The sequence below is a fragment of the Peromyscus californicus genome, unplaced genomic scaffold (genome assembly GCF_007827085.1).
Source record: "Peromyscus californicus insignis strain IS unplaced genomic scaffold, ASM782708v3 Scaffold_19__1_contigs__length_69161282, whole genome shotgun sequence".
In the NCBI taxonomy this organism is placed as follows: domain Eukaryota; kingdom Metazoa; phylum Chordata; class Mammalia; order Rodentia; family Cricetidae; genus Peromyscus; species Peromyscus californicus.
In genome coordinates, this window is record NW_026294491.1 from 45,831,932 (window position 1) to 45,904,020 (window position 72,089).

Sequence of the window (72,089 nt, forward strand, 5' to 3'; positions counted from 1 at the left end):
TGATCTGGATTCTATTCTTTAATGTAAGCCAGATTTTATTCTGCCCACCAGTTGCTATGTTTCTCAAGAAACTGGAGGGAGCATAATTTTGTTTCATGCTCAGTACTGTACTTTCTTACCTGTACTCTAGCTGGATTTGCCCCTACTATACTATACAGGCTTTAGAATATGGCCTCTACTGTCCAATAGCAGAACTCCAGAACATTATGTTGCTTTATCTTTCTTTCTTTCTTTTTTTTTTTTTTTTTTTTTTGTTTTTGTTTTTCGAGACAGAGTTTCTCTGTGTAGCTTTGCACCTTTCCTGGAACTTGCTTTGGAGACCAGGCTGACCTTGAACTCACAGAGATCCACCTGCCTCTGCCTCCCAAGTGCTGGGATTAAAGGCATGTGCCACCACCGCCAGGCTGCTTTATCTTTCTTAACTAACAGAACACAAATAGAAAGTTTCCAGAATACCACATTCATTATTTTTTCTTCTGAGTTTTCTATTCCTAAGTCAACTAATAATGAAAAAAAAATCTTATTTTTCTTAAAACCTCATAATAGCAGTTTGATTAAATTATTTTATTTTAGAAATTACCTTATACCATTAATATAATGCTGAACAAAGTATGATGAACTCGCGACTTTTGATATGAATTCAAATCATTTTGTGATAAGCACTTTTTATATAAAATGAAAGACAGAAAAATTGAATCAGATACTGTTTACTGTAACATAATATTTTTATTCTCAGCCACTCAGAAAATTAAATAAATAAAAATGAACAAAACATGAACATTTGAAAAATTTGCACTAGTAAAAAGTCTCCTGATGAAGATTTAATCTGGTACCTTCCTGGTTGCTATGGCAAAATAAATAAGCCAAGCACTTAAGGAGGGAAAAGTGCAGTCCATTTTGGTGGTGAAGTCCATGAGGCAACTGGCCAACATGGATATTCAGTTAAGAAGCAGAGAGGGATGGATGCTGATGCTCACATCACCTCCCCTATCCTTAGAAAGTCCAGGACTCCTTCCCATAGAATGGTGTTGTCAACACTTAAGTTTGGATGTTCCTACCCCTATTATAGGCTTCACTTTCCATGCTTCTTATAGTGTACAGGGCCCCCATGAAGGAAAGCTGGCAGGGCCACACATTGCCTCTCCTCAGCAGTTCTCTGAAATCATGGTATTGTGAAACCAAAATAAGACCAAAATGCTTTCACCCTAAAACTAAGGCCTAAGATTTCTTCTTTTTAGGTATAGTCCATGAGTTAATAGAATAGGCCATGAGTTACTGAAACCAGTCAGCCCAGATTCCAGAAACCAGAAAGTGTAAAGTACAGAGTCACAAGGTATTCATGAGGTGATGACTGCTGGAACATGGAATCTCCTCTCCCTGGTTCCCTAGGTAACTGTTTGACCACAGAGTGTCCCAACCCTAGTCTCCATAGTGACTATTTAATCACCAGATATCCCTACCTGGGGGCAACCAATGAGAAATGGTGATGGGCAACCACCTCCTTAGAAGAAAGATTGAATCATGATTTCTGGAAGTCCCTAGACAAAAGTCAATCAGAAATATACATGTATGGAAATCCTCTGCTGTTGCAATTTTGTAGTTTTTTCCTTTAAAAGCTGTGCCAATTCAGGCTGGACACTTCCTCCAGCCTCCACTGTGTTGGGTGTGTTGAATGAAGTCCCTGCCTAGGCTCGTATTGATCATGGATATCCCGAATTAAAACCTTGTTTTTGCATTCTGGTATGCTCGTCTTCAGTGGTCTCTCTGGAGGTCGTGATCTGGGCACAACAGTATAAGGCCCAATGACCTTTTCAAGACTACATCCTTCATGCCTACACAACCAGTAGCATATGGGTGATGCTGCCATGTTCTGTTACCAGCTTGGGAAGGAGCCTTGCTTCCTTGGACTGCATCAAATTCTGTGTGTTGAAACTGTCAAATTATTTTCCTAAGCATTTACATCAAAGCAGGTGAAAACCCATTCAACAGCTTTCTCAGACAAGGAACTCCCCTTTCAAATTAATTTGCATCTCAAAAGATAGAGTCTTAGGTGAGTAGAGTCTTGCCCTTAGGAAACTTCCTGTTTCCCTAGGTAAAGTGTCATACCTTTCTTTTATAAGTATAACTGCTTTAAAATGGCCTCATCATGAGGTCTAAGCCAGCTCACACTGGTTTGTTTGTTTGTTTTTCACTGCCAAACATATTCTTTCTGTCTTCACTTTTTACTTTTTCTCACTGTAAACCTGGATGAGAGAAAGAAGCATCAGCCATGCTACAGCCTGATCTGTCTTGGAGTTTTTTCTAATACAAAAATTAATCCATTACTTTTGTACTTGGCCTCATTAAATTCTTAGGCATTGACAGAATGCATTCAGATTGTTTGTCTGAATATCACAGGAATCACCTCTTCCCCATTTCGCAAAGGATGCTTTATTTCCTTCTTAGCTGGTCTGCCCTATCCACATTTCTCTGAGAACTCTGGTCTTCCAAACATCCACTATAACAATCCATTACATTCTGTCTGTAGTACTCAAAAGCTTTTCTAGTCTAAAGTTCCAGTTTCAAAGGTTTAAGAATCATAGGTGGATCAACAACAGAGAAGGAGAACAAGGAATAGGAGACCATGGTAAATGAAGACCACATGAGAATAGGAAGAAGCAAAGGGCTAGAGAGGCCCACAGAAATCCACAAAGATACCCCCACAACAGACTGCTGGCAATGGTCGAGAGACAGCCTGAACTGACCTACTCTGGTGATGGGATGGCCAAACACCCTAATTGTCGTGCTAGAAACCCCATCCAACAACTGAGGGATCTGGATGCAGAGATCCATGGCTAGGTCCCGGGTGGATCTCTGGGAGTCCAATTAGCAAGAATGAGGAGGGTTTATATGAGCGAGAATTGTTGAGACCAAGGTTGGATAAAGCACAGGGACAAATAGCCAAACAAATGGAAACACATGAACTATGAACCAATGGCTGAGGGGTCACCAACTGGATCAGGCCCTCTGAATAGTTGAGACAGTTGATTGGCTTGATCTGTTTGGGAGGCATCCAGGCAGTGGGACTGGGTCCTGTGCTCATTGCATGAGTTGGCTGTTTGAAACCTGGGGCCTATGCAGGGTCGCTTGGCTCGGCCTGGGAGGAGGGGACTGGACCTACCTGGACAGAGCCTACCAAGTTGATTTCAGTCCGCAGTGGAGGCTTTGCCCTGGAGGAGGTGGGAATGGGGGGTGGGCTGGGGGGAAGGTGAGGGGGGCGGGATGGGGGAGAACAAGGGAATCCGTGGCTGATATGTAGAACTGAATTGTATTGCAATATATATATATATATATATATATTTTAAAAAAAGAACCATATTCTAAAGTTGATCACAGTAATGTCCTTATTTCTTGATACCGGTTTTTTACATCAGTTACTTTTCATATTGCTATAGCAAACTATCTAGTGAATGCAATTTAAAGGACAAAAAGTGCCTCAAAGTTTGATGGTCCCATCCATCATGTCTTTAAAGGCATGGCAGCAGGTACATGAAGCATCTGGTCTCACTACTTTCACAGTCAATAATCAGACAGAGATAAACACTGGAGCTATCCTGGCTTCTTCCCTTATATTCAGACTAGTGTTCCAGTACACAGGATGAGTCTGTCCACTGTTAAAGTTGGGTCTTCCCATCTCAACCTCAATTAGCTTAATCTAGAAACCACACAGAGACATGCCCAGAGATTTGTTTACAGGGTAGTTCTAAATCCCATTAAGTCAAGTTTATACACTACCAATACAAATGACTCAGCACACAAACAGTGCATTACCATTGGACTATGACATAAAAATGAAGAATATTAAAATGTTCTTCATACTCTACTCTTATTTCATAGTATAATATTAACTGTATTAGATTATTTCTCAAAACTTTGTCAAAAGATATGTACAAAGTCTGTTTTTTTCCTGTTTGGATAAAAATATGCTTCTATAGGGGAAAAATAAAGTGCTTAAATTAGTGTTATGATCAGACATGGATCAGTATTTTCCTACATACATATCAAATTCCACTAGATGGCTAATACAATCCTTAGTATGAATGTGCAACCAGCTTTTCATCATAGGAAAAATATGTTTACAAATATTTTGTTTCAGGAAAACACCAGTGCAAAACCATTATGTTGGGAAATGATTGGGACTCTCCCATCACTCTGAAGCTTTGCATTCTCTAAGCTAGAAATGCTGTTTTTACATCTAGTATACTAATAGCAATAATATTTTCTACATATTTATGTGTCCTTTCTTCATTTTTATATTGATGAGTCAATATCGAAAGTGTTGTTTAATGAATTTATTACATTTAATCAAGAAGAATAAGATATTGCTAGCTTTTTACTGGATTTAGAATAAAAAACCAGTATATATCATTTGTATATCAAATCTCTTTTCCACTTTAGTAAAACGTGCTGTGCAATAATCTTCTTGTACACTATAAAGATGTGTTACTTGATTTGGTCTAATAAAATGCTGTTTGGCCAGTAGCTGGGCAGGAAGAATAGGCAGCGCAACCAAACTAAGAGTGATGGGAAAATGAAGGCAGAGTCAGGAGTAGCAATCTGCAAACAGAGGGAGCAGGAGACGAATGTGACATGCTAATAAAGGTACTGTCGAATGGTAAAGCACAAATAGAAACATGGCTTAATTTAAGTGTAAGAGTTAGCTAGTAACAAGCAGGTAAGCATTTATAATTTATATAAGATTGTTGCTAGAGTTTTCCTGCCTGGCCCACAGTCAGGACAAATCTCTCTCACCCGCCAGTCCCAAGCCGCTCAAACCCGATCAAATAAACACAGAGACTTATATTGGTTACAAACTGTATGGCCGTGGCAGGCTTCTTGCTAACTGTTCTTACAGCTTAAATTAATCCATTTCTATAAATCTATACCTTGCCACGTGGCTTGTGGCTTACCGGTACTTTACATCTTCCTTGTCCTGATGGCGGCTGGCAGTGTCTCCCTCCCCAGCTTCCTGTTCTCTCAATTTTCTTCTCTGTTAGTCCCGCCTATACTTCCTGCCTGGCCACTGCCAGTCAGTGATTTATTCATTGACCAATCAGCAACACATTTGACATACAGACCATCCCACAGCATAAGATTCTGTAATTTGGGATGTGGCTGCTAGGTACTTGGGAATAGGTGGATGGGACAGGAATCACCCCTTTACATATGGCATTCCAAAGTGGGGCTGAAATATCCACATAAAACCTGACTCCTAAAAAAGTTTTCAAGACACACAAGAATGGAGTCAAGCACAGCTTCTTGGTAGCTGCCTTTTCTCCAATGGGCTCTGTTTGCTGGTGAGCAGAGGCATGGCTCCTTTAAGAGATGGCTTCTTGGCTTGATGCCAGTAGCAAAAAAGGTGGCTGTTTTAAGAGACACTACTATCTAACATTTATATGGTGATTATGAGCAACCAGCAGCATGCTACTCGGTAGCAGCATGGACTTAGAAACTTCCCAGAATTGGGGCAGGAAACATGACTCCCAGAGACGGCAATAAATATGCCTCCACTGTGAGACTAGACTATCAGGGAACTGAAGGGGAGGAGCCAGCACCAGCATGCCATGATCTAAATTACATAGCAGATTTTTGGCTCTTGAATGCAGAGAAGGTTACAGATGCACAGTAAGGACAGATTCAGACAAAAGGAGCTTCTAAATGGGTCAAATTGTGTTTTAAAAATATGCATAGCCTTGGAAGAGAGAAAGAAAAATGAATGTATACAGTCTTAGATTAAAAAATATAATTTTAAAATAAAGTCCTTAAAAATGGAATATTAAAATATATAATAAGCCACATAAAGATGGAAAATACACAGAGTCTGGATGCTATATGTTATTGTGTTGTTTTTAAAATTTTTGACTGCTAATGAACAAATGATAACTGCTAAAAGATCACAGATTATGGAAAATGGTATATTAAACCAACCTATATATTTTAAAATAATCTTGACTTCAAAATTTAAGTCAAAAGATATGTTACTTTAGGGGAGAGGTTATGCTTCTGTTTCCACAGAAAATGAGAGGCTATGGATTCATTCTGGGTTAAGAAAAATCAGGTGTGATCCAGAAGACCCACGGAAAAATCTCTGATGGGAACAGATGGCCCATATAATCCAACATCTGAGAGTACCTCTGTTGCAGTTTTCTCTAAATTCTACATCCAGAACAGCTTCAAGGTGACTGACTAAGATGATCCAGCCTCACAGAATACTGCAGTCAGTACTTGACCATAATCTTAAATTTTCTCAAGTCCCCCAAAGATTACCAGTGTACCCAATCAAAAGGAAGCAGCATAGAAAACTATACCTGCATTTCCAAAAAATATATTATGATTGTTTGTCTTTGTTTAGGGGGTTTGGTTACAAATTGTTATTGGTCATATTTAAAAAAAAAAGCTAAACAAAAGTGTTAAATTTAAAGGTCTTTTTTTAAAAGAAGGGATATATGATATAGAAATGATAGGATAAAAGGGTAGATTATTGAATCTACTTTAATCCAAAAGACAACTGTTAGTCTTATATACTTTACATTGGTATGGATTTAGGTTTATTGATACAAATTTAAATTTAATTTTGGTATACTATATCTTTATTTCTACTCTTAAGTATTGTGTTTATATGGCTCAATTAAAATGCAATATATAATTAAATACAGATTAATAGTCATTTATAATAGTTAAATTTATAATCATATTAGGTATATTTTCAAGGTCATACACAGATATATGTAGATAGATAGGTGATCCTCAAACACTTGAAAGACCTACAGAATCTAACTTTTAATAGGTTTAATAACCTAAGGCTTTTCATGACAGTAAGACTGCAGCTGGAGTTTTCTTGTGTCTACCCAGCTCCTGCAGCTGCTCACACAGAGACATATATTACTTATAAACTGTATAGCCATGTCAAGCTTCTTGCTATCTAGTTTTTATATCTTAAATTAACCCATTTCTATTAATCTATAAGTTGTCACATGGCTTGTGGCTTACTGGTACTTTTACATCTTGCTTTCTCTGTGTCTGGCTGGCAACTCCTGACTCTGCCTTCCTTTTCCCAGAATTCTCCTCTCTCTTTGTTCTGCCTATACTTCTTGCCTGGCTACTGGAAAATCAGCACTTTATTTATTAAGCAATCAGAGCAATACATTCACAGTATACAGAACAATATCCACAGCACTTTCCCTTTTCTTTTTTTTCAAAAAGGAAAGTTTTTAACTTTAACATAGTAAAATTACATATAACAAAACAATTATGAGGCAAGAATTACAGTTACAGTATCTAGTCTATTTATGATATCTAGTCTATTTGTATTTGGCAAAATTAAAGAAGATATCTCATCTATCCTATATTTATGAGTCTAAGGTTTCATACCTAACTTATCTTTTATCATAACTAAAGAAATTATAACCATCTAGTCTTCAACTACATCAAAGACTTCAGAAGGATATAATATTACTTGAGAAATAGGAGAAGGACGCGAGCAAATTTCATGAGTCTTGCAAGAGCAGACAGAGACAGCTGGCAGCCTGGACAGTCATCCAAAGTTCCTCTGTAAATTTGGGGCATCTGTCTTCAGCCCACAGGCCTAGAGTCTCTCAGTCACTTTTCTTTGTGTCCTGTAGAATGTCTGGCAGTTTCCTCTGCGAAGCAGGAACCTGAAGGACCATTTTGGCATGTCTGCTCCTGGCAGCACCAATCCACTTTAGAGAAGATGATGCACATCGAAGAAACTCCATATGGAGTTTACTTTCTTTGTGGCAAAAATTATCTACTGGGCAAGAAACTGCCCTTGCTTCAACTGCTGTTGGTATGTTGTACAAATTGAACAAGCAGGACACAAAGGAAAGTGAATGCTGAACTTTGCCAAGACAAGATGGGTCAGTCTTTCCAAAATTCTGCTTCACAAAATGTCTGAGAGGTATTCTAGATCTGCAGGTCAAAGATGGATGTCCCACCATTACAGAGGAACCTTGGGTGACTGTTCAGGAACCCAGCTGTTTCTGTTATTTCTTAATTTTGGAGCTCGGCCTGGTGCATGGTTGTAGATCTCTGCATGTGCTTCCATCAGTTACTAGATGAAGGCTCTATGATGATAGTTAGGGTACTCACCAATTTGATTACCAGGGTAGGCCAGTTCAGGCACCCTCACCGCTGTTGCAAGTAATCTAATCTATGGTTGTCCTTGTAGATTCCTGGGAATTTCCCTAGCACCAGGTTTCTCCCTTACCCCATAACGTCTCCCTCTATCTCGATATTTCTTTCATTAATCTCCCACTCTGTCCCTCTCCCAGCTCAACCACTCCATTCCCTCATGCTCTCATCCCCCATGCCCTACCCTCTATTTTTTTGTGGTATTAATAACATTTTTTAAAGCTTCAAATTCAAAGTATTAATTATGACTATCTGAAATGTTTTTGCTTTTTTAATTAAAATTGTTATTTTATATCTTTCTGTATCATCTTACTTTCAAGAAGTTTGTTTCATCTCCTCTGGATGACATAATACATGAATGTACATGAATAACTATGTAATCTATGAATACAGTCAGATTTATTCCTAATCTCTGTGTGGTTCATCTTCTCTTTCTCCCTATTATATCAACTTAGCTGCAATTATTGTGCTTTATAGAGTAGGAAAAGTATCCTGCATTAAATATAATGTTAGCTGTAAGTTAACTTTTTAAACTTGTTTCATCTTAAATTAAACAGACTTTAATTCTGCTTGAGAGTATTAAATGATAAGTAACTATCAAATTTTATACAATACTACATCTGTCAGTTTCCATGATCATATGAGTTTTATCATTTATCAAGTGTTGAGATAAATTATAGTGATTGACTTGCATGTATTAAAGTAACCATGTGTATCTATAATTATTTATGCTTGGTTGTAATATGTAATTTTTTATATTAGTTAAGGTTAATTGGTTAAAATTCTGCTGAGTATTTTGTATCTAGATCTGTGGATGTAGTTTTTATTTTGTTTCAGGTTGGTTTTGTTTGCTTTCGTTTATTTATTTATTTATTTATTTGTTTGTTTGTTTGTTTATTATTTATTTTCATTTTTGAGACAAGGTCTCTCTGTGTACTCCTGTCTGTTCTGGAGCTCCCTATGAAGACCAGGTTTGCCTCAAAAACACAGATTTTTCTGTATCTGCCTCCCAAGTGATGTGATTAAACGCATGTGCCATCATGCCTGGCCCAGTTTTCTAGATGTGATATTCACTTAATGTGATAGTAACTTTAGTAGCCTTAAAGAATTAGCTCAGTTTGAAAGTGTTTTCTTTGCTTCTGTTTACTGGAATGATTGAAGACAAACAACATTAACTTTATAAAAGTTGGGAGAGTTCACGGGTGAACTCATCCGAGTATAGAGAGATATTATTTGTTCCCGTGTGTTAAAGTTTGCTCTTCACCACCCATTTCCCTCTGTATGATTTAGGAGTAGTATTAGTAACTTGTCCTGTTGCCATGATACATACCACATCAAGAGCAACTGAAAGGAGAAAGCACTTGTTTACCGCATAATGCAAAGCAGTGAGAGGAATCTGGTCCTGCTGCATCCACTGGCTGTTCCTTTCAGCTTTTTTTTTTTTTTTTCTTGTTTGTCTGGCATTTAATTTGAACTTTCCACCTCAGTTAACCTAAGGTAGATTTTCAGTCGCAAACACATCCAGTGATTTGTCCCTTGGTGACTCTATATCCTTTGAAGTTGGCAATTAATATTAATCGTTAGAGGGGTAACAGTGTATTGCATTTATACTACCAGAATGCTTTGTGTTATTATTTGATTATCTTTTCTTTGTTCATGGGATTAGTTTTTATAACATTCCTTTATACTTGACACCAGTAGTTTTTGTTTTCCCTTGTACTCATAGCCCAGAATTTCATCAGCCATATTTTAGCATTCATAGAGCTGAAAATTATTTTCTTTATCGTTTCCTTCTCTTTGAATTTACTGATTTCACCTTAACTTTTGTTATCCTGATAAAATATATGATTACTAATTTTAAGCATTTCATCTTTTATCCTTTCAACATGTATATTTAATGTTGTTAATTTCTCTCTTGCCTTTGCTTTCACGGTGCCCACTCAATGTTTTGTAAGTTAAATTTTAAATTTCACTAATGCAATAGATCCTGTATTTAGAATTTTATTTTATTTTTTAATTTTAAAACTACTTGAAAATTTTCTAAGTGTCTTTCTGAAGCTAAGGTCTAGTTTCATTATGTTGAAGTTTGGAAATAAACTTCAGACTATACTAGTTTTTGAAATATGGTACAGTAAATCTTATCGCCTGGAATGTGGTCTACCTTGGAAGTGTGATGTTAAGAATATTGTATATTACTCTACCATTGGAGATACCACTTATTACAATGTAAAATAAAATGAACATATTAAAGATTCTGATCAGATTAACCATACTGCTATTTTTGGTATGTTCAATTTCTGACAAAGTAGGTTTTGAATTTGCCACAAATAATGGTGAATTTCTGTATTTTTCTTTTAATATCTATTAGAATTGGGTATTATGTCAGCTATATACAAATTTATAATTCTGATACCTTTTCTTTCTTTTTATTCTTTCCTTCCCTGTTCTCTCTATCCCCCATCCTACCCTTTCTTCCTTCTTATTACTTTCATTTTATAAGTAAAAATTACAATAATGCCTAGGCTGGTCTTGAACTCCTGGGCTTAATGATTCTTCCACCAAGTAGTTTTGTGAACAGCTTTTCTGAATCCGAGTAGCCTATTCTTGTTTGCCCATTAATGCTGTGATAAACACCATTACTAGAAGTACCTTGGAGAGGAAGAAGTTATTTTATCTATCATTACAGCTTACAATTTATCAGGTGAAAACTCAAAACAGGAAGTCAAGGCAAGAATAGTAGTAGTCTGAAAATACGTACAATATTTTTATATATTTGCATAAAAATGTATTATGCTAGTGTGAATAGGTTGGAAGATTCTTAGGCTTACTGTAGTAGATTTTTTACAGTTTAAATGCACCTGTCTTTTTTTGTTTGTTTGTTTGTTTTTGTTTTTCAAGACAGGGTTTCTTTGTGTAGCTTTTCCTGGATCTCACTCTGTAGACCAGGCTGGCCTCTAACTCACAAAGATCTGCCTGCCTCTGCCTCCCCAGTGCTGGGATTAAAGGCGTGCGCCACCACCGCCCAGCTTAAATGCACCTGTCTTATACTGTTGAACTTTCATAATATATCACATAATTAGTTTTCTAAATATATTTCCACCTCAGAATCTTTTGAATTCAAATGGGAATATTTTTAAGAGCATCATGTATTCAAATTAATAGTTTCTACCATGGTATTTTTACACATGTGTATGTCATGCATTGATATGTCCATCTATCCTTCTACCAAGAACACTTCTTTGCATCATTTCTCCACCCAATATGATCCTAGTCCCTTCAAATTCTTAAACACATTTTTTTTTTTTTTTTTTTTTTTGGTTTTTCGAGACAGGGTTTCTCTGTGTAGCTTTGCGCCTCACTCGGTAGCCCAGACTGGCCTCGAACTCACAGAGATCCGCCTGGCTCTGCCTCCCGAGTGCTGGGATTAAAGGCGTGCGCCACCACCGCCCGGCCCCTTCAAATTCTTAATTTCCTTGATCTCTCTCACTCACTTGCTGTTTCAAGTCTCTAGTATCCACTATTCTATTATGTAGTAGTTCATTGTCTAGTTATTGGTCCTTATAAATGAGGGAGAGTATGTGTTTTTCTTCCTTTTCTTCGTATTTTGTTCTTAGCATACTGTTTTTCTGTTCTATTCATGTTTTGTAATTGACAGGATTCCATTATCTTATGTAAGTATAGTATTCCAATATAAAAATTACCAGTTTTCCTTGGGTATTCATTCACAGAAGGGCATCTGTGTTAGTTTAATGTGAGCTATTTTGAATAATGCTTAGTAAACAGGTGGAGTGAAAGTACATTTATGATAAAGATTTTTACTTCAGGTAGGTATGGTGGCTCACACATGTAAACCTAGTAGAGGCAGGAGAATTGCTCAAAGTTACAGGCCAGCCTGGGCTATAGTGTGAGACTCTATCTCAAAACAATAGAACAAACAAAAATAAAGAATTGTTGCTCCAGTATGTATACATTGGTGGAGTCACTAGATCACTGGCAGCTCTATTTAGTTCAAATTTTCCTTGTTTTTTGTTTGTTTGTTTTGATATTTAGAGTCACTGTATTGACTTCCATAATGTATATATTAATTTATATTGAAACCAATAGTATAGAATATCCATTTTTCTTCAATGTCATTACCTTTTGCTATTTAGTGCATTTTAATGATAACCATCCTATCAAAGGCAAACTAATATCTGTTAGCTCTTTGAGGCTATGAATAGAATTTCTATGAGGTTTAAGAAGCAATATTAAACATGATTTCAAGTATATGTTAGATTTTGTTTCCCTTCTTTTTAAAGAAATTTAAGGGTTAGGATATTCAATATTTTATGAAGATTTATATGTATACACACACACACACACACACACACACACACACACACACACACACACATATATATATATTCCAGACAAAATGGCTAACATTTTTCTTTTATTATCTAGAATGTAATTACATCATTTGCTTCTCATTCTCCTTTCTCCTAAAATCATGCTTCCTTTAATCACTGTTGTTATATGTATTCTTTTTCAATTATGTGTGCTGCAGAGGGGTAATGTGTATGAAAGTGGAGGCTAGAAGAGGGAATCCAATCACCTGGAGATTGAATTACATACAGTTTTAAGATCCCTGTGGATTTGGGCTCTGAACTCAAATACTTGGCAGTTTGAATAGAAGAGAAAGTGGGAAGTAACCTTGAACACGTTGGCACAGGAGACCACTTCCTGAATATAACACCAGTAGCACAGACACAGAGAGCAACAATTAATAAATGGGACCTCCTGAAACTTAAAAGCTTCTGTAAGGCAAAGAACACAGTAAATAAGACAAAACAACAACCTATAGAATGGGAAAAGATTTTTACCAACCCTACGTCTCACAGAAGGTTGGTCTCCAAAATATATAAAGAACTCAAGAAACTAGATATCAAAATATTAAATAATCCAATTAAAAAATGGAGTGCAGATCTAAACAGAGAATTCTCAGCAGAAGAATCTCAAATGGCTGAAAGACATTTAAGGAAGTGTTCAACATCCTTAGCCATCAGGGAAATGCAAATCAAAATGGCTTTGAGATAACATCTTATACCTGCCAGAATGACACTGATGACAAGTTATGTTGGAGAGGATGCAGAGAAAGGGGAACACTCCTCCACTGCTGGTGGAAGTACAATCTTGTACAGCCACTTTGCAAGTCAGTATGGTGGTATCTCAGAAAATTGGGAATTAACCTACCTCAAGACCCAGCTATAACACTCTTGGACCCAAAAGATGCTTCACCACACCACAACGACATTTGTTCAACTATGTTTATAACAGTACTATTTGTAATAACCAGAACCTGGAAACAACCTAGATGCACCTCAACTGAAGAATGGATAAAGAAAATGTGGTATATTTACACAATGGAGTATTATGCAGTGGTAAAAAAAATGCCATCATGAAATTTGTAGGCAAATGAATGGAACTAGAAAAAATCATCCTGAGTGAGGTAACTCAGACCCAGAAAGACAAACATGCTATGCACTCATAAATGAATATCAGATGCAAAGCAAAGGATAAACATGCTACAATCCACCACCCCAGAGAAGCTAGGTGAAGATGAGTACCCTGAGAGGGATGCACATTGATTGCCCCAGGAAAGGAAAAGGGTTAAGATCTCCTGGGTAAACTGGGAGTGTAAAATAGAGGAGAGGGGATGGGGGTAGCAACATGAGGGCTTGAGATGGCTGAGTTCAGGGAGGCACAGAAAGGGAGAACAATGGAAGAGATATCTTGACAGAATGAGCCACTATGGGGTTAGGGAGAAATGTGGTGCTAGGGAAATCCCCAGGAACCCACAAGGATGACCCCAGCGAAGATTCATAGCAGTGGTGGATAGAATGGCTGAAGTAGCCTTCCCCTGTACTCAGATTGGTGACTACCCTAATTGTCATCATAGAACCTACATCTAGGTAATGATGGAAGCAGATGCAGAGACCCACAGCCAAGTATTTGGCCAAGCTCCTGGAGTTTAGTTGAAGAGAGGAAGGAGAGACTATAAGAACAAGGGGGGGGGATAAGATTATGATGGGAAAAACCACAGAGATGACTGGCCCAAGCTGGTGGGACCCCATGGACTCTGGACTGACAGCTGGGGAACAGAGGGGGTTATGCTTAGGCCTATGGAAGATGATGCTGGGAGTGAAAGGAGGGAGAACAGGAAGAGGGGAGGAGGAGTCTGTGACCTGCTTTTTATGGATTCCCCCCTCACATATGTACGTGGGCTCACATAGCTACACCACGCATGTGCGTAGATTGTGTGATCACACTGCATGCAAGTTACATGATCACGCAGCACACAGATTATGTAGGACATAAGGCCCTGGGATGACCAAGCCTCCTGCCTGTCTACTGAACAGCACATGCATGGCCATGTAGCAACAAATGTAGGACCTCTACAATAGTATCACATTCTGTGAACTGCTGAGCTGTATCTCCAGCCACATAAGATAATTATTCCTCAGGCCATTTTCTTTCTATTATTTTCTCTCTCTCTTTTTTAATTGAAAATGAATTCCCCTCCCACACAATACATCCTGACCACAGTTCATCCTCCCTTAACTCCTCCCAGCTCCCCCATCTTCCCCTCTGCCACATCCACTTCCCATCTGTTTCCCTCCAGAGAAGAGCAGCCTTCCAAGAGACACGAGTCAACTATGACAAAAGAAAATGAAATAAGACAAGGCAAAATCCCTCACACCAGGGTTAGACAACACAACCTGAAAGGAGAAAAAGAGTCCCAAGAGCAGGCAAATGAGTCAAAGAAACACCTGCTCCCATAGTTAGAGGTTCCACCAAAACATCAAAATAACGGAGGACTCTGCGGGTCCCATGCTTGATGCTTCAGTCTCTCTGAGCTCATATGCTCCCTAACTGATTTGGTGTGTTTAGTTCTCCTGGAGTCCTCCATCCATGCTGACTTCTGTAATGTTTCTGCCCTCTCTTCTGCAGGATTGCCTGAGGTCCAAAGGGAAGGCCCATAAGGAGACCCCCCCCACCTCTCTTTCTCTCTCTTTCGCTTTCTCTATCTGTCTGTCTGTCTGTCTGTCTGTTTCTCTCTGAATAATCTCAGAGTGTGTATCTCTGTACCTGCTCCCATCTGCTGCCACAGGAAGCCTGTCTGAGGACAACTGGACATGGCACCAACTTATGAGTACAGTAGAGTATATCAGAAATCATTTCATTGATTTCACTTAATTTTTTAGACTAATAATGTTTGGTTCTACCTTAGGTCCCTGGGCTATCCAATCTCAGGTTACTGGTCATCCATTAGTGTCAGACACAGGCTTCCTCTTGGAGAGTGGGCCTCAAGTCAAATCAGACATTTGTTTGTCACTCCTATAAATTCTGTTCCACTGTTGCTGCAGTACATCTTGCAGGTAGGACAGATTGTGTACCAAAGGTATTGTGGCTGGGTTAGTGTCTAGGTTTCTCTTTCAGTAGGCTACAGAGTACCTTCTCACACCAAAGAGACTAGATCATCAGGGTGAAGACTCCATGCAGGCACTAGCTTGATTTCTCCGAGTTCAATGAGCTATGCAGGTATTGTTCTCAGCAATAGAGCCTACTCTCAGTTTGTGGAAAGCAACCTTTTGTCCTAGCATCAGCCTGATTTTTTTTGGGGGGGGGGTCATCTCCACAGGACCACCTTCCCCAGGTAACAACTCAACAGAAGACAACCTAGCCTTGCCACTGGGAGCTTTAACTGCCTACAAGAGATGTCCAGTTCAGACTCCATATCCCCCATTATTAGAGTTCTCACTGGGATCACCCTAATAGATTACAGGAAGTTTCCACTGTGCTAGGTTTCTATGCCACCTCCCAAGCATCCCACAATTCCAGCTGTTTATGCCTACACTCTCTCCCTACATCCCTTACCCCATCTGATCCCTTTTACTCCTGCTCTTTGCCACCCCAAGTCTACCCACAAAATCTATTTTATTTCCCCTTCCCTGAAAGAGCCATCCATTCCCCTTAGAGCTCACACATTTACTTAAACTCTGGATTGTAACCTGATTATCATTTATTTATTGGCTATTATCCACTTTTAAGTGAAAACATACCATGTTTGGATTTCTGTGTCTAGGTTACCTAACTCAGAATGATATTTTCTAGTTCCATCCATTTGCCTACAAATACCTTGATGACTTTTTTTTTAACAGCTGTAGTAATTGTGTATATCTACCACATTTTCTTTTTTTTTTTCATTATTTGGTTGAGGGACATATAAGTTATTTCCAGTTTCTGGTTATTATGAATAAAGCCACAATGTAGATAGTTGAGCAAGTATCTTTATGTCCTTGTTGTAGGATGGAGTGTTCTTTGTGTATATACCAATAACTGGGTCTTGACAGAGATTAATTCCCAATTTTCTGAGGAACCATCATATTGATTTCCATAATTCTTATCTCATTTCTAATTAAATATTTGATCTTATACTGAAGTTAGCTTTTGTTTGCTGTTTATCTCATTTTTGTGTATTTTCAATGTCAGTATCTTGTCAGATTCACCATTTGAATGTGTGTATCCAAAATTGTTCCTTGTCTCTGAAAGCTGTATCTTGTCTTTGTTGTGTTGAAGCTTCTTGATTTCTTATCTTTGTTGTGTTGAACCTTCTTTGTTGTGTTGAAGCTTCTGTTTCCTGTGTTTGTGAGCTCCTATGCTAAAATTAGTCTTGACTATATAAGTGTTTTAAATAGATTCTTCTGTACTTTCTTAACTGTAACATATTGATCAAAGAAATTATAGAGAAAGGAAATTACAGAGAAAACAAAGTATGGAAAGATTATTGTTATCTATGGAATGAAAAGAATAGTCAAAGCCATCAACAAATTCTGTGATTTCTCATAAAATTTCGATTAATAGAAAAAAACCTTAAAGGTCATATGAATCCTGAAAGATTCATGGTAGATTAAGTAATAAAGTAAACCTTCATCAAAATAAAATGAGGAATAAAACTGAGGATGTGGATTAGCAGAAGGCATGGAACACTGACTTTAAAACATGTTGTAAAGATATAGATACAAAACCAAGAGTGCTGAAACAGATCAAGCATGGGGACCAAAGGGAGAGAAGAGGGCACTAAGATATTATTGTTATGTATAGAGACAATTTGCTTTCCACAGATGCCAAGATCGTGTTGTGTAGAAAAAAAATGTCTTGGATAGCTGGGTCTACATGAATGCAGATAGTGTATAATACAAAAGACTGTTAGGAAATCAGTGAAGGTAGGGACATAGAAAGGAGAAAAGATGTGAAGTTGGGAAGATAAAGTATTAAAGGTAAATATAATAAATTTTAAGTACTAAAATATTTCAAAATTGCTTTCATTGGTGTCTTAGATTATCTAATCTAAATTTTCTATTCTATTTCTGTTTAACAACTATTTGAGAAATATTCACGTCTGGGATTGTTTTCATATCTTGAGGCATAGCAACATGTCTCCTTAAGACCTACCCTGCTTTGAGATAACTTGGGAGTACTGGAGAAATTGCTACTTTTAAGTGTTAGTACAGGTAAAGAATTAAACAACAAAAAAAATGAGTTTTATAACAAAAAGGTATATGACTCTTTGCTTAATCAAATGAGTTCCTCCTAAAGTCTGATGTTTATGTTGGTCATTTTCTACTGTATGTGTTACTACAGTGTGGTAAGTGTAATTCTTATAAGTCACATATAAAACACAACAATTTATTATATATTTTCAAGGACATGATATAAAAGTACATTATAAATGCTTTCAAATTTCCCAAGGTTTTTTCCCACTATACAATTGGAGGAAGTTTAAAAATTAAATGAAAATCTACTATTTGTTCAGTGATATCTATTATCCAGCCTTGTACAATGACCTTATCCTTTCTCTGGCATGACAACATTCTAGAGGAGACACTCTCACTTTTAATACTCAATAAATCACTCTTCCTCTCCCAGATGCATCAGTGTTATGAATTTTAACCTATTGTTTGTTTTGTTTCTCCCAAAGTTTATTTTCCCCCAAATATAGCCTGTTTGAGATGCAGAGTTTCACACAATTTTTTCAAACTCTATTTTAGAATGCATAAAACTCATTTATTTGTTTTGTTATAATTTCAATGTATATTTTGAAATTAGGCCAATCTAATGTGGGAAAAATTAAATTTACAACTTTATTCAAGTCCATATAGCCAACTGATACATAAAAAGAATTTCTTTTGAAAATGTTTGTTCAGTTTCTATATACCATACTACCCAAATAATTGTATAGTCTCGGAATAAACAGTTCAATCTGTACTTTTTCAAGGTATCTACAGCTATAACTTAAATGATTTAAAGAGGATTCTTACTATAGTTTCTAAAGCTGGGTAAATTTTTGTCAAATCATTTAACTCTTGCATCCATTATATTTCTTCTGGTGTAACTAAGAGAAAATTTTATTTTCAAGATAGCTTAAATAACCCCTACCAACTAAAGCAATGAGAAAGTAAAATAAAACTCAGCCAATTTTTGATACTACACCGTCTTTAATGAAAAACTAAAATTATTAAAGAGAAATATTATCAGTGTCTCTAAAGGAAACACTCTTTAAAATATAAAGTTGAGGTTGGGGATTTAGCTCAAAGGTAGAGCGCTTGCCTAGCAAGCACAAGGCCCTGGATTCGGTCCTCAGCTCCAGAAAAACAAAACAAAACAAACAAAACCTAAAATATAAAGCATACTTTTTCAATTTTTTATAAAATTATATTTTAATATTAGGTAACTTTTATCCATTTATATTTTAACTTAAATGAGCAAGTGTGCATCTTTGAAGGTAGTACTAAGAAGTCTCTCTTATCTTTATATTTCTTAAAAATATACCATTTGAAGGACAAGTCATTCTAAACTTCTCATTAATAATCAGGATCATTTTTAAATTTCATACTGACTACAATCTTCTAAATTCTGTTATACATATCAGGATGTGTAATAAATTCTTAACCTATGGTTATATACAAATTTATGAGAAACAACTTTTAGCTCTTCTGAAATATAGTCTGTAAATGTCAAAGAATTCTCAATATTATGTTACTTTCATGTTGAAGTCACATTTTCCAAGAAATATTTATGTTTATTTAGAGATTTTTTATTTCAGGTTTTTATATATCCAAGCTCTAATATAAATTATAAGATACAAATAGCATGATACATTGACTAACAACAAAGCTTGTTTATAGCTTTCTAAACCAATTTCAGATAATGCTACTATTTGTACTAGGATACTCAGAGGAAATATATTATTTACAATGTCCCATTTAAACATACATACTCATGTACACACATATTCTGCCTCCAAGTAATATTAATAAGTCCAACACTATATGTTTATTTTCCTTAGATACACTCCTGTAGGTTTTCCTATTTGAAACTGTCCACAAATTCTCTGAAAACATGCCTCTTTCATTTATCTTTGGAAATGTGTGCATTTTAATATAATGAGGATTTTTCCATTTTTAATACTACTTAATCCTTTCAAATTCTAGGAAGAGTCACTACTTGATTATGTGGAAATGGTTCTTCTTGCAATGTAGCATTGTTTTTAAATGGTCTACTTTTGGATGAAGCAGCTCAATAATAAGAGCTACGGGTCTTTCCTCATAATAGAATAAATGCCACTGAGTTAGTTTTTAGACTACGATACATTTACATTGAGGGATACAGTCAGTCTTACAATTGAATTACACTTATCTTAGAAGGTATACATACTCTCTTTCACCAGTTGGAATGAAAGCTTAGGTTTCTAAAGGAAAAGATCTGCATGAAGATGAATAAAAGCCATTGTATGAACAGACAAGCTGGAGACTAAGTAGCCTAAAGACATCAGCAATGCTGTTTGAGTTTCTTTAGGTCTTTTAATAAAAAAATCCTGGAGCCAGATATTGTTATAAATGCTGAAAGATCAAAGAAGAAAAAGGAATAAGCCACTGCATGTCTTACCTCAGAATTCCTCAGCCTGAATAGCCTCAGCAGATGATAGACCTCTAGCCAAAAGAGCTTCCTTAGCTGAAAATGTTCCAGCTGAAAAAGCCTTTAGTTCCTGTTTCCTCGTGCCTTATATACCTTTCTCTGCCTTGCCATACTGCTTCCTGGGATTAAAGACGTAGGTCCTTCCCAAGCAAAGTCATGAGATCTCAAGCGTTGGGATTAAAAGTGTGTGCCACCACTGTCTGGCTCTGTTTCTCTCTTAGACTGATCCAATCTCATGTAGTCCAGGGTGGCTTTGAACTCACAGAGATCCAGATGGATCTCTACCTCCTGAGTGCTAAGATTAAAGGTGTGTGTCACCACTGTCTGGTCTCTATATTTAATCTAGTGACACCTCTGATCTTCAGGCACATTTTATTAGGGTACACAATACATCACCATATTTCCCCTTTTTGTCTAAAATAATAAAAGAAGGTTATAACTAATATAAGAAAAACTAAATGCAACAATTACAATAAGTATATGCAATATATACAGTCAAGAATTACATTAACAGAGTCCAGTCTATTAACACTTGACAAAGTCAGAGAAAATACTCTACTATTCATCCCATTTCAGTGAGTCAAAAGTGTTGTACCTAATTCCCTTTCTATCCTAACTTGTACTATCAACCCAAAACTACCTTTTGATGTCTTTCAAACTTACACACTTTACAGCTCTTTAGTGAGTTTCTTTTTTGAATTTGCTAACAAGGAAAATTATAACTAATTTTCAACTCCATCAGAGACCTGAAAAGGAAATAATAATACCTAATTAAACAGAATATACAGGCAAGTGACTTTCAAAAAATGTGAGAAATGATGGAAAGATCTGGCTGCCTAGACAGAGGAAGCCCAGTTTCCTCTGCAACATTGGGGCATCCATTTTCAGCCTACAGGATCAGCATATATGACAGACTTCTCTGTGAAGCAGGATTTTCTGAAGGACTGTCCTACTTTGTCTTCCCAAATTTCAACAGTCCTTTCTTTTATGTCCTGCTTGTTCATTTGGACAGCATACTGTCAGCATTCATGGCAAGGGGACTTTCTTGCCTGGTGGCTAACTTTTGCCACAAGGAATGTAAACTCCATAAGGAGTTTTTTCAATGCCCATCATCTTCTGTGAAGTAGATTAATGCTGCAAAGAGCAGACATATCTCATTGTCATAAAAATGAATATATGTTATTAAAATATCTTAAATGCCATATTCTGTGGGTCTCTGAAGTGCTTGAAGATGATCTGTCTATCTAAAACATATCTCTGTTTGACCTTGAAAACATACCTAACCTGACTACAAGTTTGATTGTAATAGGTGACTAACTACTAACCTGCATTTCTTTACATACTAATTAGTTGGTAATAATAACTTTCAAGTACTAGAGATTTGCATTACATTGTTAAATGAACTATATAGGTACAATATCTTGAACAAGATTAGAAATACATTACAGTATTTTTGAATAAAATCAATCTCAAATTCATATCAATATACATAATTTGTATACTATATACAAAATTCCAATCCAATGTAAAATATTTAAAATTAGTAGTTGCTTTTTAAAAGTTGATTCAATAATCTACCTTTTTATCTTATCATATCCATATCATTCCTTTTTTCTTTTCAGAGTAGATTCAACACCCTTTTATCATATCTATATCCTCTTTTTTTCCAGAATATATTCATTAATCTACCCTTTAATCCTATCCATTTCTATATTTTTTAGAGTAGATTCAATAATTTACATTTTACCCTATCATTTCTATATAATGCATTTCTATATCATATCCCCCTTTCTTCTTTTAGAAAGAGATTGACTATGACTAGAACAAATAATTTTTAATCAACCCCTAAACAAAGACAAACATCCATAATCCATTTTTTGAGAATGTGGGCATAGTTTTCTAGGCTACTTCCTGCTGATGGGGAGTGCTGGTAGTCTTGTCGGGACACAAAGAAAATTTAGGACTATGGTCAAGTCCTAACTGGAGTAGTCTGTGAGGCTGTATCATCTCAGCTAGAGGTATCAATATTGTCCTGAGTAGTTTGTAGTCCACAGCCGATCTTTGAGTAGTGTTTGTCAGCTTGGTGACATTATCATAGTCCATGTGGAGTCATTGTTGTGGGATTGCATCATCTTTTCAAAGACTTCAAAAGTCACTACTAGGTATAGCCATGGTTCACTGCAGAAAATCTTTTTTGTGGGACATTTTTTCTGGATGATTTGTCCTTTTTCTTCAGATGTCTCATTTGTCCAATGGTCTTCAGATTCCTTAACCTTCATTCTCCCAAAAGACAAAAAGAAAACCCTTCCCCAACCCTAACTTTGGGAAGGTTCCCTTTTAGCAAGTTATATCTGATCAAATGAAAAGCTTTTCTTAGTCATATTAGTTAATTTAAATTGAATGGTCATGCTGGTTGATGAACTATCACCTCTTCTAATTAAGAGGTGTCTCTGGTTCAAATCAAACCTTTATCAATTTTGATGGTATTCATAGCTTTTCTTCTCCTGTAGAAACAAAAGCAAAACCTTGTTGCCAACATGATACATATCTTGGTTTCCATTCTGAGGTCAGCACTTTTTTAAAGTATACAGGCTGATTTAATTCTGTAGTTTTATCTATTATCCAATGTCTCTCTGAAGCTGTTATTACTTTCTCATTAGCATTGAGAAAATTCAAAGTTAATAAAGCATTACATTATCTATTTCTGGGGGGTGGTTTTTGTTACCCCTTTCTGCTTATTTAGCATATCCTTTAGAGATCAATTTGATCTTTCTATGACTGCTTGGCCTGAAAGATTGTGTGGTATACCTGTAATATGCTTTATATTGTAATAAGCAAAAAAATGTTTCATTTTACCGGAGACACATATATGCTGGAGCTTTGTGAAGAAAAGGAACAATTTTCATACTAAAAAAAAAAAAAAAAGAAAAGAAAAGAATTTCTCTAGTAATGTTACCATCTCTTAGAAAGAATCCAGGGAATCCCAGAGGTAGAACATTAGTTTCAGGGGACCTCTGAGGCACTCTAAAGCCTTTAAAAAAATCACAGTAATAGTAAATCAGCTATTACTCTTCAGAGGCTTAAGGAACAGCTAACACAACAGGACCAGGTCCAGAGTTCTGTCCGATTCTCAGGTTCTAGAGCTGCTAGGCCCTCTTTAAAGACTAGAGGAATCTCCAAATACCTTTAAAAAGACACAATTTAACACAGATGGAGTGGGATTTTTGTTTGTTAGACTCCAAAGTTTAGGGTCTCGAGTGGGCGCCCCAAGAACCCATACTCCAGTCCAGTTGATGCAACATCACAAGGTTTATTGAAGAAGCGACTGTACAGATGGGCTAACTTAGCTCCAAAGAGCAAGAGTTGCTCCTATTGCAATCACATGGGTACTTTTAAAGGAAAAACTCACAAAAGCCATAAGATTACAATTCCCATACAACTTCGTTTCACAAGATCACTGTCTGATCACAGAGTGGGTACAGTCACATTGGCATGTACATTCTTCCGGAAACCTCAAGGGGGGTATCAGGGCGGGAGTGGAGTTTACACAAAGGTCACAGTGGTCCTTCCTGGAACACTTGCAACTATCCCAGTCACAGTTGAGTACATCTGTTAACAGAAATTTTTTTACATTGTTACATTGTTGCAGGGGTGATTGAGTAATGGCTGAGTCAGATTGCCCTTGGAACTAGTTTTCTTTTTAGTTCCTTATTCTCCTGGGGCTTGGTGGGTGTAAGCCTGAAGGGTTAGGGTCTTTCAGTTTAGTGGTAACGTGAACATTTGGTCCACAATGGTTAGCAGCTGTCTTCATTTTCAACTCTGATAATATTAAGATAATACACAAATAAATACAGCAAAGGGGAAGATCGCCCACACTGAAAAATACCTTAAGGAACCTCTGAGTTCTCTTGAACCATTTCATTTGGAGCTTAGTCTCATGTAGAGAGAAGGGCATTACAAAACTTTGTTCTCTAAGAAGCTAAACAATGGCATCAAACGGACAAACAGTTATCAAGGGATGTAAAGATCTGACCCCAAGGGAACCAGGACACATACAGGTACTTCAGAAGTATACTTTTTATTTGGGTAAAATTTGAGACTAAAGAAATTATCACCTGAGATAAATGTTAGAATAGATGAAACTAAGTCCAATTTTTGGTGAGGATTTTTTTGTTTCATTTTGTTTTTCTTTAAAGCATCCTCCCCCACCAGCTTCAGATTCAGCTTCATCTGTCAATCATCTCTAAGAGCTCAAGCAGAAGGATGTCTTCATCTCTCCCAGGATCCAAGTTGGTCTCAGCTTCTAATTTGCCTCCTGAAATTTCCCACATTAGTTTCTCAAAATTATCTTCCACGGAGAGTGGAGTCTTTCTTGTTGAGGCACAGCTCAGTTGGGATGAGGAAGGGCCAGATCCTTCTGGGAGCAAGGGTTCTGTAGAAGACTGGGTTGAAGGCAGCACAATACAGTCCTTAGGGTTTTCTGTCATCTCTGGCGATGGACTTACCCTCAGAGAGAAGTGGGACCGCAGCCACAGCTGCTTTCTTGGTGGGGCTTTCCTGCAGGACACTTCCAGCACTGAGTGGCTTCACAGCACCAATGACAGCAGGGTGCACCTCCACTGCCTTGCCTTCTGGAGCCAGTTTGGGAGATCAAACAACCTTAACCACACCTGGTTTCATATTTACTTTGGGTTTGGCTTTGCTCATTTTTTTCCCCAAAGTCTGTGCTGTACATGTCACATTCAGTATTGAGTGCCTGATTCCAGAGTTTTCTCCCTCCTGCTTTTGGCATGACTCCGTGGGGAGCCGCTTAGCCAGGTGCCCTGTTGATGCCTGGAGAGAGGAAGAGAACTTCCTGCTTTCCTTACACTCCGCAGCTGAGGGAAGGGATTAGACTGGACCAACAATTTGTTCTCTTGAACTGTGAGCTGACTAGCCTCTACTTCTTCTTGCTACTCAGGCCCAGTGAGTAACACAGTTTTGCTTGGAGGCAGGGAGAGTCCATCAGTGTAACGACCTCTGTTGTGATGGAAAGCGCAGCTTAGTTTTTGACATCCCATTGGCTGATTTTCCCAATAACAAGAAATTTCATTTTGTCTTTTATCAATTTCCATGTGGCAAAATCTGTACACCCGTCGAAAACAACGACCTTCTTGCCATAATGTGCAAACAGTTTCATTTCCTAGTGTAGCTTTACAGTGATGGAATGGGCAGCTGTCACCTTTAGTGCATGTAGAATAGAAATAAAAATAGCAGTCTTCTCCCTGATTAGACATGCCGAATAAATTCTCAAGCCAAAAGTGGCTTTTTGGAATAAAAAAGCCTCACCAACGTGAAGACCAGCTCTGAGTGCTCTTGAAATGGACTCGTTCTTACAATGACAACTCAACCACAGAAATCTTCTCTCAAAAAGAACACCTGTATCTTCAGAGTTCCAAGCTATTACGCATTTAATTCTAGTCAATTTTCCAGGAATGTTTTGGGCAGAGAATATCCCCAAATCGAACCGATGACACTGTCTCCGATTCCCATGAGCTGCCACATCTTTCTCTTTCCTTAGCTATAGTAGCCCACTGTCCTCACAGCAGCAGCGGAAGCAGAAACCCAAGACTACCAGCATCAAACATGGTGCCTGACTAGCTCAGTCCAGGAGGGCATGGGACTCTTAATCCCAGGGTCGTGAGTTCGTGCTCCACTTTGGGCACCAGATGCTGTTCGAGTTTCTTTGGGTCTTTTAGGAGAAAACCCAGAGCCAGATATTGTTATAAATGCTGAAAGAACAAAGAGACCAAAGGAACAAGCCACTGTCACATCTTACTTCTAGAACTCCTCAGCCTGAAAAGCCCCAGCCAATAGGCCTCTGACCGAATGAGCTTCCTTAGGCAAAAAAGGCTCCAGCTGAAAAAGCCTTTAGTCCCTGTTTTCTCATGCCTTATATACCTTTCTCTGCCCTGCCATATTACTTCCTGGGATTAAAGGCATGTGCCACCACTGTCTAGCTCTGTTTCTCTCCTAGATTGAATCAGTCTCATGAAGTCCAGGGTGGCTTTGAACTCTTAGAGATCCAAACAGATCTCTGCCTCCCAAGTGCAAGGATGAAAGGTGTGTGGCCCCACTGTCTGGCCTCTATGTTTAATTTAGTGGCTTGTTCTGTCTTCTGATCTTCAGGCACATTTTATTCGGGTACACAATATATCACCATATAGCAACACAATGAAAACATAGTTTCATGTTCCTAAGGTACAGCCATCTTATCCAATCTCCCCTATAATTCTGCTGTCATCTATATCCCACACAATAATTATACTTACTGTCAAGAAAATAGGAATTAGCAGTATTTTGAGGTCAAGCTTTTACATTTTCTTTGCCTCCTTCTTCGACATGATCAAAATTTGAATTAAAAAGTTATACCAACATTTGAACCATAGCCTTTGGGGAGGGGCAATTTGAATTATGAAGCTACTAACAGATTTGGAATGAGATGTAAATTATGTCTTGAGTGTTTATATCCATATTCAGGGGAGTATAGCTCTTGGATAATATGAAGGAATAGAGTTTGGGTTACTCCTAATATTATGATGAATATTTAGATCCAGTAATAACTTGGTAAACTGTAGTTATATATAAATTCCCCACTCTCAATCACTGCTCTTTTTTTTATTTTTTTTCTTCATTCTAGTCAGTTAGTTTCAGACGCTTTGCCTTCAATTAAGACACCCAAGAGTATTAAGGGCCACAAATTCCGCGTCAGAATGAACAGGTTGCCTTGTCATATTGCCACAATGGAAGGAACAAAGTATGTCCAGCGGTGTAAAAACTATTTTAAACTCGTCATGTTAAAACACAGAAATAGAGCAAAACGACAGTTGAGTATCACTTGTGGTTTGGAAGACCAGAAGTTCAAGGTTATCCTCAGCTACAGGTCAGGTTCAAAGCCTGTCTTGAAAACATGCCACACTGTCTCAAAAAAAGCAGGTGAAGACAGAGTACCATACCATTCAATAAGATAATGTGATAAGAAAAAAGACACTTGAAAATTTGTCAGAATTTATAATTTGCTGATATACTGCATAAAGAATTAAGCCACTTAGAAATGCAAGTCACTCATGTAGCTAACAATAGTATTAATATGAAAAAAAGTATATTTAGTTTTCCTTAGTAGTCATTAGAGACCACAATAAGAAGATGGATTATCAATCACACTTCATTTCCCCTAAGAAAAGTAATATAATGACTTGTAAAAAACAATAAATAGAAAATAGAAGAAAGCACATCATTAAATATATAACACAAACATGTTTTTTGTGAGCAATTTCTTCTTAAAGAAAAACCAGCGTGATTTTTTAAAATACTGATTATTATATTTGAAAAAAATACAGCTTAAAATAGGCTATGGAACATTATCATGGTTCACCACTTAGCCCCATTCCTTCCCATTCTAGTTTTTTTCCAGAGCTTTTTATCATACAAGGGTATTTTCTTTGAGATTTTTTTTTTTTTTACCATGAAAAGTAGATGGATTTTTGTCAAGGAATTTTTACATGTCTGTTGGATTGATCTAGTGGATTTTTTTCTTTGGTTTTTCTTATGTGTCATAATATTCAAAATTATTTGTATGTGTTGAACCATCCTTTCAAGGAATGAAGCCAACTTGGTAATTCTTTATAATATGTGTTCTATATTGCTAAATTTAGTTTGCAAGTTATTTTATTTAAATGTCTGTCATTATTGACTCAATTATTTTCAGTACAGAAACAGTATATAATAAACATAAAATGTTGTAGAATGTCATTTCATCTAGGTGTTACATTTGTTTATACTACAGAACATTAATTTAACTGTGTATAGTTGTTACTATTGTTTATGCTCTATTTGTAAGGCTCTGTGTCTATTTATGGAAAGATGTGTTGCATCTGTTGTACCTTGCCTGCCTAGCACACCTGATTTGTCTAATAGTAAAGCTGGATGGCCAGTAGCTAGGCAGAAGAGGGTTAATCAAGGCTGACAGGCAGTGCAGAGAAAAATAAAGAGAAGGAGAAATCTAAGAATGAGTGAAAGACTAATGAAGAAGGAGAGAATGAGGGATATGTGAGGGGCAAGAAGCCAGGCAGACATAGAGAAGTAATGAAAGTAAGGTTTACAGAAGTAAGAAAGGTCATAAGCCCCAAGACAAAAAGTAGATAAAGAGAAAAAGGTTAATTTAAGTTAAAAGTATTAGCCACAAATGTGCCTAAGCTAGGCCAAGTATTCAAAACTAATAATATGTCTGTTTCATATTTGAGAGCTGGTTGGTGGTTCAAAAGCTGGCTGGTACAAAACATATAATATTTTCTTTATGCTAACAGATGATGAACAGTTGAAAAAGAAATCACAGAAAAAACTAAAAATAATTCCTATAAATGAACATAGCAAAGGAAATGAAAAAAATTATTTAAAAAATTATAGGACACAGAAAAAACAGTTGAGTTCATGAGGAAATGAAAAGACATTATGGATTAGCAAAGTTATTTTGGACAGAATAGTGAAAATAATCAATGAATTCAACATAATCGATCCATCATATGACAAAAATTATATGAAATTCATGTGGAAGCAGAAACACTCCTCATTAGTCAAAGCAATCCTGAGCAAAAGAGAGTTTCTGTAGGAATCTTGGCACCTGTTTTCAAATAATAGTATAGGGAAATAGTAACCAAACTGTTGGAGAACCCTGCATATAAGGTTATAGTTCACCATGTCCAGACAGCTTTTGGAACTGATGCAAAATGGAGACTTCCCTGTCTCAGCAAGAGCTTCCTTTCTCTATTTAAACCTTATTTGGGGAGAGACTCTAGATAGGGGACATCAGGCTCCAGTATAAACAATTCCAAGAAAAACTGCCAGGGCCCCTCCACCCCAGACTCAGCCAATCAGAAGCTGTGCAAAACAAGTTCCAGACATTTCCTGCTGATATGGGTAGAACTCCAGAACCATCAGAGTCTGTGAGTTTCTTGCTGATAAAGGTGGAATGCCATAACCATCAGAGGATGTGCCAATTTCCTTGCAGCTGCAACCCTCCAATCAGCTTAAGCCACACATCCCTGGCCCAAGTAAGCACCAATCCTGAGCCTGTGACTATATGGATTTGGAAGTCCCCTAGCCTCCAGCCATAACCACAATAGATATCCTACCCTGCTACTTACTGTTCAAGGTCCCTCCTGTTCCACTGCTGTGTTGAATGGAGAGAGGACCTGAGTTAGAACTTGCAATAAAGACTCTTTGTTTTTGCATTCATGTTTGGTCTCATGGTGGTCTTTGGGGATTCTGGACTTTGGCTATGACAGTGGGCCATTGGCCAATGACCCTGGAGGAAAAGGGAGACCCACACAAAACCAGGGTGATACTGCAACAAAGGCATGAAGACTAACACAGTTTGAGTAGAGGAGCCATAAATAAGAGGAACTACTACTGCTGCCTCATCTCAATAGAGCTGCCTGAAACATGCATGTGCTGAGAATATTAGATAACCACTTATATAGGAATGAAACTAGATCTCTCTCTCTCTCAGCTAGTATAAGAATTAGCTTTATGATAATCAATTATGTAGCTATTAAGACCTGGAATTTTGAAGCCACTTGAGAAAATTTAGGATAAACACTCTACTATAAGGCACATGCATTACCCTCCTGATCGAGATCCCACACGGCTCAGCTAGTAATAGCAAGATTGGCAAATGTAGTTGCATGAAATTAACCCCTTTCCCCTCACATTTTCTGAGAATATCTATTTCAGGTGACCTTTAAGGTACACTTGCTATGTAGCTTGGGCAATTCTGTAACACATGCTCTTTTCGCATCTATCTCCCAAGTGTTGATATTTCATATATGGCTCCAAAGAGCTGGCTGAATTTAAAAAGCTTCTGCTCAGCCAAGGATACAACAGAATAAATAGACAGCACACTCATAGGATGGGGCAAATTATTACCAACAATACATTTGACAGAAGATAACGTATATAGATAGCATAAGGAATTAAAAAATTATTCACCCAATAAGTTAATAATACAATTGTGCAAGTAAGTGGTCAAATGAATAGAGCAGATACTTTTAAAGTGGAGAAATAAGAATGGTAAATAGTACATAAAAATATTCAATGTCACTCGGCAATAGGTGATACAACTTGAAACTATGCTGAGATTTCATCTGATTCCAATCAAAATGACTATCATATAATAACAAAGGAAAAATAACATAAAAGTCCAGTAAATGCAGGTAAAGGCTGAGGAATCTAGGGTTGGGAACCCAAAGGGAAACTTTAAAACACTGTTGGTGGGAATTTAACTTAGTGAAGCCTCTCTAGTATGAGTATGTGTTTCGTTAAAAACAGTAACAAATGGAACTGTCCTCCAACACTGCTCTATTGTTCCTCCAGGTACACTTGAAGAATCAAAGTCAGCGTTCACTAGATACACATGCATACTAATGTTTATCATGTCACCACTCATTATAGTGAAGTCAGGAGTCAACCAGGGAGCTCATCAATGGGTGGACAGACAAAGAAAATGTGATATGTGAACACAGAGGGTTTTTATTAATTAATTAATTAATTAATTTTACATCAGTAATTGCTCAGACAGTGTCAGGTCTCCCATGGGCTTCAGAAACACACTGGCATATCAAGCTGCGATAAGACCAAGAACCTCCCCCTGTACTCAGGTTGGGCAAGTCAATTTGGCATGATGAATAGGTTCCCAAGAGCCAGTCAAAGCACAGAGGACAGCCCCTCCTTCCACTGCCAGGAATCCCACATACAGACCAAGCTACACAACTGTCACATATAAGCAGAGGGCCTAGGTCATTCCCACACACGTTCTCTTGCTGTTGGTTTAGATTCTGTGAGTTGCCATAGGCCAGGCTCATGGTTTCTGAGGGTTTTATTGTGATGTTCCTGACCTCTCTGTTTCCTACAATCCCACCTCCCTCTCTTCAGCAGGACTCTGCAAGCACAGCCAAATGTTTGGCTGTGGGTCTCTGAATCTACCTCCATCAGTCACTAGATGAAGACTCTCTGATGATAACCAGAGTAGTCACCACTCCGATCATCAGGGATGACCAGTTCAGCATGTATGTCCAGTGTTGCCAGGTATTTTAGCTAGGGCCCTCTTTGTAGACTCTTTGAAGTTTTCCTTACATTGAGCTTCTACCTGATTCCATAAAGCTCCACTTTCCAGTCATCTGTCTAAGCACTGTCCCCCTCTGCCTATCCCACAACCTGATCCCTCAAGTTCCCAGGCCTACCCACTTCAGTCCAACCAGGAGATCTCCTCTATTTCTCCTTCCCAGGAAGATCCATGCATCATGTTTGGGCCCTCCTTGTTACCTAGCCTCTCTGGGTCTGTGGGTTGTAGCATGGTTATCCTTTACTTTGCAGTTAGTATCCAATTGTGAGTGAGTACATACCGTGTTTGTCCTTCTGGGTCTATGTACCTCACTCAGGATGATCTTTTCTTGTTCCATCCATTTGCCTTTATTTTTATTCAGTCATAAAAAAGAAATAAATTATAGAATTTACAGAAAAATATTTGGAAATGAAGAACATGTTATTAAAGCAAAATAAACCAAAGTCAGACAGACAAGTATAGCAGGTTATGCTCATGGATAGACTCCACTTTAAAACAGAACAAAATATAAAGACAGAAAGTGGATGGTGTTGGGAGAGAAATACAAAAATATGAAATTCATCAAAGAGAGGAATCATGGGTAAATAATCGAACACAGTGTATAAAAATATGGAAATTCTCTGCATCCAGATGCCTCAGTAGTTGGATGAGGTTTCTAGCACAACAATTAGGGTGTTTGGCCATCCCATCACCAGAGTAGGTCAGTTCGGGCTGTCTCTCGACCACTGCCAGCAGTCTGTTGTGTGGGTATCTTTGTGGATTTCTGTGGGCCTCTCTAGCACTTTGCTTCTTCCTATTCTCATGTGGTCTTTATTTACCATGGTCTCCTATTCCTTGTTCTCCCTCTCTGTTGTTGATCCAGCTGGGATCTCCCGCTCCCCCAAGCTCTCTTTCCCTCAACCCTCGCCTTTCATTACCGCCACTCATGTCCAGGCTGTTCATGTAGATCTCATTCCATTTCTCTGTCATTGGGTGATCCCTGTGTCTTTCTTGGGGTCCTGTTTTCCAGGTAGCCTCCCTGGTGATGTGAGTAGCAGACAAGTCAACCTTGTTTCATGTCTAGTATCTTGCTATGAGTGAGTACATACCATGTTTGTCTTTCTGAGTCTGGGTTACCTCACTCAGGATGATTTTTTCTAGATCCATCCATTTGTCTGTAAACCTCATGATGCCATTGTTTTTCTCTGCTGAGTAGTATTCCATTGTGTATATGTACCACATTTTGTTTATCCATTCTTCAGTTGAAGGGCATCTGGGTTGTTTCCATGTTCTGGCTATTACAAACAATGCTGATATGAACATAACTGAACAAGTGCTCTTATGGTGTGGTTGAGCATTTCTTGGGTATATGCCCAAGAGTGGTATAGCTGGATCTTGGGGGAGATTGATTCCCAATTTTCTAAGAAAGCGCCATATTGATTTCCAAAGTGGTTGTACAAGCTTGCATTCCCACCAGCAGTGGAGGAGAGTTCCCCTAGCTCCACATCCTCTCCAGCATAAGGTGTCTTCAGTGTTTTTGATCTAGGCCCCGGGTGGATCTCTGGGAGTCCAATTAGCGAGAATGAGGAGGGTTTATATGAGCAAGAATTGTTGAGACCAAGGTTGGATAAAGCACAGGGACAAATAGCCAAATGAATGGAAACACATGAACAATGAACCAATGGCTGAGGGGTCCCCACTGGATCAGGCCCTCTGAATGGATGAGACAGTTGATTGGCTTGATCTGTTTGGGAGGCATCCAGGCAGTGGGACCAGATCTTGTGCTCATTACATGAGTTGGCTGTTTGAAACCTGGGGCCTATGCAGGATTGTTTGGCTCGGCCTGGGAGGAGGGGACTAGACCTACCTGGACTGAGTCTACCAGGTTGACCTCAGTCTGTGGGGAAGGCTTTGCCCTGGAGGAGATGGGAATGGGGGGGGGGGGTTGGGGGGAAGGTGAGGGGGACGGGAGGGGGGAGAACAAGGGAATCCGTGGCTGATATGTAGAACTGAATTGTATTGCAAAATAAATTAATAAAAAAAAAGGAAAAAAAAATAAAATAAAATCTGAGTAATTTATGTAAAAAAAAAAATATGGAAATTCCACAAGAAAATATTTATTTTCATACTTAATGAATACTGATAAAAAGATGGATAATCTTCAATTTGTTAACAATATGGATGAACCTAGATGCTATTATATTAAAGGAAGTAATACAGCCATATAAAGATGAGTCATACTCATCTATGGAAAATTAAAAGTGTTGATCTTCTAGAAGCAGAGAGTAGAATAGTGGTTACCAGAAGCTTGAGTAAATGGGGGAAATGTGGAGAAATATTAGTGAAAACAAAATACTCCCACGATTGGGGTTGAGGAAATAATACAGTAGTTAAAACACTTACAACACAAGTGTTAGAAATAGAGTTTGGATCCCTAAAACCTTCACATTTGTCTGGTGGATGTGGCTGCATGTCTATGAGTCTAGCCTTGGAAGAAGAATAAAGAACATCTCCAGAGCAGGCTGGCTAAGGAGACAAGCCAAATTAATGAACTCTGTGTTTGAATTAGAGACTCTGCCTCAATGGACAACAACTCAGGGTGATCATAAATGTTCCCTATTATCAACTTTAAGCCTGAATATGCTAAGGTCCCTATGTGTAGTGATCAATACACACATGTACTGACACATATGCAAATATGCATGCATCAATAAATCTATTTTACAACATTGTGATTATGCTAAACAAAGCAGAATACTCAAGAAAAATGCTAAACAGGAGTGAAGGAACAAAAATGAAAATGAAGTCAACATAATCTTTACATCCATTTTAGACTATCAGAAAATCCTCATTTTAAGAAAATTAAGCGTTAGTATTTTTTCCCCATTGGAAAAAAAGGAAAATAAAATCCAACAACATGGACAAAAAGCCAGGGTAGGAACTCCAGATAAGAACCTAGAGACAGGAACTGATGCAAAGGCCATAGAGGAATGCTGCTTACTGGCTTGCTCAACATGGCTTGTTCTACTTCTGTTCTCATACATTGCAGGACCACAATTAAAATATTTTAATCATACATCAAAAGAATACATGCATAATATCTGCTTTAGTAAGCTTGTTTTGATTGCATTTCCAATCTATTTATCTAAATGATATACAGAGATCATCATAAACCTGAGTGAGTATCTCAAATAAATATTTTGACGTTTTATAAATTGGTTAATGTTTTAGAAAGCAGAAGTTATCAATATTAAATAAGAGAAATTTAAAGCTCAACTGACTACATTCATGAGGTTTAGTTACCAGTAAACAATTTATTCTTCTGTTTAGATATTCCTACTACATTTTGTCAAGAAAGCACATATATTTAAGTACCCTAACTGATAATTAGATATTATTGTCACTCATATATATTCAGTTAGTTTCTCCCAAACTCTGAAAAATGTTGGAAAAGCAGCATTATGTGCTTGCTTCCCCTAAGCACACAAAATAGAGAAAGAGACACATAGCACAAGGGATTGAATGCTCCCTGAAACTTCAGCATTACAATTAAAGAATAAGCGTAATGAAGAGTTCCTAAGAACGGTATTTATTATTTATGATTATGTCAAACCCTAAGTCCTTATGTGGCTCTTGCTGTGCTGAATAATCACATTATGTCATTAAATCTTTATACTGCCATGTAAGAAAAGTGGAATTAATTTCTTCTTGCAGATGAGCAAAATTAGCTCCCAAACTTGACCTTGCTGGGTGTTATGGTTTATGGTTGTCAGCTTGAGAGGCTCTAGGACCAACTTTTATTATGCTGTATGGCTGTGAGTGATAATCTAGACTAGAATGATTGAAGTGGGATGACCCTTCCAAAAGGTGAGTTGGTCCATTTCACAGCTTGCTTTCTATTGCTGTGATAAAACAATATGTGTAAATGCAACTTGGGGTAAAAAGGGCTTACACTTCTTTCTTTCCTATAGTTTATTTTGTCAGATATGTTGTAATAGCAATGAGAAAGGTAAATATTACATAGGGCAGTTTTTTCTGTTCAATGGTATCATTGAAATTGTCCTAAATTTCAAACTAAGGAAGTTCGGACTAGGAAAGATGAAAAGTAAAATGTGTTATGTCTAGGATTTCTTGTCTTTGTCTTCTATTAACTCTGTCACACAATTGAAATGTGTATTATCTACTTTTCTGCTGCTGTAATGAAACATCACGTCCAAAACAACTCCAAGAAGAAGAGTTTATTTGGGCTTGCTGCTCCAGACCAAGAAGAGTTCTTGTGGAAGCGAGGCACAATAACAAGCGGTAAGCACTGAGCAGGAGCACGAAGCAGAGAGCTCATATCTTCAAATGTCAGCTTAAAGCAGAGAGTGAAAACTATGGACATGATGTGAGTCTTTTAATCTCAAAACCCACACACTGATCTTTTATCCAGCAAAGCTGTGCCACCTGAACCTCCTTAAGCAGCACCTCCAACTGGAATTGAAGTGTTGAAATACCAGAGCCCACAGAGGACATTTCTCATTTAATCTACTTTGGCATGTTTCTACATCTTCTACATTTTATTGTAGTGTGAGTGTACATGTGCGTGTGCGTGAGCAAATGCATGCACATGCGCGTATGGTGTGTGTGTGTGTGTGTGTGTGTGTGTGTGTGTACATTCTAAACATGGCAGATATATGGAGGTCAGTTCTACCATATAGGTCCAGGGATCAAACTCAGGTTAACAAGTTGGGCAGCAATTGGTATTATCAATGAAACCATCATGGTAATCCATATTTCTACATCTTAAAGCAAAGTTCTTGAACTCAAGAAATTTGAAAAAGGACCACATTAATTCCATGCTAAGGGATTGACATTGTAGGATCACTGTACCTCCAAAATGGATTTGGCATCAATTAAATCAAGTGATAAACATTCTCAGGATAAAGTATAGCCTCAAAATGGTGGAGTTGCTTATTTTTTCAGTGTGCTATGTTTTAATTTAATCCATTTCCCCTGAGAGTCAAACTACATGGAGATATTCACTTTGGGCCAGTGAGAGAATCGACAGGTATAGGGGCTGGCAGCCACGCCCAATGAACTCGATTTCCAGAACCCATTTAATAGAAGCAGAAAGCAAGTTCTAATATGTATTCCAGCTTCCACCTGCATGTCACATCATATAACCCTCACACACATAAATTGTAAATTCTAAAACAGATTCTCATTTATTAAAGTAAAATGATGCTATCAGCAAATATCAGTGGTTTTTCTTCTTCCTTTCTCATCTACTATGATTTTATTATTTTCAAAAATTTCCATATATTATATTATAATATTCTTTTCCCTCCAAGTCCTCCCAAATCATCCCCACCTTCCTAGTCACTTAACTTCATGTAATTAATTTCTTTCTCAAAAGAAAAAACTTCCCCAAAGACTACAGACAATAAAGCATAACAACAACAATGACAACGCACACACATAATCATGTATGCTGTGCTCTTTTAGCCAAGGACTCCTAAGCATGATGCTCTGATGTCTGCCCTGGAGTTGGGTATGTAACCCTCATTATTCATTAGTTCATAAAAATCAAAGTTTGTTCTAGTGGATTCTATCATAAAACATTGTAAACAAAATCAAATTGAGGAGGAAAGGGTTTACTTCAGTTTACACTTCAACGTAACAGCCCACCACTGATAGAAATCAGGGCAAGAATTCAAGGCCAAGAATCTGGAGACAAAAACTGAAGCAGAGAGCATGGGGGAGCCCTGTTTACTGCTTGCTCCCAGATTCACAACAACTATTTTTCTTACAGAGCCCAGGTCCAAGTGCTCGGAGATGATGTCACCCATCGTGGGCTGGGCCCTCATATCAACTAGCAATAAAAAATCAGTCTAATTTAATTGCAGAATTCCCTAAGTCCAGACTCTCTCAGGTAATTTTCGGCTACGGAGAATTAACATCTGAAGGAAACTAAGAGACTTCTGTTTCCAAGGTTTGATTCTGGGTTGTTGTTTTATGTTATTTTGTTGCTTATGCTGCAGGTGATGCTTATTTAAAAACATTTTAAAAACCCGGAACGTCTACATTCTTTGCTAAGTGTTATCCCAGTCTCTGTACACTTACTTTAGTTTTTCACAAATGAATGGCCAGAGGTTTCCATAAATTCTCTCTAGAGGTGTCTCCAATTTTACTTAGTATTTGTTTGATTATTTCTAGTTTATCTTCACAATTCTGGCAGGTAGTTTTCAATTGTGCCTTGAAGTAGTTTTCCTGCTTATGGAATGCTCAGTGCAAGTCAGCCAGGAATGATTAGGTTCTTCTAAGGGAATTGCTATTCATGTGTACAACAATACACAGGAAAATGGCTTCCTTAGTCTCAGGGATCTGGCTCAGCTTTTCTAAGATCTTTGTAGACATTTCCTTTTTCAGCTCAAGGTTTCTTGTTGACCTCTAAATGTTATAACTCCCTAATCAGTGAGATGTTAAACCACTGCTATTGATTAATTTTTTAAATGTCTGAGGAAAACAGATGCTCACTGTAGAAATAATCTAAACCAGACCAATTAAGAAAAGCCTAGACAATGGGATTCCTGTAGAATTACCAGCCAGGTCAATCAGTGATAACTGTTTTAGACTGAGGGTTTTGAATATCTCCAGACCTGTTCTGCCGCCTCCAGGGCTACACTTCTTTGATTTAGACAGATGCGGTGAATGTGAAGTTACATATGCTGTTTTCATTTTCTTTTCCCTTTTTCAAGATTGTCATGATGCTGACAAGATGGGATTATGACACTTTGATATTCTGTGATACTTGCCACTTTCAACTATTTTTTCTTTAATAAAGACTTCTAAATATGTTATAAATTGCTGATTAATGTTTGAGATTCTGAAGTTAATTGGATGATTTCTGACAATGTTTACAGCAGCACTCATGTCATATGATTTACAATCTCCTGTTCCTACAGCTCAAAGAAATCAGATGTCCTCTTCTGTCTTTCATACATGTACCATAGACATTTGACATACACATACATGATCTCTCTCTCTCTCTCTCTCTCTCTCTCTCTCTCTCTGTGTGTGTGTGTGTGTGTGTGTGTGTGTGTGTCTGTCTCTCTCTCTCTCTTACACACACACACACACACACACACACACAATCTCACATACATACATAAATTTAAGAAAAATCTTTAAAAAGACAAAAAATAAATGGTGGTGCAAATGTGGAGAAGTTTTGGTGTGGCTGCATCTTAGTCCAACTTTCATTCCTTTGTGAAAGTAAGTTACAAAACAACCTAAAGAAGTTTAAGTCAGGGTTTTAGAACTGTCCATGTATGGGCCAGCTGATGAGGCAGAGCATCATACAAGTGGTGTGAAAGAACTTCATGGCTTCTAGGTAGCAGAGATTATGAGTGAGAACCAGGGATTAGCAATGCTCCTCCAGATCATGTTCCCAATAACCTACATCCTCCCAATTCACCATTACTCCTAGTTTCAACCACTTTCCAACACTGCCATCAAAGTATAAACCCATAGCCGATTAATGCACAGGTAGATTTGAGCTCTGATGATCCACCACTTCTCATGTTCCAATCTGCATATAACATATCAAAATAGAAATACTCATAGTAGCCAAACAGCATCTTGCCTATTTGTAAAATATTGTGCAAGTTTCTCAGAAATGAATCAGAATGATGTATGACATAACACAGACTTGAAATTCTTGTGTACAGTAAAGGGACCAAGCACTAAATCCCATATATTCTATTACCATGAAGTGCACATAATTTTTACCCAGAGGAGGCAAATTTATAGTATCAGAAATATTAGAAAGTTCCAGGTATTCTTGGGAAGTAGAAATGAGGAATAAAACTTTAGTTTTTTTCAGAGGGTAGTAGATATATCCTAATTTAGGGAGCTGTGATGGCTACACAATGCTGTAACTATACCTGCTGGATATAAGTGAACCTTGTACTTAGAAGGAAATTTTTTACAGTATATTATTTTGTTAATTATATCTCAACAACATTATTTTAACAATCATTGCAGTAAAGCAAAACAACTGTTCAAGGACCATCTTGCTGTGTAGTTGCAATATCTTTAAGGGACACAGACTTAAAAGTAAAACACCCACTGCTTAATTAAATGAATTATCCTGTAGAGTGATCAATTTATTATCACTATATTCAGTTTGGGTTGTAATGATGAATGTTAAAGATGATTCCCATCCCCTCCACATGGCTACTTCCTCAGCCTGTAATTAGAGGTTCACTGACAGATGATTTGAAACGTACTCCCTATCAATCTCAAACTGTAATCCCTGAATTTGATTTCTGTAAAAACTGGGGCATTAATAATGAGATGTTATATCACATTACCATTCGACAGGTGTTGAAAAATATGAGATAGGGTTAGAGTATGAGCTTGGCAGAGTACATACTGCTCTTTTTCCCCCACAGAGGACCTGAGTTGGGTTCCCAGCACCTTCTTCAGGCAGATCACATTTGCCTATAGCTCCAACTCTAGGGTTAGAGAACATCTTCTGACCTCTGCAGGCACATATACACAGGTGCACAACCCCTCACACAGATGCACATAAATACATATGATAGAAAAACAAAACATACCAGAACTGGAAAGTATGTAACTTATAAAAAGTAAATGTTTTTTTTCTCACTATTTCAGAGACAGGGATGCCAAAAATTATAGCTCTAAGGATTGTCTGTGTGCTGAGATCCCATTTTATAATTTTTGGTTGCTCTTCCTAATTGTGTCCACTTAACTCAGAGGGTAAATGGAAGACTTTTCAGTTCCTTTTCAGTTATTCTGTAGAAATGGTAATTCCATCCATCAGCTTAAGGTTGTAATCTTATTATCTAATCATCCCCTGAAGGTCACTACTTTCCAGTATATCACTTTGGTAACTGAGTTTTAAAATATGAATTTTCTTTTACTTTGATGTTTATTTGTTTTTATTTCTTGTGTATTTGTGTGTGCGTGTGTGTGTGGGGGGGGAAATGTGTATGTGCGTGTACATATATGGAGGGGACTCATGTTCCATGGTACACAAATGATAAGTCAAACTACTCCTTTAAGGAAATGGTTCTCCCACTCTGTAGTTTCTAGGGATTTCTCCCAGGCCATCATTGTTACAGACAAATTCCTCTATATACTCAGCCATAACCAGTCCATGGATATTATTTTATTAGTATATGTTAATTGTATAATCTAAAATGTTCTAAATATGAATTGAAAAAGGAAAGAAACATTCAAATTATGTTATTTCATAGTTATCATTATAATTTACACATGTTTCCAAGTTACCTCAAGGGGATTTGTACCACAGATAAATAACTAAAGAGAATAAAGGATTCAGTGTCTCCATCCTAAGAAGCAAAAGCATTCCAAGTGATCATTTTTCTGTGTTGATTACAACTATGTAACTTTCATTTTCTAGGGAACATATGCATTTTAGCAATTTCAAATTGAGAAAAGGACAAAAATAATTTTGTGTTGATTCTGGAAAAATTGACTTGTAGGAAATACAATTCTCACTCTTATTCTCCATCTAAATTAGAATGTACTTGATTTGCATCAAATTCAGGAATACTGAAAGCTGTAGTTACTATTTTTTCTCATTATTCTTACTCGTCTTGAAGTAGAGAAGTGACTGTAACAGCAGTAGGGTGGCCACATGTCTGCAATGTCTTTCCTGCCATTAAAAGCTCTACTACATGCAATGTGACATTCATCTTGTATTCTTGATCCTTCAAAATAATCACCTTAGAGTCACATGGTAGATTCTGTGTGCTAAAAGTCACACATGGGCAATGCCCTATGCTACATGCTGCCGAAAACCTGAGAGTTACAGGGTAGACTCTCTTTTGAGTACCCCTGACAAGTTCTAATTTAGATGACCCAAGGTATTAGAAAGACAATTCAGCATTACCAGGACATGTTAACAAGTATGGGACTCCTGGCACATCCCTGAACTCTTCTGAGACAGTTTTGGACTCTACTGATGGGCTGGTGGCATTTAGAACTCATTAGTGGATACAGTCACAGGCCAAGTTAAGCAAAAGGACAAGGCATTGATGAAGCGTCAGAAATATTTGTGTGATCTTCCCTGATCTACCCATTTAGTCCTACAGCTTTGGAATGCTAGCAGTCATTAATCATCCACATTAAACCTTGTTGCAAAGTAGCCTCTACTGACATTGTTGAATAATTAACTCTCCTTGAAGTTGTTACTAATTGCTATATATATACGATAGTGGCTGGTGGCGAATTTGGCTTCTTATTAAGTATGGTCCTGAGATACTGTCATGGCCAAGACCGTCACTGTTATTACAGTAACTATTTGTCTCTGGTCTGTCCTTTTTCTTGCCACTGAAGAAAGCATTGCTTATACAGTAATAATTGGAAAATATATAAGAAGCAGCTATCTGGGCAGAAAAGTATATGGCATAATATTTATTGATTCAAACAGAAAACTGCCATACAAATATAAACACAGATACAATCCCCATCTTTCTTTGTGTGTATGTACAGTCATATGTTTGTAAAATCCTACTTCAGTGATAAAGCATAACCTTAGAACTTTTTGTTAGTTTAGTTATTATTATTTTATTCCAGAAGTTAAGACTGATAGATCCTGTGCACCTCTGCTATATGCTTCTTTTTATTTCTCTTCTTGACACTTTTGTCCAAGCTTTCTGAATTTGGAGCATAGTGAGCACAAAGTATGAAGCAGCCATCTACCAGGTGGCTTTGTAAGCAGGCTTGTGCTCTGTGGCCTGGAGATGTGTGGGCCTTGTGCTAGGGTATAAGTGCTGTCATATGCTCCATAGAAAGCCAAGTGACAACTGAGGATACCTCTCCTGCAATTCCCTATGGTTATTTCCCTGGATCACTGCTTTCTAATGTATTTCTCTCTAAAAATTCTTCTCCATCTTTGAGATGGTATCTGTTCTCCTTTGCTTTTAGAAATAATTCCCTCGAGCTTCATGCTGACTCTCTACCAGTTACAACTCATATCAGCTCCATAGGAAACAGGTCCTTAAGTGTTTCCAGAGAAAGTCTGACTATTTAGAATGGTTAGACCATGCCACTTCATACTTGATTTGCCCCCGCCTCAGCAGACAGCCATGCAATTCTCCTTAGCTAAGATTCCAAAGGAGAAGACACTGTGGGTCTAATAACAGGGAAAACAAAGTTTAAGCATCAAAAGTGATTACTTTCAAGAACCCTCTGGTGAGCTTTCCGATGACCCTAACGTAGCGAAGCCCGCATGTGTTGTTCTTTATACTCCTCTTCACAGCCTTTCAAGCACCACTGGAGTGTGGATGCTGGTTGACTGGTTTTCTGTCATTAACTTTTTGCCAGTCAAACATAGTGACCTTAATTGGAAGGCAGCATCAATTGTTGTCAAGCTTCTGCTCTAAGTGATCTTGTAAGTTTCCAAATATATTTTGCTCTTTTTCTGTTTTCTGAGTGTGAATCAGTCAATGTCTTCCCATGTAGCAGTGCTTCTGTGCTGAAATATTTATACTCCGGTGCCTGTAATCATTGTCTTTCCTGTCAGGCTCTTGATACACATACATAAACAAATGATCAAGGTGCTGAGGAAAAACTGGAGCAGTCAGGATCAGATTTAGCCATGCTTTTGATAAAAAGCAACAAAAACTGGATGATATGTGTGAAATACTGGTTTCAATAAACTAAAAAAAAACTATTGAATAAAGAAAATGGAAAAACTAAGGATGTGAGTGGAAGGATTGTAGACAGAGAAAGTTTGGGGTATACCGATAATGGTGGCAGAGTTTCTCGGAAGCTAGGTGACACCTTGATTTGAAGGTAGAAAGGGTGGAGTCAGAACAGAGATGGTATGTTTCAAGCACAAAGGGTCAGCATTTTAGGATTCTACATGGGGCATCTTTCCTTCCTTCCTGGACATTATCTGAGGTCTTCCATGTCCTACTGAACAGTGGTAAGAACACATGTATCACATCCCTGCCCACGATCATGGGAGCAGCTTGGAATTTATTCCCAAGGCTCTGGGAGTATCTAAATTATTCACATATCTATGGAGAGCTAAATAATTCCCCACATCTTCCTTAGAGTACTTCAACCACTTTGCCTTCACAGTAAGGGAATAAGACATTACATCTCACCCTGACTTTAAGTAACACTGCTTTAAGCCATATCCCCAGAGAGCAATCAATTTGTGTGTTGTAATTGTGCTTTAAATAAAATCACAGGAATATCTATGAAGCCTCTTAAGAGCAGATGAATTTTAAAAATATAAAAAGGAATAGAACAATCAGCATGATGATAACAGGGCCCAGACTAATGGGCTTTTGAAAGTTTACTCCTTAAGAATATTCCAAGTAAGAAAACTTAGAAGTTGCCTGCTTTGAAATTGTAATATCAATTAAAAGGGAAATTACATCTGGATTTAAACATGGCACAGAGGCTTTGAAAAGCAAATCAGCCAATGTTTACAATACTACAACTAACATTCTCTTTGCAGAACTTTGCAATAATGAAATGCATTTTACAATCTGTACACAGTAGATTTCAATAATTTGCAGTCATCTATGGTTTCCTGAATCAATTTTCTTTAGCCAAAGAAAGTTCCCTCAGCATTTCCTTCAAAGAAGGTCTATTGATAATTACCTATGATCAGGCAGAGCCTTCAATTCCCCTTTATTATTTAAGCATACTTTTTCTCAGCACATAACTAGGATGTGGCACTTCTTTAGTTTTGAATCTTTAAATATTACTGTGCCTTCCTCCGGTCTCCAGGGTTTAGAATGCACAATTCTCCAAGACAATTGTTTTCTTTTCCCCTGGGTGTGCAATTGTTGCCTGGTTGCTCTGAGAAATCATTGTTTAATGACTGGTTTCAGACAGTTTGTTTACAACATTTCTGTTCATGGTTTGAGTATGAAAGTATCTGAACATGGTTTTAAAGTAGCTGAATATCTTATAAAAATAGTGCACCACTGAAAGAACTTTATTCTTTCAATGTACATTTTTACATGTTCAACATTCAGATATCAGATTTTTCAATATTGCCCCATATTCCTGAAAGGCCACTACATTTCTAAAGTAATAATAATAATAATAATAATAATAATAGTAATAATAAGCAATGGATATACTGAAGGAATCAGTCCATTAAGAATAAGAACAGGGAACAGGACAGGAGAAAGCATGCAAGAATAGACAGAAAGAGAGATAGAAAGATAGAGAACTGATAGATAAATAAATGCCTTAACCTCTCTGCTCCCTGGTTTCATATGTGAGTGGTCTCTCCTTCATGAACCCCCACAGAGGAATACCACTGTCCTCAACCATCACTTGAGCCTTAATCTATAGGTTCCCAACTGAACATTCTAAATCCTAAACTAAATAAACACCTTTGTTTTAATTTGTAAGTAAGCTTCTTTAGGTATTTTTATGACATGGAAAGCAAAATATTATAGTATATTTATATCACATTTTCTTTTTCTGTCCTGTCATTGCAGATTACAGTATCAGTTGTGTCTTCCTGTTACAAAAAAACAAATGCTTTGAGTCATTATAAAGTAGTACATTCTGTTATTATGAGCTTGCCTGTGCCAAGGTAGAAGATAAAGCTGGCTTTTCTATATGTGCTTTATAGGTTTGAAAAGGCATATTTGAAGATGTGCAATCTCATGTGTACTAATGACCAAAGTTGTCCGTTTGTGCTAACATAAGGCCACAGTGATTTAGTATGTGAAACAGGATCATAATTTTTAAACATTTAAAAGGCATTTTTTTGTTGGTGTGTTAAAACATCCAGAACAGGGTCTATAAGAGTTCTAGATATTGACAGTGTTTCTCTGAGGTCATTGCTAGTACTTCCTCTCCCTGTGAGGTAATTAACTGGACTTACTTCCCAGCATTGTGCCTGCTTCTCAGTTACTTTTCATTGAACAGCTTTAAAACACATTCCATTTTCTTTATTGGAATTTGGCAAATTATCCTGTTAAACATCCTTTCAAAATGACCTTTAATGGCCTATGGTATATCAGTTTCTTTGCTGTATTGATTTCATTATGCATTAGCTGAACTTGGTCTTGCAAGCCCATTAAAACACTGCTTTTTCTAAGCACGCAGCTTTACTTTGGGCTTCCTTGACAGAGCGTTTCTGCCCGATTGTTAAAAGTTTTCATGAAAACAAACAGTTGCTTCTTAAGTCTATTTTTTGTTTTCTGTCAATATTTATTTTCTAAATGAATAGTGTAGTCAATCTCTTTAAAGAGAAGGAAAAAGAACTTTCATCAAAATTTCATATTTCTTGTATCTTTAAGGACTTGATCTTCATACAGAACAAAATATTTGACTGAAAATGTTATAATTCAGTTATTACATAATCATAATATATATAATTTTTATATTACATGAAAATGAATCTTTCTAAGTAACAAAATGCAAGAAAGCAAAAGAAGGTAGCATCAAATATGAGTGACCTGTAGGTCTTGGTTTATATGCCCTTAATCCCAGGACTGAGGAAATAGAGGCAGTCAGATCTCAGTGATCTCAAGACTATCCTGGTCTACATAGTGATTTCCAGGGTTACAAAAAAAGTTTACATGTATATGAGACTATTGCCATTTACAATGATCAACATAAACACAATTTCTCAGTGCTGCAAATATTTCTCTCAAAAGTAAAAATATATAGAAATAAAATGTTATTTATATTTTCATTTTTTTACAAATAAAACTAAAATATATTTTAATGTTGTAAAGATATCGGTACTGTTAAGTACCATGAAAATAAAATTAAATTGTATTAATTCATACAAATGTACACAGCAAAATATGTATACCTACCTATGTATTTGTGAAAAACTGTGCATGCACAGATTGATATACACACATGCAACTTGAATTTGTGTCAATACTAAATATATGTATATTCACTTATTTTGACACAAACCCTTTTATATACAGTGAAGTCTCCCAACAACATACACAGATTACCAATTAGTTTTTATTTACATACTAGTAGGAATCCAGAGGTTTATTTTCAAACTGTTCAGTGCAGGTTTTTTTTTTTTCATAGTGGTATTATTAAAAGAAAGTAATGCTGATATCCACACAGGTTCACATAATACAAATCAGTGACCAATCACCCTGCTTGTACTTTCCGTGTGTGCTCAAACTTGTATGTAGTCATATAAATTAGTAAGTGAAATAAATGTTTATTACTAAGAAATAATCATAGTTTATGATTTACTAATCTTAAATTTGCTATATGGAAAGGGTCTAAATTTTATCACCCTTTTGGATTTATTCTTTGACAAAAGCCTAACTTAAAAGCTCTAAACTTGTGGCCACACAGATAATCATGGTTAGTTGTTGTTTTTCTGCCAGTTTAGGGGGTTCACCTGAATCTACTGATAACTACTGTCTATGGCCACACAGCCCTGCAGCAAATGCTCGGCTGCTGCCACCAAATGAAGTTTTTAACTAAGACTTTATTGTTCTATTTACCAATAAAGACTCAGGAGTCAATTGTTGGGGTGAAAACCTGATAGCTCAGAGAGGCCAATAAACAACCAGCTGACCTTCCTTTTTTTTGTCCAGAGACCCAGCAAGAGAGGTCTCTCTAGCTGTACCAAACCAAAAAGACAGTGAAACTCTAAGACCCTCCCTATTTCTTCCTGTGGGTCTCCCTATCCATTTCTGCCTTCTCTGTACTACTCTCTCTGGCTAATTTCTGTCAACTAGTTGCTGACTTTGCTCCAAGGTTGATTTTATTGATAAAGGCTCAGGTTTCAAATATCCCACAACAGTCACTATAACACATAGTTTTAGTGGTGAGGCAGGGGCATAGAGAGCCTGGAGACTGACACAAAGTGATTAACACTTGAAAGGAGTTGGCTGGCAGAGACACACTGGGTGTCCTTCCCCACCTGGACTTCATACAACAAATGAGCATGCAGAAAGCTGTTTCTGGGGAAAGGCTAGAAGCCCTTACTCAACTAGGCTTAATCTAGTGAATAGCTAGATCCCAAAGAAGGGTAGAGACTACCAGGGGAGGAGAGTAAGTGTATGTGTGAGGAAGTGAGGAGTCCATGGCACATAATCAATTGGTTCATACTGATGAATGATTGGGCATAAATTCCCCCTTGCTCCCATTCCAGCAATGGAAAACTTCCCTACAATCAACTACTAATAGTTCACTAATCATTTATTTGTAGCATATACCTTCACAGGGAAGCATCTACCAAGTCAAGTATCTTATCTGAAAGAATTTGTTGTATTTCAATTGATTCCTTCTTTGAATTCCATAACTTCCATTCATTGTCAAGGTTACTTGTATCTACTAACTTTTGCCATTACTTCAAGGAATGTTTTGCCCATTTTGTTAAATAAATTCACTTTATTTATTTTACATCCCAGCCTTAGTTTCCTCTCCCTCCTCACATCTCAGTCCCTTCCCCCAACCCCCTTTGTTTACACCGCAATGCACTCCTACATTCCTATTTAGGAAAGAGCAAGTCTCCCAAGAGTATCAACAAAACATGGCATATCAAGTTGCAGCGAGACTAAGCACCTCCCCACACATTAAGGCTGGGCAAGGCAACATTGTATGATGAGTAGGGTCCCAAAAGCGAGTAAAAGAGTCAGAGACAGCCCTGTTCCGACTGTTTGGAATCCTAGAAGTAAACCATGCTACACAACTATAACATATATGCAAAGTGCCTAGGTCAGACCCATGCAGGCTTTCTAGTCATTGGTTCAGTCTCTGTGAGCCCCTATGAGTCCAGGTTAGTTGATTCTGTGAGTTTTCTTGTGGTGTCCTTGACCCCTCTGTTTCCTACAACCCTTTACCCCCTCTTCTTCAGGATTATCTGAGCTCTGCCTAATGTTTGGCTGGGGTCTGCATCTGTTTCCATCAGTTGCTGGATGATGCCTCTCTGATGACAATCAGACTAGGCACCGATCTGGTCACAGGAGATGGCCAGTTCAAGCTACAAATCAGCTATTGCGAGGAGTCTTAGCTGGGGTCATCCTTGAAGATTCCTGGGAGATTCACCTCTGCCAGGTATTTACCAAAAACAGTAATGTCCCCCCTTTTCAGGAGTCTCTTTCAGTACTCTCCCCTTCTTATGGCTCTCCAAACCGATTGCTCGTTTCCATCCCCACCTGCCCTCAGTCCACTCATGAAATTTCTATTTCTCCTTCTTTGGGAGACCCCAGTATCCCCTCATGAACACTACTTGTTACCTAGTCTCTCTGGATCTGTGGATTATAGCATAGATATCCTTTATTTTACAGCTAATATCCACTTATGAGTGAGTACACTTACTTTCTTGGGCTGGGTTACCTAACACAGCATGGTTTTTTCTAGTTCCATTTATTTGAGGCAGATTGCTATATCAAATTCTGCAGTCTATTCAGAATTCTCTGGCCTCTTAAATAATTTCATAATATTTTCTTATATTATGTTCATTTTCTGTGCTAGACAGTGATAGGGGATTAGCAAGTGCTTAGTGTCATGTGACTACCTTTACAGCATCATACAGAATCTATTCACCATCCTATAGAGAACCCAGGTACTTACTCCACTTGTGTTTTCTTTTTCCTAATCCAGGACTGTTGGAAGCCTTTATTCATTGTACAGTCTTACATTTCTAGGGAGCAGAATATTGGAAACACAGTCTGTTTTTGTCTTTTAGAATGGTTCTTTAACATTGAAACATAAATACAAAGTACCTTCATGCTTTTTCACAACTTGAAAACTTGTCTTTATTACTTATATAACTGTTACTGTCTCTTAATTTTTAAACATATGAAGCTGCTGGAGGAAACATTGATTGTCTTTTAGTTTTAGACAACTAAGGAAAAATATTCTAAAAACATTGGTGTAACATATATAAATGGCCATTTTGAAAATTGGTTTTATAATCCTGTGTGTGACTTTTAGAGTACAGTTTTACTTTTGTAAGAAACTGCTAATGTGTCTTCCTGAGTCACTGTATCTTTTTACATCCTGACTTGTAATTAATTATCCTTTTCAGGACATGCTTATTACTATTGGTAAAATGATAGATTTCAAAGGGTTGAAAAAGTCTTGCAAACCTCTAGGAAAAAATACTTGTCACAGGGTAAAAGTTTATAGAGATACAAGCACACACACACACATACACACACACACATATAATACATATACTGTAAAATTATATATTTTAAATTAAATATATTATATGTTATATATATTATATACAAGTATATAATATATATAATTTCTAAAAAATATTTGTGTCACAATAACTTAAAAAACATTTTAAAATATTTGGGATTATTTAGATTTAAAATATACATATCAAAGTGCTTGTGACAAAGCTCAAATGTACTTGAGTCAAATTAATATTACTCTGAGATGGATATGGCATATGAAGTCAATCAAAAATGAGTAACATGTTTTCATCAAAGTTAAATGGGGAAATAAAAAGATTGCAGAAATCTCAAGTAAAAATTTAAATGTATATATATATATATATATATATATATATATATATGATATTAGTGAATTTGAAATAAGAACAGAGAGAAAATTAACTGACAGTAAAATGTGACTCCTCTATAATGGAAAATAAAACAAAGATTCATCTGTAATTTCACCAACTTTTGAAAATGAAAGAATACAGACATGAAATTTCCTTGGACTGATTCCATGACTATGAAATGGCAGGGCAAGAAACAATGGAAACAAACGATGTAGGTAACAGCTCTACAGAGATCACTGTGAAGCTGCATTCAAGGCACAATATGTTTAACATTGTGAGTTCTTGCAATCCCTTCCCTTGTATATGATGTGTTTCCTAAAATATTTAATTTCTTCCATAGAAGTGTGAATATACATCTGTCCAATTTTGCTGTGATTCTTATTTCATACCACTTTATTGCTAGAAAATGTAGCCCAGAACTGAGTCCCATTTTACAAAAAGTTGACCTCTACCAGAAGTCCTGCAGAGTATTAGGGATTCAGAGGCTGGCATCATCAAATCACCAAGTTTCACACCTTCAGGACAAAGAACTAACAGGATTTCGTTTTGAGACTGGCTGCTCCTGTCTAATATCCTGGCTTATAAATGACAGGAGACAAATGGTTTGATTCTCTCCCTCTTTCCCTGTTCCATTCTTCTTTCCCCTTTCTTGAGTCTGAGGATTCTATATGCCTTTAAACCAATTCAAGTTTCATGATTCTACTTTTCTTAAGATAATCCAGAAGAGCAACTTACCTTACTATTTGAAACATTCCACTTATATGATGAATATATTAAACACACAGGCCTACCTCACAGCTCTGCACTTATATACTTAAAAACAAAGTTGCATACCTTCTTTGATGTCCTGACAATAAAATCATGCTTTACGTAATCTCAAAAATTTCAGAATATTTGTGATTTCATCAAATAGCCTGCTTTGATCTTTGAAATAACTTTGATTATAAAGTATTTTATTGGTCTACAAAAAGGATGCAGTATTTTTTTGCTATATTGTTTACCCTTTCAAATATATTTATGACTTATTTCATTGATTTATATAGGTATCTTTAAATTTTGAAAGCCAATCATTGAAGCCCACATCCTTTTTTTCCAGCGTCAAAAAACACCTGTCTACCTACTTAATATTCACAGAATGTGGTTCTTTTATTCTTTTCCCCAATTGTACCATGACACTGACAAACTATCTTGAGCAGCTCTCTAACACAATTAATACTTATTTGGAGAAGCTGAAAGTATATTTTACACAAGGAATCTTTTGTTCAGCCAATTTCTTGCTAATAGTTGTCTTTTTTTTTATTCCTCCCCTGAAGAGATCAATTTTTACTTCTTTAAAGAGTCCAGCTTTTAGCATTATGAATTCGAGCACCTTCATGTTCTGTCCTGAATGCTAAAGGCATGACTGGTCATTCAGCATACTGCTGCCATGCCAACCGACTAGCAAAACCATTTCAACAGATGCATTTCTCCAGCTGACTTCAGTTTTTTTAATACTCACTCTACAAAGCATGCAATTAAAAAGCAATCTGACAATTAAGGATTATATTCCTTTGCCTCTCCAAACTTCTCTGTGAAGAAATGAACAAAAAATATTCTGCCTTAATATTTATAATTCAGAAGCCTTTAGTGTTGTGTAATTGTTCCTGGGAGGTACATTGTAGGAGCTGTTTACATGAGATGAATGGAACCATGAATTTATAAGTGCATGCTCCATTACACACATAGTATATTGCTTCTTAATTTACATCTTGCTTTGGGCTATGAAGAAGATTATTCTGGCAATTTTTGAAGAGTTGTTCCCAATTGTAGACTTGTTTCCCAAGGCTTCTTTTTATGCTGTGATTTGAAAACCATTTGGTAGCAGAAATTCTCTCATGCATTTGTCAGATAAATTTGCCACTTATCTTTGGCTTATGGCAATGCAGTGGTTTGAGAAGACAGTGTGGATCTATGACTTACTTTAATGGGACAGGAATATGTAGAGCCAGAAGAAAAATTATATAATTACTTTTCTTTAGTGAACAATCACGTAATATATATTATCAAAAATGTTCTTTTAAACAGCACAGTCAAATGGAGAACAAAGAAAATAATGTGAGAAATTATACTAAAGAAGAATTTTTATGTAACTTCTTGACTGTTCCCAATAGCATGTCAAAATCCTCAGTTTTCTATGTCTGCTTAAATGTGACTTAGCTGAGAATATTACCACCTAGAAACTTAAGAGGGTGTGAAAAAGAATATTTGAGCTTCTAAATCCCAGGAAATAAAATAATTCAATTAATTATTTAATTAGAGTAAAATAGTATTAAATGCATCCAGGTTAAGGCTCATGACTAAATTTCTCTTTGTAAAACAATTCAGAATTGTCAATATTTTTTACTATTTTAGAGAGAATCTCAAGGTAGTTTATAGCCATGATGTAAGAAAGTACAGAGTAATAGTTTACTTCAAAATGCTAGCCTTGTTTCCAATGCACTACACATGACTACAACACTGTATAAAATTATAAGGAAGATTTGTATTAATTAGTTTTGAGTTTTCTTGGAGATTGTTAAGCTTCAACAGAAAAATGATAACACTAGTGGTCAATAGAAATTCAGAATTTTTGGACTCCGAATTTTGTTTTGACCATTTTACCAAGCATAGGTTAAAAAGAAGAGCCAATACTTTTTTCTCTCAGAACACTTAGTTTAAGTGACCACCTGCTAAAGGAAATCAGTGATTGGAAAAGATCACATTTGGCAGTTAAATTAGATTAGTAGGTTGGCAGGTTGGAAAAAAAATGCCTCCATAAATGTCTTAGACCTTGTTTTCCACATTGCACCCCTTTTTGTCTTTTATAACAATTGTGACTCCTGGAGCATCTGCTGCCTACAGAGGATGACATGGAGTAAATTAGAGAAGTAGTTGATGGTCATGTGTACTTAGAAAGCTTACAAACCATCTAATCTGACTGCTTTCCAACCCCACTGGTAAAAAAGGATTGACAATTACTTTAATGCTTTTTAGAACATTCATAGTTGTGTAGATAATTTTTTTAAATCTCTTAAAGGATAACATTTAGATGTAGATGTAATTCTAAACAGTCTTATTAAATAAGAAACACAGAGACAAATAAAGAGTTAAAAGCCCAGAGATCAAAGCATTTTTTTCCAACCTGCCAACCTACTAATCTAATTTAACTTCCAAATGTGATCTTTTCCAATCACTGATTTCCTTTAGAATATGATCACTTAAACTAAGTGTTCTGAGAGAATAAAAAACATTTGCTCTTCTTTTTATCCTATGCTTGGTAAAATGGTAAAAACAAAATTCAGAGTCCAAAAATTCTGAATTTCTATTGACCACTAGTGTTATTATTTTTCTTTTTTTTCTTTTTTTTTTTTTTCTGTTTTTTCGAGACAGGGTTTCTCTGTGTAGCTTTGCGCCTTTCCTGGAACTCACTTGGTAGTCCAGGCTGGCCTCGAACTCACAGAGATCCGCCTGGCTCTGCCTCCCGAGTGCTGGGATTAAAGGCGTGCGCCACCACTGCCCGGCTAGTGTTATTATTTTTCTAAGGAAGCTTAACAAACTCCAAGAAAACTCAAAACTAAGAGCTAAGACCACCTTATCTTACCACTCGCAGCTGTCCTTCCCCTGAGAGAGAGACCTTCTTCCTGTGTCCTGTCTTTTTATTGCCTTTCTGTTCTGCCTTCTCATTGGTTGTAAACCCAACCACATGGCCTCCTCGTCAATGCCTGTCTATACAGATCTCCAGGTCTCTATGGTTGGTATTGAGATTAAAGGCGTGTGTCTCCAAACTGGCTGTGTCCTTAAACACACAGAGATTTTGCCTGCCATGTGATCGGATTAAGGGCGTGTGCTACCACTACCGGACTTCTGCTTAGTGGCTTGCTATTAGCTCTGATCCCAAGGCAACTTTATTAACATACAAATAAAATCACATTTCAGCACAAATAAAGTATCACCATATTTAGACCTCTAAAAGATCAACTTACGCCATGCTAGAAGCTGAAATTTTGAAACTTAGTGACATTTAATTATAGTTTTGTAAATCACCACTGTTGTAAATGAAAATACATGGCATTAAAAATAACTGAACTATTTGTTCATAATAATTAAAAGTATGCCGGGCGGTGGTTGTGTACGCCTTTAATCCCAGCACTCAGGAGGCAGAGCCAGGTGGATCTCTGTGAGTTTGAGGCCAGTCTAGGCTACAGAGTGAGTTCCAGGAAGGGAGCAAAGCTACACAGAGAAACCCTGCCTCAAAAAACATATATATATATATATATATATATATATATATATATATATATATATATATATATATACACATATTATATATATGTATGTATATATATAATTAAAAGTATGTCATGTTTTCATTACAACCAATAATTACATGTGGCAAACTCTCCTAAAATGCTTGCCCCTGTTTAATATCAGGACCTGTGATTGTACATACTTGTCCTTGTTCTGTATACCCTTGTGTCCAAAGAATCATGGGAGATTTTTCAAACTAAAGGCATACTGAAGCTGTCACAACTTTATTGAGAACAATCAATAGTATGGGCCTGAGAGCAGTATTATTTTGTAAGTTCAGATACCTGGGTTTTTGTTGTTGTTCTTTTGTTAAGATTTTACCTTTATTATTTTTAATTATGTGTATGTATGTGTCTGCGTGTGAATATGTATGCATGAGTGCAGGTGTCAGCTGAGGCTAGAGATATTGGAGCCTCCTGGGGGTGGAGTTGCAGGCAGGTGTGAACTGCCAAAGGAGGGTACTGGAAACTCAACTTCGGTTCTCTGGAAGAACAGTGCATGAATTCTTAACCTTAAACCCAACTGTCCAAGCCCCAGATACTTGTTGTTTTTGAGGGTCATGGAATGAATAAAAGAGATAAAAAATTAATAAAAATAAATAAAATAAACTAAAATAACCTAAAAACTCTCAGCTTTGTAGCACTGAAATACAAAAAAGAAAGAAAGAAAGAAAGAAAGAAAGAAAGAAAGAAAGAAAGAAAGAAAGAAAGAAAGAAAAAAAAAGTTTGTGAAATACATAGCACCTACCAGGCAGAGAACTAAACATTCTCATCCTGAGTTTTGTGTAACCCCACTCATGATCTTTATGTTTCCTTTATTTTAGTCACAGTCCTTTGTAACTTTCCAAGGCCCTGGATCTAATAATGTCTACCTGGCACGTGACTCTATTCTCTAACATGGTAAGATCATGGACTCCTGTTAGGAGGAGATCTGCATTCAATGCTCTCATTTGCACCTTCCTGGGCAAACTATTAGACACTCAAGTGTGTCTCAAGAAAACCAGCTTTTCTACCTGTGTCACCATAGGACATGGCAAGAAAGTGTGAACCACACATTGTCGATGTGCTAGGAATGAAAACAAATATTTTTGGCTATTCAGCATCTCTGCCATTGAGGAATGTGTGTTATAAGCACACAAGCATATTATTTATGGCTTAAACAAATATGACAACAAAGTACACCTAACATAACCTTCTGTGTTCGGAGTTTGCTGGAGATTTCTAGATAGAGTCAAGGGGAGTTTGTGACTGCTTTTTAATTAGCTGATACTGACTGTAAGAAGTGAGGAGTTTCACCATTGTGTTTTCTTGCACATGTGATGGCAGCCATCTATGTCCGCCCCCCCCCAGTTATATTCAGTTCCTTTTTCCCCAACAAATTCCATGTGTGTGAAGATAAGCAATGCTTTTCTTTGTGAGTCCGGCTTATTTTGCTTAACATTACGATGTTAATTTATTCTCCTGAAAATGGTGTTGCTTTTTCCTAGGGATGAATAAAATTCCATTGCTTACCCATATATTTTATTTATCCAGTCATCCATGAACAGGATTGACTGGATGCTCTTTGTATGTTTTCATGTTTATTCGAGAGAAAAGTTACAAAATTAACAAGTCATTGCCAACAACCAAAAACAAAATAATATTGACAACTTTCATTTCCTTTCAGAAGTCTACGTGCTAAAGAATGTTGTGCCTATTGTCTATGTAAGTTCCTTTAGTACATAATTAAGGCAGAGCTCAATTACTTCTATAAACATCTTGACATTATATTTCTCATGAAATTATATTTTTCAGCTTTCTAGTAGTAATTTGTGTGAGTAACTGTTTATAATGTTGACGAAGTCAGCAAACAATTATATTTTGCTAATTAAAAAAAGAGTGGTTGTCAAATATGTCTTTTTTCTGATATGTGAAAATGTACAAAGAATGTATTATGATTGCAGAAAACCATCAATTTTTGCATGTTTTGAAGTGTAAGTCAAGAAATACTTTGTAACTATTTTAGAAAAAAATGTTTATAGAATAAAAGCTGAAAACAAATCATTTGTAAACTTTTTATTACACTTGATTTTAAATAAATTCCAATAGACATTCTTTCTCAAAAAATCAGTTGATTCAGTGATATTGTTCAATAAGACCAGTTATCTCTCTCTTCTGAGGTCTTTAGTTATTAGTACAAAAATGAACATTTGTTTCCTAGGAAAAGGAATTAAAAAAAAAGACTCTAAAGTGCATGTATAGTTTTACTTGACCACATTTAAGACATATGCACCTTTCCTTCAATTATATGAGATAAAAAAAAAAAAGAGTGAGCAACTTAATTCTCAAATTGTACATTAGTATTCTGAAGTTAAGGAGAACCAGACCAGAGACCTCAAAACTGTATGCAGCTATGAGCAAGCTAAGTTTAAATAAGGAGAAATCAAATTCAGGGTAGAATTAATATTCATGGAGAAAAAGCAAATCCTATGTACAGAAAGGAATAGTGATGATAATGCTTCTGAAGTATATTTAGGAGATGGCCTATTGTTTTACATACAAGTATCATTAAATGAATTTAAAAAGGAGCACAGGAGGTCGGGGGAGAGAGGTGATCGGAAGCATTGAAGGAATTGTGGAGGAGAGAATAGTGATCAGGCTTACTCAAACGCATGATATTCGTATATGAAACTCTTAAATAATAAACATAGATGATTCAGTTTCAAACTGGGAGATACACTAACCTATGACTAAGAAGCAAAGAACACACACTGGAGAAAAGAAATATCTTCAACAAACGGTGCTAGTTAAACAGGATAGCTACTTTGAGAAGGATGAATAGAGGCCATGTCTATTACCCTGCACAAAACTCAGCTCTAAATGAATCAGGACTTCAGTGTAATAACAGCTACCCTGAATCTGGCAGAAGAGAAAATAGGGGATTTCCTGGCATTTACAGGCAAAGAAGGACTCTTTGAATAGCATCCAGATAATCCAGGCATTAAAGCTAAAATGTTTTCTTAATTCATAAATTTTGCTGTAACTACCTTTTGGTTGGGTGGTATTTGTAATAATGTTAACTGCTAAACAGAATGACACTCCTTTATGGTATCTTATGCTGATTCTGGGACCAAGATAACGGATTAATTATACTTTTAGTTTCTGTACTTAGTGAACAAAAGTATTTACTACCAGGTAATCGGCTTTGTTTGTGGGTGTTAGTCTTTGCTGATTGGCTAGAAAAAATAAATCACTAAATACCTTGTTTGGGGAAATATGTATCTGAAAGGCCCATTTTTTCTCTAATAATTTGTAAACAATTAGTGAGGAGCTGTTGAAAATATTACCTCTTACTGTGTTGTTTGTCATGTCAATTGGTGATTTCTATATGACAGCAGCATGTTTCACAAAATTTGTTACTCACAAAACTGCTCCCTTATTCTCATCCTAGAATCTAACCTGGCACGGACCTGATACTGATTCTGTCAAAGCCCGTGGTTGTCCCTCTCTCTGTCTTCCAAATGCTGGAATTGCATGAGCTCTGGGATTCAAATTCAGATCCCTATGCTTGCAAAGGGAATAGCTTACTGAATTAAATAAATTCCCAAATCCCAAATATTGATTTTATTTGTAACATATAATTCTACCTGAATTCTGTCTGGTTTTATTTTGAACTAATATTAATCCAATTATAACCATTTTGGCATTTATCAAATGCATCTAGAATGCATCAGGATCAATAGCTTAATTAAAAGACCTAAACTTAACAAATACAGAGTAGATATGTTTCCAATTCAACTATTTGAGAAAATAATATAAAGATAAAAATCAGTAACTTTTCTTATTAGAATACAGAGTAGATATGTTTCCTACTCAAGGAAATATTATAAAAATAAAATAAGTTATTTTTTCTTATTAGAATTATTTAATATGAAATACCAGAAAGCTCCAGCATCATTTTAATTCACACTTCATTCACCAGAGGGTTATAGAAACCATATTGCTTCAGTTTCCAATGAAAATTCTTGAGGAAATGGGACAAATTATCTTCTTGTCACTTGTACTTGTGAAAAATTCTGTATGAATTTTATGTGATGGTCAGAATTATAATAGTGATAATGTAGTGCAATTTTCATCTGATTTTGATGATCATGGAAAAGTATATTCACAAAAGAAATTTTGTAGTGGATTTATATAATTCTTAAACTATTGTAATTAATAGAATTATGCTTTCTCCCACTTTTTATGATTTCTACTAAATGTTTTCTTTCCATTCACATTCTTCTTCCTTTTTATTTACACAGTTTTAATGATTGCATAAAAGTACAGACACTTAGGTTCTCTAGAGAAAATCTTAGCAACTTTCTGACTGAAACTTTATTTCTACAAGAGAAATAATAGACAAATAATCAATTATGTAAATGCCTGATAGATATTATCCTTGTTCTTTCTTTGAGAACAGCAGAAGTTACACATAGTTCTTATGTTACATGTCTGTTTCCTAGAGGACAATTTGCAAAGATCAATACATTACAGCTGTGGAAACATGCAAATTAATTTATCAATCCTGTTTTGATGAATGTAGCTATAATTTAAATAATGTACAGTCACTGACCTAACTGATCTAACTCCTTGTATCTCACATGCAAACATACTTTCATTATCTATTGATTTTAATATAAACTCACAATAAAACTGAATTCAATGCTTTATTTTAAATCAGATATTAGTATTATTCTTTGAATATTGTGTATTATATCTCATATATACACACATTCAGGGAGATCATCAAATTTCAGTAATACACTATGCCACTCTGTGGCCAGGTTTTGAAGTTTCCTATGCTAAGGATCCCACCCATTACTTTAGTTTCCTTCCTTTAGCCTGGAAGATATAAGACTCTCAGCTAATACTCCAGCACCATGTTTGCCTTTAGGCTGTCATGCTGCTTTCCATGATGACAATGTATTGAACTTCTGAAATTGTAAGCAAGCCCCCTCTTAAATTAAATGGTTTTCATTGTAATAGCTGCCGTGGTCATTGTGTCTCTTCACAGCAATGGAAACTCTAATTAAGATGTAAGTTGGTACCAGAGTAGCGAAGTATTGCTGTGATAGGCCTGACCATGATTTCATTTTGGGAGTTTGAGTGAGGAAAGTAGTGGAATGATGATTAATGGACCATGCTAGTACGAGCATGGAAGACACTGGTGCTGAATATTATTTGAAAATCTGTGGGGATCAAGTTGTTTTAGAAGAGACAAATGTTAGTGTGTGGCCTAGAGACTGGTATTGTGATATTTTGGTGAAGAAAGTGGCTGTTTTTTGCCTTTGTCCAAAGAATTTGCTTGAGGCTATAAAGAGCTTTTTAAATAATTCTATTGGCAGAATAAATCTCAAAACGGATAGTATAGACTCAGTTGTGTGGTTATTACTGGTAACTCTAATGAAGATTTATAATGAAAATGAACAAGTTGAGCAGGGTAAATTACAAAATGATAAATTTTGAGGAGAAAAAGAGCACTAGGGAGTGGAATGGAACTAATTTTGTGTTCAAAGAGGTAAACAAATTAAGAAATGGAATAAAGGGGGTGACTTCAGTATAAGATACCAGCCAGCTCAATTTCTAATTTGTGAATAGGAACTAAAGAAAAGTTTAGAGCCAGGTGTGGTGTGGCATACCTTTAATCCCAGCACTGAGAAGGCAGAGGCTGGTGGGTTTCTGAGATTGAAGCCAACCTGGTCTACAGAGCAAATTTCAGGACAACCAAGTTTAGATAGTGAAAGACAGAAAGCTGGTGAAGATGTAATTGAATGAGGGGACCATGTTCCACCTTAGTAAACAGCAGAACTTAGCAGCTTTGGCTACATGGTTCTGGCTTTAGTGTTAAAAATAAAAGAAATAGGTTATGGAATTATTTGCCTTCACACCTAAAGAAAGCCACTGTGGCCAGGTACGTGCCAGGAGTGTCCCTGAAAGGAGGCCTATTGGAGAGGTCATTTGCATGAAGCTACAAAGTTGAAACCTGGATGGCATTGGAGAACCCAAGATGTTGGAGATGCCAGAGTCATAGGATATCCTCCAAGGAAATCTGCTAAAAAGGGCATGGCACCAGTCCAAGAGAAAGATGGTTTTGCAGTCAACAAAGCTGAATGGAGTTGGAGATCTGAAGAGCACTTTGACATCAGACATGTAGATAAAGAGTTTGGAGTTTGCTCAGCTGGTTTTCAGTCTTGCTTTGGTCCAGTGTTTAATCACTCTGATTCCTTCCCTGTGTTTTGGAATGGTAATGAATGTTCTATAACTATATGTGTTATAAGTATACAATCTATTTTTTATTTTGATTTTTATAGGTGATTACAGTAAAGAGATTGCATGAATCACAGAAGAGACTTTGAACTTTGGACTTTAAAACATGTTGAGCGTTGTGGATATCTGTATGCTGTGAATGTGTTACACTGATTGGTTAATAAATAAAGTTCTGATTGGCCAGTAGCCAGGCAGGAAGTATAGGTAGGAAAAAGAGAGAGGAGAATTCTGGGAAGTGGAAGGCTGAGTCAGGATATGCTGCCAGCTCCCACCACCATGAGAAGTAAGATGTAAAGTACCAGTAAGCCACAAGCCACATGGCAACTTATAGATTAATAGAAATGGGTTGATTTAAGATATAAGAGCTAGATAGCAAGAAGCCTGAGCTGTTAGGCCAAACAGTTTGAATAATATAAGCGTCTGTGTGTTTATTTGAGTCTGAGTGGCTGCAGGCCTGGGTGGGACTGGAGATAACTCCAGCTGCAGTTGAGACTGTGATAGACTATGGGAACTTTTGAAGTTGGACTAAATGCATTTTTGCATTATGATATTGATACAAACTTATGATGGCCAGGGAGTAAAATGTGGTAAATTGAATGTAATTGGCCCCCATAATCTCATAGGGAGTGGCACTATTAGGAGGTGTGGCTTTGTTGGAGTGGGGATGGCCTTGTTGGAAGAAGTGTGTCACTGTGAGGATGTGCTTTGAGGTTTTCTATGTCAGGATACCATACAGTATTTCAGTTGACTAGATGTTGCCTGCAAGATGTAGAATTCTCAGCTAATACTCCAACACCATGTCTTCCTGAATGCTTTCATTATAAGAGTTGCCATGATCATAGTGTCTCTTCACAGAAATAAAAAACCCAAAGTATTTGTTTTTGTAATTTTGCCCATTCCAACCAAGATAAGATGGAACCACAAAGTAGTTTTCTTCCACTACTTTGTGTATTCTATTTCTTTTCTTTCTTCATGATTCTACATAAAAATGAGACCAAGCAATATTTAAGTATGGGTCTTACTAACACTCTTAGTATACTATAATGTTTGTCAATTTATCACAAGTGGCAGAATTTCCCTTCTTTTTTATGGTATAATAGTATTCTGGTATGTATATACAGCACATTTTCTTAGTTTGTTCATCCAAATATAAAACATCTTCTACACACTGGCTATCTGAACAGTGAATCTGTTAACATAATAGTGTGAAATACTAATTTCATTTCTTTTAGACTTTTAGATATATGATCACATTAGTGTGATTGTCATATCACTTATACAATGGCTTCAATTTGGTTTTCTGAAGAAATAAACTATTACTTTACAAAAGCACACTCACACACATATACGAAAAACAAGGAATTCATTTGGACTGTTCAACTATTCCTGAGCATGAGGCATTTCCTAGTGTGTGGTTGATATACTCAGTGTCATTCCATTGGAGAAAACTGAGTTTTCCTCCCCTAGCAGGTGCCAGTTGTAAATAAATTCTTTGTAAGGGATGGCTTGGACCTTTAGGTCTTGTGGATTCTATCCCTGTCTCTTGAGATCAATGTCGTTCCATGGATGTTATCCTCCTCCTCTGGCTCTCTACACTTACTCTTTCAGCTTTCTTTTCTTCATAGGTCCCTGACCCTTTATGGAAGGAGTTTGATAGTGATATCTCATTTAGAACTGACTACTTCAAGGTCTCTCACCATCTGTACATTTTCCTGTTGCAGTTCTCTGTTAGTTACCATTGCCTGCAAGAAAATATTATCCTATAAGGGTTCAGTAATACACTGATCTATGAGTATACCAATATGTCATTATGATAGTAACTAGTATGCCATTCTGAGTCATTTTACTGCTATGTTCATTTAGCAGAATAATAGTACCTTCTAGCGGTATGAACACTAGTCAGCAGAGGTGATGCTTCAGGTTGGGCATCATCTTTGTCAATAGTCTGCCGTGTTTGATGTGGGTGTCAATAGAATCCTTTGACCAAAGCTCAAGAAGCTCTAACCTACTTAGTGTCCTGGTTGTTGTATCTGGTAGCAAATGATGTCAAATAGTGCATTCTCTCCTCTTTTATGTGGTAATGCCATTGAAATGATTTTAAGAAGTTTGTAGAGGAGTAGCTTTCTAGATGGCTGTTCAAAAGACTTTTCAGGCTAGTTATTCCATCCTGGATTTTCCTCTTTTCCCCTTCTCTACCATACTTCCCCAGGTATTCTCCCTACTATAATTTACCTTTTTTTCACTTTATAAAACTATTTGTAGCTGGAGTTTTCCTGCCTGGCCCACAGTCAGGACAAATCTCTCTCACCTGCCAGTCCCACAGTCACTCAGACCCAACCAAACAAACACAGAGACTTATATTGCTTATAAACTGTATGGCCGTGGCAGGCTTCTTGCTAACTGTTTTTACTGCTTAAATTAATCCATTTCTATAAATCTATACCTTGCCACGTGGCTCGTGGCTTACTGGCATCTTCACATGCTGTTTCTCATCATGGCGGCTGGCAGTGTCTCTCTGACTTAGCCTTCCACTTCCCAGCTTTATTCTCCTCCTTGTCCCGCCTACACTTCCTGCCTAGCCAATGACCAATCAGTGTTTTATTTATTGACTAATTAGCAACACATTTGCCATACAGAACATCCCACAGCACTTCCCCCCTTTTTTTTTCCAAAAGGAAGGTTTTAACCTTAACAAAGTAAAATTACATATAATTTGGGAATTTGGGCGTAGCTTCTCTTACTACTTCCTGCTGGAGGGGGGCGCTGTGTTTTATGGGGATACAAAGAAAATTTTTGGGTTATGGAATAGTCCATGAGGGTGTATCGTCTGAGCCAGTTGCCTTCAAACCATTCTGGATGTTGGATCATCTGGGCCATGGTGTCATTGGAGACCTTTCAGGGAGTCTTGGCTGGTCAAACCTGATGTATCTTAATCTGGAACAAATCCATAGCCTTTGGCTTTCTGTGGGAACAAAAGATACTCTTTATCAAAGCAACACATCCTTATATCCAAATTTTGAAGTCAAGGTATCTTTATAATATACATATTGGTTTAACTCAACATCTTTTACAATCAAATGTTTTTCTGCAGTTAAAAATCCCAAAGACAACACAATCAAGATTCTCTGTGTAATATTCATCTTTACGTGGCTTATTTTTTATATTAATTTTACTGTCTCTTTAAAGATTTTATTTTTTTTAAAACTATGTATTTGTTTATATAACTGTATATGTCACCATATATCACCTTTTTTGTCTCTTTCAAGCCTACGTATATTTTACACACATTGTAAACTATTACATCTGAATCTGTCTTATTGTGAATCTATTGCTTTAAACTGCAGCACCTGTGGCTGCTGGCTCTGCCCACCTCAGCTTCCCAACATGGCATTTTCCACCAGCTCTGGGAGCTATCGTGGGTCTCTATGCTTTTATCCAAGCAGCCTGTAGTCCAAAAACCTCTTTTTTTGTTTTGTACTAGCAAAGGCTAAATCCACCACACAGCTTAATGTGCCACTTGCAGAGGCCTCATTCCCGCCATAGGGCAGGTCAAGCGTGCACACTAGGAATCCACAAGTAGGTCAAACCGGCAGCTGCCACTCATTTAAGAGAGACAATTAGGAAGCTGTTTTTAGCTCCGTTTTAGAATCTTTTCTCTCAGTTTTTAGGTGGAAACTCTTGCCACCACGTTGAACGCCATTTGTAGCTGGAGTTTTTCTGCCTGGCCCACAGTCAGGACAAATCTCTCTCACCTGCCAGTCCCACAGCCACTCAGACCCAACCAAGCAAGGTTATATTGCTTATAAACTGTGTGGCCGTGGCAGGCTTCTTGCTAATTGTTCTTACAGCTTAAATTAATCCATTTCTATAAATCTATACCTTGCCACGTGGCTCGTGGCTTACTGGCATCTTCACATGCTGTTTCTCATCATGGTGGCTGGCAGTGTCTCTCTGACTTAGCCTTCCACTTCCCAGCTTTATTCTCCTCCTTGTCCTGCCTACACTTCCTGCCTAGTCAATGGCCAATCAGTGTTTTATTTATTGACTAATCAGCAACACATTTGCCATACAGAACATCCCACAGCAACTATTTTCTGTTTTCACTTCCTTGGAAGAGCCACTCCTCCATTCTGATCCATTATAGCTGCCTAACCTTTATGAGTACTAAATATAATTCATGTATCTGAAGCTTGAATGCACGTATGTTGATGAATGCAATAGACTAGAAAACATTGACACAACTCCACATACCTGTAGAAACTTGTTTTTTGATAAGCCAAAAATATGTGCTGAAGAAAAATGCAGCATCTTCAGCAAATAGTACTAAACAAATCAGAGTTGCAAGTAGAAAAATGAAAATAGATCCATATCTATCACCCTTCACAAAACTCAACTCATAAAGGATAAAAGACCTCAACACAAGACCAGATACCACAAATCTGATAAAAGAGAAACTAGGGAATAGACTAGAAATCACTGTTTTAAGGAAGAAATGTTTTTTTATCAGGACTCTGATAGTGTAAGAATTAAGACCAATAATTAATAATTAGAATGTCATGAAGCTAATAAAAAAGTTCTGGACACCATCATTTGAGTAAAAAGAACAACCTATAAAATGGAAAAATATTTACCAATTATACATGACAAAGTCTTAGTATACCACATATACAAAGAACTCAAAAGATGAAACATTAAGAATACAAATAATTTAGCTCATATTGGGATATACACAAAGCAGAGTGTCTTTTTGTTTGTTTGGTTTGGTTTGTTTTTTCGAGACAGGGTTTCTCTGTGTAACAGCCCTTGCTGTCCTGGAAATCACTTTGTAGATCAGGGTGGCCTCAAACTCACAAAGATCCACCTGCCTCTGCTTACCTAGTATTGGGATTAAAGGCATGAGCCACCAAGTTAGCCAAAGCAGAGTTTTAAAAAGACAAAGCATGAATGGATAAGAGACAGCTAAAGAAATGTTTGATATCCTTAGCTATAAGGAAAATGAAAATTAAGATGGGTGGCAGTGGCAGATGCCATTAATCTCAGCACTTGGGAGGCAGAGCCAGGTGGATCTCTGTGAGTTTGAGGCCAGCCTGATCTACAGAGCGAGATCCAGGGCAGGTACCAAAATGACACAGAGAAACCCTGTCTCCAAGAACCAAAAAAAAAAAAAAAAAAAAGAAAATTAAAACTATTTTGACAATCCATTTTACCTTATTCAAAAAGCCAAAGATTAATGCAGCAACTGATAGCAGATGCTGGTGAGTATGTAAGGAAAGAGGAATAGTTATTTATTGCTGGCAGGAGTGTAAACTGGAATAGTCACTATGAAAATCAGTGTGGAGTGTCCTTGAACATTTGAACATAGATCTACCCCAGATCCATCAATTACACATATTGTTGTCTATATCTTATTAAGGAGATGTTCGCTCATCCTTGTTCATTGCTTCTCTGTTTATAGTAGCTGTAATGGGAAACATCCTAAATGCCAATCAACTTATGTACAGTTAACACAAATGTGGTATATTTACACTATGGAATATGATTCAGCTATTAAGAAAATAAAATTTATAGGTTAGCTAATGGAGCCAGAATTAATTGAATGAGATAACCAGACCCAGAAAGGCAGAGATTGCTTGTATTCATGTGTATGTGAGTGTTAAGTAGTCTTCTATAACTTCTGATGTTGAACTATATAGATTTTTTTAAATCTTAAATGCACAAAAGTCAAGTTGCTTTTCCTACTTGACATCTTAATTTTGTATGTTGATTGTCATTTCCTTCACTGTGCAGATGTATGACTACTTTTGTTCTTGCTTTCCTTCACTGAATGTTAGTATTGTACAGGGTAGTTATTGTCATCTCAAAACAAAGTGCAGTCACTTGTGAAGATCAATCCTCAGTTGGGGGATTGATTCCATCAGATTGGCCCGAGGGTATGTCTGTGGGCATGTTTTTCTCTGGCCGACATCCCATCCCAATATGGAAGGTGTCACCTCTGGCCACATTGCTCTGGGTCATAGAAGAAAGATGAGCAAATCATGGAGAGGTAAGATAAAAGGAAGGCTACTTCATGGTCTTTGTATCACTTCCTGCCTCTAGGTTCCTGCTTTGATTTCTTTCAATGTCTGTGACCTGCCAGCTGAAATAAACCTTTTTTCCCCAAGGCCACTTTTAGTCAGTGTTTTATCACAGCAACAGGAGGCAATACTGGAGAGGTATCACATCTAAAGTCACTCCCAAGCCTGAAAATATTAGGGAACCTCACCTATGTTTTACACTATGATTTTTGCACTCTGGGTCTTTTAAATCCTTACTGCATCTTGAATTATTTTTGTAAAAATTGAAAAAATATTTTCATATAAATTAAATAAGTATATATATATATATATATACGTATATATGTGATATACACACACACACACACACACACACACACACATATATATATATATATATATATATATATATATATATATATATTTAAAAAGATCTTAGAAAGATCCTTCCAGAGTGATGGCAAAACTAAAAGCATAAATGCGTAAATAATTTTTAAGTGTTTCTGGACACAGAAAAACTCATGAAACTGAAATTTAATTATAAGGTTACAGCATGTTTTTATTCCTGCATATTGAAACAGGGTGGAATACAGAAAAAAAAAGGAGGAGGAAGTGAAGAAGAGGAAGGAGGCAGAGAAGTGGTGCATGATGCAAAGCTGCCTGAGAGAAATTCTATGGGATGTAAAAGAAAGAACAGGCCATTAAAAGAGTTTCATAGTATTTCAAAGATTTTGACCTGGACAGCAGAGAAGAGCTATGAGCTAGAAAGAAAACAGGCATCCCATGTAGGTCTTTTATGTCACTTGCTAATGCCTAGTGTAACATGTCCAACTTTAAACAAATTATTGTGTATGTTTAACAAAACAATATAATCTGAAATAATGTATGAGAAGCAGATTTTTTTGATATCACACTTGAAATTATAAGCCAAGCAATTACAAATAGTTATTATTATATTATGGAGTTGCTGGGGAACATGGAAAACATTCCTGTGTAAAGGATAATATGTTCAAACATGCTTAAAAATAATCACAGTGTAATTGACATTAGAAATTTTATTGAATCAGATTAGGATCAGAAAATGCAGCATCATTTAGCCATGAAAAAGAAGATAATCATATAATGTCCATGACAATGGGTGAAGGTAGAGAATATTATGTACAGCAAAATCAACGTCATTTCCTTAAGAACATATAGAACATTTTCCCTCATATGAATAACTGATGGCAGGATAATCATGAAAGTAAAAGTGATACTATTAGCTATGAGGAAGATGATCAGACAAAGGGCAAGATAATGGTGTAAGTTTGTTTAAAACTACATTGTATGAAGTTTAAAAATTTTTCTGTGTAGACCTGGCTGGCTTGATAACTTTCTTTTTACATAGACTAGGGTTGCCTCAAACTCACAGAGATATTCACCTGCTTCTCCAGAGGGGGGGTATTCAAAATATGTATTTAAGTATGAATGAAAATACCATGAGACTCATTATTCTGTATAATGAATATGTCAGAAGAATTCCAAGTAAGAATAAAAAGGAAATCCTAGAAAATGAAAATGTAATAGAAACAATATGTGTAATTAGCTTTCTTTACTAGAATGGACAACTCTGAGAAAATGTCATTTTGGTTGAAGAAAAGAACATTCAAAATGAAATATAGAACTAAATAGAGAAAAACCAAAAGGGAAGAAATTAAATAGAATGAGCTAATTTTCAAAAACTGGGATGACTAAATTAAAATATTATGTATCAGTATTAGAACATCAGACAGAGCCAAAAGAGGTGTCAGATTAGAAATATAGAAAATAACTTGATTAATAATCTTCCAAAATTAATATCAGATTACATGATTTATAAATTTCCAGGGATACCTTAAAGGACAAATGGATAATTCCTGCAAAGGGCATAATAGATAAGATACAGTGTTATGCCGTAATTGAATTGAGACACCTAGTTCCTACTGAGACCTATTGAGTGAAGTCAGGATTCCAACAGGAGTGTTCTTTTCTCATTAAAGTCAACTTTGTTTTTTTTTTTTTTATCTGTATGAGGATGTTTGATTTTGATCAAGAAATGTGAAGAGAATACTCTGAAATTACAACAAAATAAGACAGACACAAGATAAAATTTAAAATTTTGCTTGCTGACATTTGAATTTATCTGTAAATTTGAGAGTGGGTGAGTTTGAAAATATTGTATTGATCTCCATATAATTTTATTTATTTAAACATTAAATAGAAATACTTAGTGTGAAGCTATTTACATTTATATTGTGTGATTACATATAAACATTCAACTTATATTATTTATAACAATGTTTGATATCACTTGAACTGCTATAATAATACTAAGGCAGCCGAGGCATTAAATAAGCCTTTATTTGCTGTGCACATTTTAATCTAAGTATCATGGCTAAGAAGAGATTAGACCATTTATGGCTCTGAATACCCACAGAAATTCACTTCAAATAATTACTAATTATATCCACGGAAAACTTTATAATTTTTACTTGTTCATATATTTTATTTTCTCTTATCCTATACTAGCAGGAGATACAACAGAAATCTTTTTGACATTATCTCTATTATTATCAAAAATGCTTTCTGATAGTTTTGTCATCTAAGGTGGACAAATGCCAGTAGCTACTGCCATAACAGCAATATAGAGACAAGGACATGAATGGAGCAGTATGGAAAGTGGCCTACAGTGTCCCTTTAGCCACATGCCAGTCTGTCAATATAGACCCAGAGCAGTACCCTTCCAAGTGTTCTGTCTTGTTTTTTGGAATGGAGACAATTTAAAACCTTATGTAAGCAACAGAACACCCTCTATTGCATATTTGGTGAGATTCATTCAGTACAGTTAGAAGTCTGACCCTAATAACCAGAACAATAAGTCCTATTGTTATGTGCAGATAAATAAGCCAGACACAGAGTACTTGACAGTGCATATTTTCTTTGAAACTGGCTTTTAATTTTTGGTGTATAAATTGTTCATACTCTAAGTTGACACTGATCTCCCCACTAAGAGAAGGGTAAAATGATAATGGAAATATATAATCAATAAGTAATGAACTGTAATTATTTATTGGACAGTAAATCAATATGAGTAGCTTGTGCCCATTTTCATATTGTCACACACATAACAGATAACTAGGCATAATCAATACAAAGCTAATTCCTCTAGCCTCTTTGATGACTGATTTCATAAATATTTATGTATTCCATATATCAGCTTGGCATAAACTCCCTTCTAGACAAATTTGAAATGTCCTCAACTGTCCTTTCTTGATAATTTCCCATACTCCATTTGCAAATATTAAAAAAATCTACATTTAGTTTATAAAACATAATAGGATGCCATCTTTGTGACCATTCATCATATACTCATAGGTATCAATTTATATTCAACTACTATAGCATTAAATATCACAGGAATAAACAATTGTCTTTTGATAAGATATACATGAAATACTTCAGGCTCACTAGACTTAATTGAGATAAAAATACAGATCTATAAGAAGATGTGACTAATGGCCTGACTAATGTTCACACTAAATATAATAATGAAGACCTTGAGTAGTTTTTTTTAAATAGTTAAAAAAAAGAACTTCAAGCTTTATAGAAAATGCAGAAATACATAGCAGTGATATAATAGATACCAATACATCTTAACTAAAGCTCCCTGTTACACATTTTCACAGATAATTGACAAGACTTTCATATGATAAATTAAAATAGCATTATAGTCATTTAAATTAGTTTATGGTGTTATTTTCTATAAATAAAATGGCAATATATGCATTCACATTAGTTTATGATGTTATTTTCTATTGTAGAAAATCCAAAAATGGGGAGTAAAATTATAGATACATACCCATCAAAAGGATATAAACAAATATGAAATTTTATTGTATTTATTTTTAAAAGCATACTCTACTGTGTGTGATGCTTTATGCTTGTAACAACCAAACTTGAGAGCCAGAAGAAGGCACAGGAGTAAAAGGTCAGTCTGTGCTACATCAGAAACTTAAGGATAACCTGGGCTAGGTGAAATACTGTTGTAGCACATAATGAAAAAAATGCCAACTAAACAAGAAAAACACAAGTCTTCAAAAATTTGGAGGGTAACTAAAACAAACAAGAGGGAGATCAAGTTGATACTGACTTGGGAGCTTTATCATGAGTGCCTAGATTTCATATTGATGGACTGTGTTATGTATCCTACCAGAGAAGAAAAAAAACTCAACCCTCTTACTCAGCCATAAAACCAATAAAGTAAAAATAATGAGTGGCTTGGGAAAACATGCCACTGGTGCCATAGCAGTATCAATTTACCAGTCACTCTCTGATTCATTTTAAGCCCTGCTCAATAAGACTAAACCTGTACATGACATCATTATTGAGAAAAGGACCTATGTTAGACAGGTGAAAGACCCTAGGAGAGGATCTGATATTATTATTTATTATGATGAATGGATATAGTATTAAACCAATTAATAATAATGCATAATCAAACCCACAGACTAATGCATCTATCAAACCTCATCAGAGGAGATTCTATTTGCAGCAGATTATGATTAGCACTGAGACCCACAACTGGCCAAAATATAAAGAATAAGAGACTATGCTAGAATACACTAAATGTAACTTATGTAATGTATCACCTCTTCAAAAGTCTCAGGGATCACTGCAGCAGAGGGGACAGAAAGTGTAAGAGCTGGAGATGATGAATGGCTACATGGAAAAGGTGATGGTTCTTGATACAGCAGGGCACCTGTAGTAGTATTTGCTCTGCCCATAACCTTGGGCTGTATGGCCTGAAAGAGGCAGTGCTTCTTGCCTTCATACATGACCTCTTAAAAGGAAAGGGAGAAGGGTCATGTCCTTCTTCTTGGTGTGATCAGACACCAGATGGCCAGGTACCTTCGCCCCCGGACAAAACAGAGGACGACTTCAGCTGTTTACCTGGTTCTGTGTGTGTGAGTCTATTCATTTCCTCAATTTATAATCTTAATAAATCACAATCACCCATTAAATAGACTCATATGGATTGATCTTAAAAGGCAGCTGCACATATCAAGTTACAGTACTCTTGGCAAGGTGCATAAGACTTGTACAAGTCTAAGTCATGCCAAATTCTAGTGTAAAGAAAGGAGTTGGGCACAAAGTCTCACCCTAGCCCAGGAGCTATTGTAGCTGGAGTTTTCCTGTGTCCCACCTGGTCCTGCAGCCACTCAGACCCAAATAAATACACAGAGGCATATATTATTTTCCAACTATGTGGCCTAATGGCTCAGGCTTCTTGTAAATTAGCTCTTACATCTTAAATTAATCTATTTCTGTAAATCTATACTTTGTCACATGGCTTGTGGATTACTGGTACTTTATATCTTGCTTCTTCTGGCAGCAGCAAGGAGTATCTACTATGCTATGCCTTTCTCCTTCCTCTCTCTCTACTTAGAATGTCCCACTTTACCTTATCTGCCTCACCATTGGCCAAACAGCTTTATATATCAACCAATCAGAGCAACACAAATTCACAG